The following is a 72,089-nucleotide window of genomic DNA, read 5'->3' on the forward strand; positions in this document are numbered from 1 at the left end:
ATTCTTTACGAAATGAGTATAATTTGTATTTTGTGAGGAAAAAAAAGTAAAAGAAAGACTAACGTGACAGACAAAAAATGAGGGATTCTTTCCGCACATACCATCCGGTCTTACATCAAATATATCAAGTTACTTTTTATTTTTATACTCCAAATTGTGTTATACATTTGGTCCGCATTTTTTAATTTCGTTATCAATTAGATCTAACTTTGTTTTTCAAATTGGCTCCAAGATTTTATTTCATTTTTTAAAAGTTTATTTTTTTTACAACTTTTTATGAACTTTTAAGGTAGTTTTAAAAAACAGTTTTTAGACGGTTTTTTCTTTTACAATATTTTTATATTCGCATTACAACTTTAAAAAATTTTCTTTTATACTTTTATTCAACTTTTTTTTTTAAACTTTTTTTTTTTTTTTTCATTTTTTACACTTTTTGTAGATTTAAAAAAAAAAAAAAAAACTTTTTGTACACCATTTTTTGAGCATATATGTTACAATTTCTTTAAAAAAATCTTACTTACGTTTTTCACGTTTATAACATTTTTATAATTATTTACAAAAAAATATATAAAATGTTTAAAAGGTTATAAAAAAGTACTCTTAAAAAATTCACATTTTTTTAAACACTATTAAACTTTTTATAAACTTTTTTGTAAAAAAAATGGTAAAATGGTACACCAACATGTAAAATAACAAATTAAAAACATCAAAAAGCTATAAAAGAATGGTTGTATAAAGATACAAAAAAAAAAAAATAATAATTCAAAATACATAAGACATGCTTAAAAAGGCTATAAAATAATGTAATTTACGGCATAAAATTACATAAAAATGGTATAAAAAAGTACAAAAAAACCCTTAAAAATGTAATAGAAAAATCAAAAGCTAAACCTAATCAAACCAAAATAAAAAAACAAAACTGAAAGAAATATAAAATCATTCCTGAAAACAAAATCAAACCTAATCAAATCAAAACCTAAAATTAAAGAAGTCATATGAGATCCCTAAATCGAACCTGAAACAAACTTTAAATCCACATATCAAACATGGAATTAGGTTTGGTTCAATCTATATGTTCGTCCATCTATTTTGTTTCCCATTTAGACCATCATCGTGCTATCTTTTTTATTTTGATTTTCATCAATGACGAATACTAAAACAATATAATATAATTTATGATTATTAGTTTGTACTTTTGAGTTTTTATTTTATCTTTACTTGTATGATTTTTTTGTTAATGGTTCACCTTCTTATCATTTCCACCAACTTCTCTCCACTTCATATTATTAGATCAGAAGACAATCCATCATGTTCGTCTCCGACAACCACCTTAAGTCATCCCCGACAACCACCATGCAAAATCAATATTTAACCTGTAACCAAAGGCAAGCTAAAATCAAAATCAGTACAAAAGTTGTAATCAAAATCAAAACCAAACAACTAAACCTAATCAAACAAAAAAAACACGAACGAAAACATAAATCAATATAGAAATCAAATCAAACCTAATTAAACCAAATAATAATAATAATAATAATAATAATAATAATAATAAAATCACAATCGTCATATGAGATACCCAGATCAAACCTGAAGCAAACTTGAAATCCCCAAATTAAACCTCAAAATCAGGTATAACAATGACAAATAATAATAATAATAATAATAATAATAATAATAATATATTGATGATCCGAATAAAAAAAAAGGTTAAAGATAAAACACATATATTAGACCAAACTACAAGGATGATTCATGTAATTTATTCTAATGTTAATAAAAAAATAATTATCAAATACATTTCATTATAACTTAAAACATCAATTTATTTGGTCACTATCAAACAAAACTATAATAAGAAAATACTATAAAATTCATATATTATTTACATGTTTGTCCTTGAAAAATGAAGCATAATTGCCCAATGTTGTTGGAGATTCGTACAATGTGTGATTCAAATATTGAAGTAGTCAATTATAGACGTATAGTGCGTGCACGTCAGTAAAAACAAAACAATTTGCAACTATTTAATTGATCCACGCGATTTATATTATGATTTAGAATTTTTGTTACAACAATTTTCTAATAGTTAATACTTTAATATATTTTTATAAAATTTATTAATTTTCCTTATTTAACAAAATATATGATAAAACTACTCATCGTTTTTGAAACACGCATCATATTAAGCAGAAATATTTTAGGAATAATGACATTACGCTCTACAAACCTTTGGTTTTTGTTTTAAAATGTCTTTTATGTTTATTTTTGATAACTTGGATATCAAAAGTCGTTTGCGTAAATTGGTAAACTTGTAGGAGGTCATAAACCATGAGATATGCCTCTAAGGTATGGTGTGTTATGCCTATGTGACATATGCTATAACATTTGAACACTACATTCCTCATATGTTATGATGATGTGTAATGAATATTCCTCATATATTATGATGATGTGTAATGAATGCTTGTTAACATAGCTTAACGTCTCTCTCTTTTATACACATTATTTTTATATTAAAAAATTGGAATGTTTTGAGTGATGGAGTGGTAAGTATTTTTCAGAATAAATAGTTGTGAAATAGTGTTGTGACCTTGTGCTAAGTTGACGATTTTTTTTTTTTAATTTTTTTTTTTTAAATTTTTTATATTATGGTGTTATAAGTACACCCCATGATCTACGAAGAAAATGATTTTCTTTTTTGACAATTTAAGAACTTAGATCAGCGCAATTTAAATTTAAATTACTAGATATTAACATTCCCGAAATTATGATGGTATGTTGTAAAAGTCTTTTTCTATAATATTTTATAATGATAATGAAATATAATAAGATTGCCATGAATAATGCATTCCCCTTTCTGAAAATAAAAACCCGAGACACTCCTCCTACCCACGCCATTTTCAACTCTTTCTCTCTCACACATACACACCATAAACACACAGTGACGACAACATTCAGCAGGGCCCTTTTCTCTTTCTCTCGCTCTCAAAAAGCCTGCCATTTTTCCAAAAGTATTTTCAAAACAGGTCTTTCTACACCCTCACTACTCCAAATTTACAAGCTTACCCCTCTTTTTCTAGATTCCTTCAAAGATCCCCGGTCAACCTCTGCTTTCTCCGGCGACGATGTTGCCGGACCATTTTCTCTCTCGGAACTTGATATTGGTTGTAGATATGTAGTAAACAATTATACATTGAAACAGGTATATAGATACACACATATACAATACAACATATATATACATATAGGTATACGTACAGAACAGAACAGAGATAGTGATGGATTTGGTTGAAGGAGTCGGTGAGAGCTCTTCGCCGCCTCGGAGTTTTGGAAGTTTTAGCGGTAATGAAATAGTGAATGATGTGTATAATCGGTTAGTGGAGATTGGCAACGAAGAGGCTATTAATCATCCTGAATTTCGGGATCAGTTGGAAGCTCACTTCAACCGGTTTCCTGCGAGGTATATGTGCACACGGATATAAGTTTGTTATAAATTTGTATCAATTTCGAGACGTTTACTTTTGCTAGTTCTCATCTTCCATCATGCTTTAAAAATGTTATTTCTGACACTCTTAATGCATCAGTTATGCACTGGATATCAACTTGGATAGGGTTGAAGATGTGCTGCTACATCAAAAGCTTCTTGTGTTGGCAAAGGATCCTGTAAATCGACCTGTCGTTCATGTTCGTCTTTTAGAGGTAATGGTTTTAGTTTGAAGATTCGAGCTACACATTATTAACTTCGCTCTCGAGTGTTAGAAAAACTTGATACCCCTCATCTGTCATATCAAAAATAAAAAAATAAACATGTTTAACATGCTCCAGCAAGTGCTCTTGAATGTTGATGCAATGGATTCATATTCTCTAGTGATTTAATGATCCATCTGTTAGAATACGAAAGCTTCTGGAGTCACTGCTGGAGAACATGTAGTATAAGGCTTCCTTGAAAGGTCGTGGTCTTCGATCTCAAGTTTTGTTAGAAAAAGTATGTGAAGACTTTCAAAAGCTAGGTCATGTTGTAGTTTTGGATGGACAAAAATATGCAATGATGCAACCCAATCCCAATTGCAATCTGAACAATTCGCATTCAGTGCTCTCCTATCTGCTATTACTTATTACATGTACTGAATTGGATAAACCTGCAAATCAAGTTTATTGACCATAAAATATTATCTTTATTTCCATTTTTAGAAAGATGTGTACACAGCTCTTAGCTAATTTGACTGCAAATTGGTATCCAAGTGTATGCTTCATGGATCTTCATCACAACCAAATTAAAAGATATCGTTGCTGAAATCTGCCTTTTGTTTGTTTTATGTTCTCTAGCCTGAATCTTGTGTGCGTGTGCATTTTATATTTCCTAATTGTTACAATTCCTAAAATTGTGGATTGCAGAACTTTTGGACTAGAGCAGATGTTGATGACTGTGAGCAACAAGAATTAACAACAGATGCTAGGTATATTAGCAAATACAGAATTAACATTTATGTGTTTCTGCAATTCCTTCCTCTCTTTCAAATGTGGAACCCCATATTTTGTCATTTCATACGTGTGCTGCTATCTTTATTTGCTACATATTTCACTTATTCTCAACAGTGACAGGGATCAAGAGGTGGGTTTTGAACCTTGCTCTCAACTTGAGGACCTAAATTTGGAGGTTGGAAGAAGTTCTGCTGATAAGGAGGAGGGGGAGAACCTAGGAGAGTCTTCCAGAAGGTAATGCAACCAAGTATATATAAGCAAAGATTTAATACTAGTTGTAACTTCAGTCTCATTTGCTCTTATTTATATGTGTAAACCCTAAAACTATTTTCCCTTTTGTAACACCACATGGGAATCTATACAAGTCTTCGTGTAGTAGGTTTAGATAAAGGCATGATTCAGTTGTAACTGATCACTAAAATTGTTGGAATGCTGACAATTCTCTTGTGGGTTGTCTCTTTTTTCCCCTATTAGGTCCTGTGAGGGTAAAGCGGCTGAATGAGTAATTATGTCTCTCTGGATAAAGTGTCGTACACAAGGCTGTTTTTTTGTAGGCTGAACGAGACTAAATGACCATTTTACCCTTACATTCCAAAAAAAAAAAAAAACAAATTTCATCATTTTTTATGTGAGAGGAGTTGAGAAGAAAAAAGAAGAGAAAATAGGTAAAGGTTAGTGTCTTGATACATTAAGCCAGGTTTTTGGCTTAACCCATTAAGTCATTATGTCCAGACTAAGTAAAAAAAAGATATAGCCACGTATAGGTTGTCAAGATTAAGTGCTTAACCCATTAAGCCCATTATGTAAAAAAGAAACAGCCCCTTAGTCATACATGAGAGCATGACACTATACTGAAATTTAGGAAGAATTGTGTGAGGTCTTGTTGAAATTAAAGGAAAAATGAGATAGATTTTTCCTTTAATTTCAACAAGTCCTCACACAATTCTCCCTTAATTTCAGTATAGTGTCATGCACTCATGTATGACTATGGGGCTGTTTTTATATAATAAAGGGGCATATATTGTTGATGTTCTTCAGGTTAAATTTGGAAAAACTAACTAACCAGCATATATGACTACACTGCTTTAATCCTACCTGTCAACAGCTGTGTTGTTATTCTTTCTTTTGTTTTTGTTGTTGTTAGATAAGATTCCTAGATGTTTGTTGATATGAGGGGAATAAATTAGCATTTCATGACTCATGACATGAATGTTTGCAGAGTGGATGTTCCAGATATGCCAATTCATGAAGTCATATTTTCTGCTATTGACAAGCCTAAGCTCCTCAGTCAGGTATCCTGGAATCTTTCTTTCTTGGACATGCATGCACTTATTTTCCATACTTTTATTTGTCTAGTATTTGATTCATATTCCTACCCAATTCAAAGTTGCCATTTTTTTTATAATTTTCTCATATGTTCAGATAACTAATAGTAATTTTGGGCTTTGACGACCTTTTATTGTGTTTAATATTTTTATTTTTCTAAACAAAAGATCCATTAAAACTATACATTGTATTCCATTCCTATAGGCTAACCAAACTTGATCATGGAATGTAATACCGCATTCCATTACCTTGCCTATTTCATTACTGTGTCCATTCCATTCCAACCAACCAACTCGACTACATGAAAGCCATAACACGCTGCTAAATGAAAAGGTCCAGCTGTCATCAGATAATGGTGTTTGTGGCATTGTCAAAATGTCAACACTTAACAGTTTGCAGTAATTTAGTTTCATATTTAACCTGCCATTAAACATTTGTGATCCTTTTCTTGCTATTTTTTAAAACACAATCCTAACCTATCTTCCTCTCTCCTAGCTTTCCGCTTTGCTTTCTGACATAGAGCTCAACATCCGTGAAGCACATGTGTTTTCAACAATAGATGGCTATTCTTTGGATGTATTTGTGGTAGATGGATGGCCTTTTCAGGTTCTTCTTCTTCTCCCTCTTCTTTTCTAACATCAAAATACTCATATTTTACTTTTATTCCAATGTTTCTGATTCTGCAAACTTGTGGTCAGGAATCAATTGCTTTACACGAAGCCATGGAGAAAGCAATTTCTAGAAGTGAGGTAAAATCTTTTTCCATTCACTACGATTTTCATCACATGGTGTTTTTTGTAAGGGTATTAGGGTCTTATTTTAAGACAAAAAGATATGCACAAACTGGATTACTGTTTACCTTGTAGGGTTCATGGTCTGGTTCTTCTTCAGATTCTATATCAGCTGTACAGAAAGCTTTAGCCACTGAAGCCCATTTTGGAGATGCAGAAATAGATAGAACATCATTGAAAATTGGAGAAAAGATTGCATCTGGATCTTGTGGAGATTTGTACGTGTACACTGTTTTTTCCAATTACATTCCTAATTCTTACAAGTATATCTTAATATCAGTTATCTTGTTTGTTGAAAGATTCCATGGAGAGTACCTTGGTGAGCATGTTGCTGTCAAGATTCTTAGATCTGAACATTTAAATGATGAAACATTGGGGAATGAATTCGCTCATGAAGTAGCCATGCTCAGGTAACTTTTACTTTAAAAACCTGTAAATTAAAACCTTATTAATCAAACTAATAAACAAAGCATCATGTGTGTGTGTGTTTGAAGGGAGGTTCAGCATGCCAATGTTGTTCGTTTTATTGGTGCATGCATGAAGAAACCTCCTTTGTGCATAATAACAGGTAGAAAACTTCCATTAACTATATATTATATATTTTGATTGTTTGATAAATCTTAAAACATTTTTGGTGATTATATATGCAGAATACATGCCTGGAGGGAGCCTTTATGAGTACTTACATAAAAACCATAAGATGTTGAAGCTTTCAGAGATAGTGAAGTTTGGTATAGATGTCTGCAAAGGAATGGAGTACTTGCACAGCAGCAACATAATTCATAGGGATCTCAAGACTGCAAATTTGCTCATGGACACTCAAAATGTAAAAACTAGAAAGCCATTAATTACACTTTGACTTATTAGCTTGTTAACTGTTTTTCATTTAATTTTAGGTTGTGAAGGTGGCAGATTTTGGGGTTGCCCGGTTTCTGAGTCAAGGGGGAGTTATGACAGCAGAGACCGGAACATACAGATGGATGGCTCCTGAGGTTTCTCTTTCTTCCTCCTTACATATAATATTTGAATGTATATTTAACCCTAACTAATTTGTGAATCATCCTCTAAACTCTAAATCTAACATGATGAATGGAGGTACCTATGTATTGTCGTGGTTGGTTTTCAGGTTATAAATCATCAACAATATGATGAAAAGGCGGATGTTTTCAGTTTTGCGATTGTTTTATGGGAGCTTGTGACAGCCAAGGTAATAATTTTACTTATTATTATTATTATTATTATAGATATAGAGTTAAGAATGATATGAATATGAGGAGGATGTAGGTTCCTTATGAGAAGATGACACCGTTGCAAGCAGCCTTGGGAGTAAGACAGGTCAGCATTTGGATTTGGATATATCATATATCATATATCATATATCATATATGAGAGAGAATGCATAACGAAAGAAACAATATAAATATTGCTGCAGGGCCTTCGACCAGATGTTCCCACAAACACACACCCAGAGCTGAAGGAGTTGATGCAGAGATGCTGGGACTTTGATCCCCGTAACCGCCTTTCCTTCTGTCAAATCCGACTTCAACTTGAAGGCTTACTCCTGGAAATTCAGGTAAACCAAATTTGGCCTTGATGGATTTTTCCCAAATCACATTATAACTTTCATACTACAACACAATATCCGTGTGGTTGTGGTTGTGGTTGTTCGATGACGAGGGCATTTACGTCTTTTGTCTTATGTGCAACCTGTGTTTTTTCTCCTATATATATTTTTGTGTAATTATTGGTTGGTTCTTGATTCACAGGATGAAGCAAAAACACCAAATGGCATTGGCAGCTAGACATTTGAGTGAGTGGGTACTAATTTGTATATATATGGGTGGGGGTTAATTAGATCCATCGACTTTACACTCCCACCAGCCTATAAACAACTCTAGTCTATACTCTATAGGAGAGGAGATGTAACTTAATTACGTCACCCAAAATTAGTAATTAGTGTACATAATGTAGTCATCGTGTGTGTTTGGATAAAAAAAGACCAACAGAAGCATTAAACGAGACTATTGGACCCAAAAATCACGCCTTCAAAGTCGTCACTCAAAATGTTAAAAACAAAAAGTCATGTGATTCATGTCTTAATTAGGAATGGGGAACTATGTATGGATGTATCGAGTCCTCCATATTTGATAGATTTTGTATTTGTAACCACAAATGTTGTTCAGCTGTTTTGATTTACTTTGGAATTTATGTGCTTGTACAAACCGTTTATTGGACCAATTGTTGAAGCAATGCTCTAAAAAACTTGTCACAGCTCGTACTTGCCGTTAAGCTTTGAAATACATATAAAATTATTATTATATACAAAATTACCGCCTTAAATTACGCTTTACAAATGACATTGCTTGACACAATTTAAAAAAACTTGAGGTCTGACATTGCCGTCAAGTCAAGCTTTACGTTATTTAGAATTTTGATATTAAGACCGAAATAGTTGTTCAATTGTGTTGTTATTATTATTATTATTTTGAAATCATAAACGTTTTTCATACTACTCATAAGATGGTGTATGGTTATGTTTGACGGACTAATGTTATGTTTGACGTACTATCTGAAAAGCTAGTTGTTAGCTGAAAAGTTAGTAGATAGCTGAAAAACAGGCTGTTAAATAAAAAGCTAGCTGATAGCTATAAAATTATCTGATAAAAAATAAAGTTTGATAAAACTAGTTGAAATATATAAAATTACATAAAAAAATGTTAAGAGTATTTATTTTTATAATTAATTAAAGGGTATATTTGGAAAATTTTAAAAAAGTTTCTAAAAAGCTAGACTAAGGTTGTGTTTGGCGTGCCACAGCTAGCTGATAAGCTAGTTTATCTTTCGAGTTTTTTTTATGTTGTCGTGTTTGGTAATCCAAAAAGTAGCTTACAAGCTAGATTTTTTAAAAGCTGCTTATACTAGTTTTTTATGAGCTTTTTTAAAATTTCCAAATACACCCCTTAATTAATTATAGAAACACATACTTTCACATGTCATTTAATATAATTTTATATATTTCAGCTAGTTTTTTAGCTAGTTTTACCAAACGTTATTTTTTATCAGCTAGTTTTTCAGCTATTAGCTAACAACTAGCTTTTCAGCTAGTACGCCAAATATAACCTATGTAGTTTTTTCAAAAGCTAGCTTATATGCTATTTTTTGACTTGCCAAACACGACAACATAAAAAAGCTCGAAAAATAAGCTAGTTATGAAACTCCAAACACAACCTAAATGAAAAATTAATTGTTAACTGATAACTAAAAAGCTATTTGCAAATGCTATCTGATAAAAAAAAAATATTGTTTGGTTAAACTAAATGAAATATGTAAAATGCCAAAAAATATATATAGAATATTGACTTTTTTTTAATTTTTATTTTTATAATCAACAAAAGGTAGGATTAAAAAAAAGCTCAATAAGATCGTTGAAGCACTAGTTTAAGTAATTTTTTAGAAAAGTTGGCTTATAAACTACTATTTGATTTGCCAAACATAACAATCAAAAATGTTTTACAAATAAGATACTTATAAGCTAGTTGTGGTGTGCAAAAAATAACTTAAATCAACTAATAAACTAATTACAACTGTACGTCATGAAAATGAATACACTTATTGAATTTTCCTTAATATTCGTTAAAAAAAGTTATAATGCATACTTTTAACGGTATTTTATGGATGACGTGGTTGGAAAAGAGGGTGTTGCAGCTTCACTTCAACTCCAACAAGGGTAGGACTCCAATTTGCAGAGTTGGGAAGAAGAGGCGGAATGAGGTGTTGCGTAGGGGAAGAGAGAGAGAGAGAGAGAGAGAGAGAGAGAGAGAGAGTCTATAATCAGAGATGGGAAGAAGAGACGAAATAGGGTGTTGCGCGCGCGCGCGCGCGAGAGAGAGAGAGAGAGAGAGAGAGAAAGAGAGAGAGACTCCACAATCGTCTGTCAAGTTGAGTTGTTCTCTACATACAGAGCTCAAGGCATAGTGTTTGTTGAGCTAACTTAGCTCCTGTTAAGTCCACTCCCCATAGCCATATAAATATGTTGGATTATTGGAATAATCGAATATTTAATTTACTCTTGAATATGGATAATTTCATCAACCTTATACGTACATCACTACATGTTTTTATACAACATTTCTATTATATTTCTTTAATGATACTACTTTTGTGAAGATAGTTCTACGCATTTATGCTTTATCGAATTGTACAATACAACATTTTAAACTACAAATTATAAAATTTGTAGTGTATTATTAATAACTCCCAATAATAATAGGTGGGAGTAGGGGTGTTGTTTGGTTGGTTTTTTCGAGTTTCAGTTTAATCGGTTCGGTTTTTTCAATTTTTTTTACATCTTAAAAGTAACCATAACCAAACCAAATAAGGTTCGGTTTAATCGGTTTTGGTTAATTCGGTTATGGTTTATTCGGTTCGGTTTATCAGTTAATTCGAATAAATTTTGTAAGTAAAAATAAATATTAAACTAAAAGAAAAAAGACTTACTAAGCTTTTACAAATGAAAAAAATATACTAATACATAACATATTACATTCAGTATTTCACGGTATGTTACCTTGAAGAGTCGATATAGCCATACAAGTTATAGAGACTGGTTAATAGAATTTAGTTGTATATAAAGATGTGAAAAATGATTGAAAGTTGATTGACATTTAACTAATTAGTTGTTACTTTTTAATATAATATATAAACAATTATAATTTTATAATGGTTAAAAATTAAATAATAAGTTATGAAAGTATTTTTTTAGTAACTAATCTATTACTTTAAATATAAAATGTTAATTTATATATATATATATATATATATATATATATATATATATATATATATATATATATATAAACTATAAAATATATATTAGTTAAATATCTTATTCGGGTTTTTCGGTTTAACCAAAATAATGAAAATTTAACCATAACCAAACCAAATAAAATATTCTTATCCGGTTAACCAAACCGAATTAACCAAATAACCCGAACCAAATAAACCAAACATCATTTGGTTATTCGGTTTTAGTTTTTCATCATACCCCTAAACAGGAGTGACTTTACTGGACAAGATCTAACATAGCATGGTCCATACGAAGGACTAACTATGTCTACAAAGGGCATGTGGTTTCGAGGCTTTGCCATTCGAATTGATTGTAATATGCATCTTATTCTTCGTTGGTACTATGAATGTGTGTCTGGTCATAAACATGTTTTCTTAGATGTCATATTTTGAAAGGAGGACAACATTAAAAATTATATATATATATATATATATATATATATATATATATAGACACACACACGCTAGTGGGGTATCTGCACCCGCGGTCAACAAACACAAGGACGGTTAATAGTTTTTTTTCGATGAATAAATTCTTGTAGGCGATTTTTTTTTCGGCAGATGGTGAATACGAAGACAGTTAATAGTTGTCTATATTTACTATAAACTAGTGAAGGTCCCCCACGTTGCGGGGTTTAAAAGACTTTACTATTTATCTTTTTGTTATCTATCTCTTTTTTATACATACGTAACGCTAAGTTTAGTAATGTCAATGATAAATAAAGTAGAAACATGTTTGGGTTTGGACAAATACAAAATCAAAGACATGAACAAAACAAACCAAGAACTAAAACTGATATTAAGGGAACAAAAAAGCATTATTGGTCTCTCGTATGTGCAAAAGATAAAAATTCCCTTTTGATAAAGAAATTACAATATAGTGAGAGCAGCTAAAAGTGAACCATCAAAGGCTGAAAGAACAATCTCACTGTTCAAAAAGACTTCGTATAGTTGTCGTTGCAGATTAAAAGATAAAAAGAATTGAAGAACGTAAGTTGACTTTTATAAAATAAAAAATATAAAAGCCCTTAATGTAAGTACCTAAGAAGGGGATAATTTCAAGCACACGATAATCTCAATCTTTTTAGAAATCTTAGCAGTGTTTGTTAATATTACATCACATAAACATACTTAATTAGTACTCACATTTAAAGTAAAGAGTCATGATTCCATTTTATCATCATTCCAAAAAAAGAGAGGCAATTGTAAGTGTTTGTTCCATCTCTAGGGGGTATAAAATCTCCACATTTATGAGTTTTTATGATAGATCTAGTTCATGCTTAAGAATTCCCATGTTTAGTCCCCATAACCTTGGTTCTTATGAGTATAAGCTACTCTTGGCCTTTAGGTATCATTTCCAGTGGATTTTGGAGTTGTTAAGACTTAAAAATGAGAGCTTGGTTACTCTTATTTCCCCATGCATAAATTTTTGGACAATGGATGGATTTTTGGACCTAGGGTTTGTTTTGGTGTCCTTAAGATGCATGCAAATGGATAAAGTCATAGACTTTATACATTAAGACATTCATCTAGCTTAGTTTTGGAAGTTTGGTGGTATAATCTTTTGTATTAATAACTTAATGAGAAAAGTGCTCACTAGTTTAGTACGCATGGTGTAATTATGCCTACACAGCATGTAGCCTTGTTTTGTCCCGTAAAAGCCACTTGGTGCTCTACGCAGGGTGTAACCCGAGTGTTGGCTTTTGACCTTTTGGCCATTGACTTTGACCAAGTTTGACTTTTGGTCAAATGGAGTGATTTGAGTAACAGACTAAGGCTTGGTCCTTGTTTGTTGTATAAGTGACATGTAGAGCTAATATTTGGAGCAGTAATCCATTCAGCTATCTTTCAGACTTTGAGGTGAGTTTTCCTCACTATAGTCATGGGTTGAAGGCACCAATTTCGGCCCACTAGTTTATGTATCCTGATATATAAGATGATGATATGTTGGTTACATGTTAGACTGCTAGGTTTGTATGATTACCTGTATTTGTTGGTTATATGTTAGACTGGTAGATCTGTATAATTACCTATACTTGTTGGTTATTGATTATCGTTGCATATATCGACAAGTTATTGTTTTGTTGGGTTAAGGCGGTCCTACTTTGTACCGAAGGCCAAGATAATCGAGCGGTCCAACTTATGTTGTAGGCTTGGGAGTGGTCCAATTTATAACTGAAGGCTTAGTGGCGGGTATGCATGGTTGCGTGCACTGTATGTATGTTGTTGTGTGGGGTACTTTGGGGAAAATCACTAAGCTTTGGCTTACAGTTTGATTTCATGGTTTCAGGTACATCTAAGGATCGGGGCAAGGTGAACGCGTGATTGTGTACATCATCCTTGGATATTTTATTAACATATGATTTTGGGATACTCTAATTAATGATCATGACTTTTGGAAACAATGTTATGTATGATTTATAGGTTATTATATGGTTTTAAAAATGAAAATTTTTGTCATAATTTTTGGGAGACAAAATGGCAGTTACACACACAAATCTCTTAAATATAGAAGATATGAAGAGGCGGTTATAAGCCATGATGAGCCCTAAGGCCGTCAAACCTTCATATCAGAATTTACTTCAGGTTTTTTTGTACTTATCCGATTACAACGGTCACTTTCTAGACTCGGAAAGTCACTCCCCTAACTCGTCGAGTCCACTCATTAACCACATCATCCAGTCGCGACCAGACTCGACGAGTCTGAGCACCAACTCGTCGAGTCACCCTACATAAATAAAGAAATGCAACATAAATTAATATACATGGGAAACTGGGTGTTACATTCTTTAGAACCCGAATCCGATCAAATCACTTACCATCTTTCATCTTCACCTGCTCCGATGTTGTCTTCCTCGGCTCCGGTGGCGGCCCATATGTTGACTCCAGTAGAGATAAACCTAAGCCGCTCGACATTGTTTCAGTATATACTCTAATCATTTATGTCTGTATTTTTCGGTCTCTTATGTCAAAATTTTAGGGATTTCGTGTTCTTAAAGTCCCCTTCACTGATTGATAGTTGATATATTTCACATAATGAGACCATCTTATATTCTTTGAAAAAGTCCGAAAAAGTTGCAGTTATGGCTTTCGAAGAAGATGATGCTCGCGTTTAGATAACCGATAACACCCCATTTGTGGTGGTGACAGATCCCCTCGATGATTCTCGTAACATCGACGCTTCAATCCCCACCGAAACAATATTTAGGATCTACAATCGTTTAATAGAACTCGATAATCTTCCAACGGAGGAGGAGGCACAGTTGAATTCATTACAAAGCGACAACCGCCTCATCTCCACTGGCTATGTTCTTTACTCATCCGCCACCATACTCTGCACCATCTTCGGTTACGACGCACACGCCTTATTATCGATCATTCAACCGGAGAACTTGTTCTCACACACCCATACATAAAAATCCATCATTGAGGTCAGATATATTCTGTAAACGATTCACGATACTTTAATGTATGATGGAGTGGGGATGAACCCTTAAGACCATCTATGACTTGTTTATAAGGCGAAACCGCTGAGTTTTATGGCGGAGCAAGCAAACAGGAAAGGTTTGGACGGGAATAACAAGCTTCTGGTTGCAATGAGTCGAAGATGATGAAGAAAGAATAGAAGACGAATAAGAAAACCGCCAAGATGATGATGGTTTGCAATGAGTTGTCTTCCTTGTAGGAGAGTTCTTGTTCTTCAGAATCCAACTATGAAAACATGGTGGGTAGGCGGAGAAGCAATGTTGGACTCAAGGATATTGATTCGACTGTGACTAGTTTCTTTGGTGGGAGTCGGGGATGTTATGATATGGTGTCAACATTTTAAGTGTTTGAGTAGACTTTGGTTATGATTTGGTAATTTGTGAGGTGGATTTTAGTTTAATTCTTATAACTTGTGAAAACAACAACGTCATCAAGGATACCGATAATAACAAGTCTTGAGCATTTTTTAACAGGTAAAACTAGACTTTATGCCCCTAAATTACCAAAAAAAAAATCACGAGGGACCATTTAAACAATATATATTAAAGTTTGTTGGATTACAACAACAATAATCCTAAAAACTTAATAGTTGGTAACGTTTTGTTAACATGTTACATGAAATACTTTTCTAGCGTTTTGCTTAAAGTAAACAGTAAAAATTTGTAGCGCCAAACATGATTTTTTGTTCAAAGTGGTGCATTTTATCAAACGTTAAAAACTAAAAGCTACTAAATACTCTATGCCGAAGGCGTCCAAAATAAAGTCGGTCATTTTTTACACAAAAGTATGAGTTTGCATACTATAATTTTCAATGTTTTAAAACCTGGTTAGATCCGGCCGGTTCAACCGGATGGACCCTGACCGGGGGTAGAAGGCGGGTCAATCGAGAACGTTTTTTTTTTTTTTTGTGAAAATACGAACCGTGGTTCGACCGTTTATGTTGAACCGGTTAAAACCGGATTGACCCGTTTTAATAGGGTTTGGATAGTTGGATACAAGTAGCGAACGCCAAAACAACGAGCCGTTTGTAGTTTTTTCAATGTTTAAATTTTGTGAACTTCAAATCATTGGTTTTATATGTTTATGCATTATGAAGGAAAATACAAACATATAAAAATAGAAAAATACCATAAACCGTAAACCGGGTTGATCCGACGGTTAAACAGTTAACCCGTGAATCGATCATTACATCGGATCAACTAAAAACCCGGGTTTTAAATAGTTTAATAATTTTCTTTAAATTTTAAAAATGGTTTTCATGTTTTAAGGCAACGAAAAAATAAAAATGCTAACATTTATTAATACAAAAAGTATTTTTAATACTGTAATAAAAAAGGTGAAAAGAAAAAGCAAGGCGTTGGAAATAGAAATTGTCTCCTCATTATTATTATTATTATTATTTTTCCATTCTCTCTCTCTCTCTCTCTCTCTCTCTCTCTGTGGCGGAATTCTTCTCTTTTGCCATCTTTGACTCTGAACCTTCTCGGACGCCACCCCCTTCTTCAATTCGGTTCTTTCCCTCTGCCGGAGCCGCCACCGGTAATTCGCTTCAATCATCTCTGGCCTCTTCACCGTTTTCTAGATACTAGCCGGCCTGCGCATCTGAAGTTCCCCTATTTCTCCTTAACGGCGGGTGAAGACTTCAAAGAGAACTCAAATGCGTTGATTTTTAACTGATCATCTAGGCGGTTTGTAGATCTGAGGGGAGGAGTTGGTGCTTTCTAGGGTTTTGAAAGGAGTTTTGTTTATTTTTATTGTGCTGTTACGACTATTTTTGTTAGTACTTGTTTTATGAGGGTTACGTGTGAAGTGAAACGTTGATGGTAGTGGACGGACGAAAGTGTGTGATTTCGATTGATAATGACCGGGGATTACAGCGGCGTCTGGTGGCGGTGCTGGTGGTGGTCCGGTGAATTCGTCACATGGAATGGCAGATCTTGTTAGCTACGGTAACGCCGATCGTGACATTGAGCAGGTATATCTTATCAACTCGCTAATACATCGTATGCTAAGATACATAATATTTATTATAATGGAAGTCTCGGCATATTTTTTGGAATAAATAGAAAAATCTAGGGCTTATTAAAAAATATAAGGGGCAAAAATTTCATCAGCACCTTGAACGTTGACAAAGAAGCTTGGCTCTGTTTGATGGTGCTGGAGAAGTAGTTAGGTTTATAAGTTTCTAGTTGATGTCCTGTGCAAGAACTAAATTTTCAAGATGAGCATTTAGGGTGTACCATTCCTTTATTGGCATAACTTAAAATGGCAATATCTCCCATGGAACCTAAGGTCTTATCCTCTTAGGTTACATTCTTCATGTGCCACCATGAGGACAACATGTCCTGAATGCAGTAATGGAAGGAGGAAGTTTGTTTAAAAATGACATGACTTCTTCTGGATGTATCATGTATGAGATACCAAACTTTTGTTGTGGACATATGAATTTTGGTGATTCCCATACTAGTCATGGCACATGGAGCAAAGAATGTCTCTTAACTAAAAGTCTAAACTAGAAATTAAGTCATGCTGTGTGGGGCATACCTGCCATTTGGCAAACAAAATAAGTTAAAATGTAAGTACAGGAAAATAGATCTAGTAGGAAGGGACATAATAAATTGGATAAGTTTTATTGAGTGATTATCATCAAAATCACAGAATTCATACTAGGTTAAGAAACAAAAAGGTGTAATCTTTTTATTAGAATCGACCAACCACAAACGAATGAGCATTAGTGAATAAATAAAAGCGACTATCTATCACCCAATTAGGGAAGTATTTATTGTTGATTGATCAATTATTCTGTTTTCACATAATTCTTTAACTACCAATTCCATCTTTCATATTTAGTCTAACCCTTTTCAGGCATTAATTGCTCTGAAGAAGGGCGCACAGTTACTTAAATATGGTCGCAAGGGGAAGCCCAAATTTTGTCCATTTAGACTTTCCCATGTGAGTTTTTCAAGTTGTTATTTTCATTGTACTGACAACTACATATCATTTCTTTTTTTGCTTAATTGCTTCAATTTGAATCTTTAGGATGAGTCATCTCTAATTTGGATTTCGGGTAGTGGTGAAAGGAGCTTGAAATTAGCCTCAGTTTCTAGAATTATTCCTGGACAAAGAACTGTGAGACCTCGACAATCTTTTTAAGCATGCATTACATATCATAATGCCTTTTGGTTTCTTGCATATGTTTGATGAATGGATCTTTTGAGTAAAAATGTTTCTCTTAATAATGATCTTCACTAGGCTGTTTTCCGGCGTTATTTGCGTCCTGAAAAAGACTATCTTTCATTTTCTCTCGTATACAACAACGGGAAACGATCTCTTGATTTGGTTAGTGATTTACTATTGTCAAATGAATGATGAATCATGTAATTTCTTTTTTGATCCTAATTCTCTTATAATTTAGATCTGCAAGGACAAAGTCGAGGCTGAAGTGTGGATTGCAGGCCTCAAAGCACTGATTTCATCTTGGCAAGGAGGGCGTTCCAAAATTGATGGATGGAGTGACGGAGGCCTTTACCTTGATGTATGTTTTCCTTCCATTTCTTATCAAGCTAACATCACCATAAATCATCTGAAGAGTTTGTGTAAATTATAGGGTTAAATGCGTATATATGCACAATGTTTCACCTTTTTCCCAATCAATGCAACAAACTGTTTTTTTTTAAATGCAAAATATGCAATGGCGTTACGATTTAGGACTAGGAGTCAAAAGATGCAAATTTGCTTGCATAGTTTGGTAAAAAGGTGAAACATTGCTGCATAATATGTTAAAAGAAGTGAAAAACTGTTGCATAATTTTGTAATAAGTTGAAACATTGTTGCGCATTTCACTATTTCAGTCGTTGAATGAAACGTGATTTGAATAGTTTGTCTACAGTATGAAATTTTATTGCATAAATATGCGTTAAACCTAACTTGATATTTTAAATTGTCGGTGAAAAAACAATATATTTTTTTTGGTATGAGTATGACTATCAATTCTTAATGTAACACGCTGCATCCGTACAAAATCCGCTTACATGGTATTAAAGTTAATTATTCTTGTTAGCCTAATGGAGAAAAAACATAAATTTATTTGCTATATTTAAGGCATATCCTTGGATTTTGTTTCTTATTCGTGTTATTTATGGTCAATTGTCACCAGGATAACAAAGATTTAGCATCAAACAGTGCAAGTGACAGTTCAGTTACTCCAGACGTTTCTGTTAGCTCAAGTTCAAACCCAACTACTTCCCCCAAAACTTCTTCCAATTTTGAGAGGTCGCATGCAGTTTTGGAGCAAACAAACATGCAACTAAAAGGTTCAAGTTCAGATACTTTTAGGGTTAGTGTCTCTAGTGCACCAAGTACATCCAGTCACGGGTCGGGTCCAGATGACTGTGATGCTTTAGGTGACGTGTACATATGGGGTGAAGTAATATGTGAAAATGTCATCAAACTAGGCCCAGATCGAACCATAAACCCTTCCAACACAAGAACCGATGTCCTTCTCCCAAAACCCTTAGAATCCAATGTCGTTTTAGACGTTAATCATATCGCCTGTGGGGTCCGCCATGCTGCCCTAGTTACCCGCCAAGGCGAACTCTTCACATGGGGGGAGGAATCGGGCGGGCGGCTCGGTCACGGGGTCGGGAAAGACGTGACCCAACCACGGTTAGTCGAATCTTTAACGGTCTCGAACATCGATTTTGTCGCGTGTGGTGAGTTTCATACATGTGCGGTTACTTCCTCGGGTGAGCTTTACACGTGGGGGGACGGGACCCACAATGTCGGGCTTCTCGGGCACGGGACAGATGTCAGTCATTGGATACCAAAACGAATCTCCGGTCCACTCGAAGGGCTTCAAGTTTCTTCGGTCACATGCGGGCCATGGCACACCGCTTTAATTACATCCACCGGGCAGCTTTTTACATTTGGTGACGGGACGTTTGGCGTGTTAGGGCACGGTGACCGGGAAAACGTGTCCTACCCGAAAGAAGTCGACTCGCTTTCCGGTTTGCGGACGGTGGCTGTCGCATGTGGTGTCTGGCATACGGCGGCTGTGGTTGATATTATTGTAACACAATCCAGTTCCAATGTTTCTTCCGGAAAGCTATTCACGTGGGGTGACGGGGACAAAAACCGCCTTGGACACGGCGATAAAGAACCACGTCTCAAACCGACATGTGTCCCGGCTCTCATCGATTACAATTTCCATAAAGTTGCTTGCGGCCATAGTTTGACCGTTGGGTTGACCACATCCGGACAGGTTTACACAATGGGAAGCACGGTGTACGGTCAACTCGGGAACCCGCAATGCGACGGGAAGCTACCGTGTTTGGTCGAGGGTAAACTCGTAATTTCATCCGTTGATGAAATCGCTTGCGGTGCGTATCATGTCGCGGTATTGACATCGAAAAACGAGGTTTTTACATGGGGGAAAGGTGCGAATGGAAGGTTAGGCCATGGAGATATCGAAGACCGTAAAACACCGACTCTTGTTGAATCTTTAAAAGACAGACATGTAAAATACATATCTTGTGGTTCAAATTATACTGCAGCTATTTGTGTTCATAAATGGGTGTCTGGTGCTGAACAATCTCAGTGTTCATCTTGTAGACAGGCTTTCGGGTTCACTAGAAAGAGACACAATTGTTACAACTGTGGACTTGTCCACTGCCATTCGTGTAGTTCAAAAAAAGCACCACGAGCTGCTCTGGCTCCAAACCCTGGAAAACCATATCGCGTGTGTGATTCCTGTTTTACTAAATTAAGTAAAATGTCGGAAAGTGGAATCAATAGCAGACGGAATGTGAAACCCCGGCTTTCGGGAGAGAACAAGGACCGGCTCGATAAGGCGGATTTGAGATTAGCGAAATCGGGGGTGGTGTCTAATCAAGATTTGATTAAGCTTTTGGATAATAAAGCGGCTAAGCAAGGGAAGAAAGGGGACACGTTTCTTGGTAGATCATCTCAGGCTCCATTGATGCAGCTTAAAGATGTTGTGCTGTATGGTGATTTCCGGCGTGCGATTCCGAAACCGGTTGTGACTCAGTCGAGTGTCAGTTCCCGGTCCGTGTCACCGTTCTCCAGGAAAGCGAGCCCGCCACGTTCTGCAACACCGGTTCCTACAACTTCGGGGCTTTCGTTTTCTAAAGGGGTTTCCGATAGTTTGAAGAAAACAAATGACCTCTTGAATCAAGAAGTTCTTAAGTTGCGTGCACAGGTATGTTTCAATAGGACGTGCTAATTTGTGTTTTGTTCGAGTAATAGAAGAGTTGAATGCAAAAAATTAAGAAAATACTTTCCTTGATATGTTTATTATAACATCCTACTTTCATTTCTTTTGATTACAACATTGCACTTTGAAAAATCTACCTAATTATAAGTTGTAACTTATAACAATACATATCATCCAACTACAAAGCAATTTTTTTGCTGTAATTGGGTAGAGTTTTCAAAGTACTAATATGAAAACCTTTTGAAAGTAGAAAAAAGGATGCTATATAGTACACAAATAAGTGCAAGTGTGTTATTTCTTGGGTTTAGTTCTTGTCAATTCTCATAGATGAGCATTTATTTTTGGGTCTATTGTTGTTAAGGTTGAGAGCTTGATGCGAGAATGTGATATGCAAGAAGTAGAGCTTCAGAAATCGAGAAAGAAATCTCAGGAAGCCATGGTGTTGGCTGCAGAGGAATCTGCTAAATGTAAAGCTGCAAAAGATGTGATAAAATCACTGACAGCTCAGGTGAGGACCAAGTTTGTTTATAATTGACTTGAGCTGCCTGTTTTGCTTGGTTGTGTATAATATAATATAAAAATTAATATACGTATGTATGCAGCTGAAGGATATGGCAGAGAGATTGCCAGCTGGATCGTATGACTTTGAGAGCATACAGGTAAAGTCAGCAAGTGTGTTGGAGCAAAATGGTGTTCATTATCTTAATGCCAATGATATTTCGACACCAAATGATAAAGTCGAGAAGGAATATCCAAATGGAGCAATGCATGTGACAGAGGAGGGTAAGGATATATTGTCAGCACAAGAAGATGGAAATAACAGTTTGAAAGCAAGGAGTCCTGTTCCTGTGTCTGTCCCCAGTGAGACAACAGCAACAGCTGGTGGTAGTAATCAACAACAAGTGGAGGCTGAATGGATCGAACAGTATGAGCCTGGTGTGTACATAACCCTAGTGGCTCTCCGTGATGGAACTAGAGATCTCAAAAGAGTCCGCTTCAGGTATATTGGTAACAAAAATAAAAAGGTTATATTTCCCAAATTATGTATGGTGGGTAAAAAATACAAATAAAAAGGATGTATTTATATTTACAGTCGAAGGAGATTTGGGGAGCATCAAGCGGAGACATGGTGGTCGGAAAACCGTGAACAAGTTTACGAAAGATATAACGTTCGTGGATCGTCATCAAGTAGTAAGTCATCTGTTTCTTCAGCACCAACTGCCGGCCCTCGCAGGTCAGCTGAATCCCCCAAGTATTAGATCACCGACACCGCTTCGCTTCTACCCGTGTAATTGTTTCCTGGATCATGGATGTTAGCAAAAGATAGCATATGTGTCACCCCAATTTTTTAGTTTTTGTTTCGTATAATATATATATATTATTTTTGTAATTTATATCTAGTGCGGGGGTGCAAAAATTGATTTCACTCAAACGCTTGCTGTTACCGTGCGTGTTAGCTTTAGCCTACCAGGTGAACCAGACTGTCATAGATTGCCAATTAGTAGTAGGTAGGTGTCTATTTAGGGCATGTTTGTCAGAATAGCCTGACACGGCAAACGTAGGCGTAAGTTTTTGAAAGATGAAAAATTGCTCAAAAGATAACTATAAGCTATTTGAATTACCTTTTAAATAATTTGTTCTAAAATAGAAGTTTTAAGTTCATATTTCCAAATACAAATTTTCTTTAATTATAGTTTCTTTTAAAAAATCAACAGCTAAATGATTTTAGAAGTTCATCGCGGGTTTATCCTCGAGCCCGTTTAGTTTTTTAGATTAAACAATTAAACATATATTAATTAGAAAAAAGAGAGTAAGGACTAATAAGTAAACATATGATATTTAGACCTCTAAGATCATTTCTAACTCATTTTTATTTTTTTCCCGAAGTAAAAAAATGAGGTAAATAGTGTTTCATCTCTAATTTTATTTTATTTTTCACCCTCAAAAAGTATATTTTTCATTCTTGTAACTTATATAAATTTTCAAACACACATTTTCTATTAATTTGATTTTAATAAATATATAATCTATATTTTTTTCATTGCAATAATATTAAATAAATAAGATTATACTTATAACACTTAATTATTAGCTTTTGTAAAATACGTTATTATATTTTAAAATTTCAATATCTATTTAAATTTTGGTATTATACTATTCATTAAATTAAATGGGATAGTGATGGTGAGTAATGAGGGAAAAATAAGAGAAATAATGAAAAATAAAAGTGAGTTAGAGATGCTTTTAGACTACTTCAATTCACAATTAAAACCAACCCAACTATCCATTAAATAAATAATTTTTTCTCTCTTCCACATATTTAACCCAACTAAACCTAACTTTTTAGCAAACCAAATCAAACCACTTTTTTATTTTACAAATAGTAAACTTTTAGATTAATTTTTATTATACTAATATTTATTACAAAAGTTAAAAAATATTTTATTTAGTTATATTAATAAATTATTTATATTAAATATAAAACTAAAAAAAATATTTTATATTCATAAATCAAACTTAATAAAGTAAAAGTTACAATCAAAACATGAAATACACGATTACAGATACAGACGATGCAAACTACATAATTATCTATCAATGTTAAAGTTTTTCCATATATGCTCAATCAAATTGTTTTTCAAAATGTTATGAATTTCTCTATTGCGAAGTTGACAATATTAATTATATAACTAACTGGATATGTCTGTAATTCGTTGAGTGAAATATTATAAATTTTGATCGTCATCTTCAATATATGTTCTTTGTTTCCAGTTTGTAGACATGTCATTTAGAAATTCGAATGGATCATAATAGTGAAGGTATGTACAACGTTCATTCTCCACAATTATATTACAAATGATAATACATGCAATCATAATTTTCCCCATCATAACCTTGTCCCACAAAAGACATGGGTGTCAAAGAAATGCAAAACGAGTTTGTAGAACTCCAAATACTCATTCAACATCTATTATAGCGGCCTCTTGATATTCAGCAAACAACTTGTGTTTTCAAAGTTGAGGAGAAGTTATTGACTTGACAAAAGCATCCTATGAGGGATATATGCCATATTATTTTCCCGACCATTCATGATATAACCCACATTTGGTCCCCGGCCTGCTAAGACATCATCAAAAATAAGAGACCGATGGAGGATGTTAAAGTCATTGCACGTGCTTGGTGTTCCAAAGAATGCATGCCATATCCATAAGTCATACGACGCAACGACTTCCAAAATGATTGTTGGTTTACTGTTTCTACCTGCATATTATTCAGCCTAAACAGTCAGTGGCGGAGCTTGAACAATTAACTAGGAGGGGGGGGGGGGGGGGGGGTTATAAATTAAAATTAACGTTCTTAAAAGAAAAACAAATTGTTTTCAACAAATAAACACCAAAAACACATCGAAAAAGAATTACAACTCAGCCCAACGACCTTTAATGTCTTTAAATTTATCAATAACAAATTTCGAATCAATGGTTTCAACGATTTCTCTTTCTATGTAAATCACCAAGTTGTTTGCGAGAAAGGTTCTTGAATATTTTCATTGCTGAAAACTCCCTCTCTGTTGTTGCGGTAGAAACTGGAAGTGTCAAGATTAACCGAACCACTCTATCAAGCAAATAATATCGCCCAATCATTAAATCTACTATTCAACTCATGTAACTGTTTGTCAAATGTGGCTGTAAACAAATCCACTCGATAAATATGTTCAAAAGTAACATGATTATCTGTTTTTCGAGGCCGGTATCAAGTAGAAGTATATGGATCATTGATATCTGTCATATTTATTTGATGTTTTTCTCAAAAAAACTTTACTTGTGCAAGTAAAGACTCCCATCCCTTGTTTCTGAAATCATTTAGACCCTCATTTGTTGCTGAAACTAACTCCATGACATTAAGAATATCTTGGGATTTCTTTTGTAGAGCTTGAGAAAGTATTTCAGTTTTTCCAATTACTTCCTTTATCAGGTGAAGAATGAACACAAACTCAAATGATTTCCGATAACAATAAGCTGCATCATCATCTCCGCGTTGAGAATAAGTAGCAGATACGTCATCAATTATTCCTTGGAGAACAACACGAGCACAAGCAAACATGTTAAGCAAACTACAAACGGAACGAAAATGAGAACCCCAACGTGTATCACTAGCTCTTCTTAATGTCCCACCTTGATTCAATCCTTTACCTGATTCGATTTCACCTAGTTCCAATAATTGTTCAATCTCAGTTGCCTTTGATTTTTTTAACTCATCATGACACTTACTGGAAGCACAAACTACGATAATTGTAAAAATTAAGTTTGTAAAAAATTGGTGAACCGGAATAATTTCTCTTGAAGCAGCCACCAAGGCTAGTTGCAATATGTGAGCAAAATGCATAAGGACAATCCTCAAGAACAAGTGCTTGTAATCCGTTCCATTCCCCTCTCATATTACTAGCACCATCATAACCTTGACCATAGATTTTACTAACATCAAATTGATAGTGTAAAAGTTGTCTCCGTATATTTGTTTTCAAGGTTAATGATAAGGTATCCCTAAAATGAACCAAATCCAAGAACCTTTCCCGTATCATTCCTTCCGCATCAACATATCTCAAAACTATCGTCATTTGCTCCTTTTTAGACTCATCCCGTGACTCATCAACCATGACACAAAAGTATGAATCCCCCGCTTCACTACGAATATGCTTTCGAACTTTATTTGCAATAATACTAAGAATTTCTTTTTGAAATTCCCCATAAATATACTTTGAATTATAAGGAAGTTGAAGATTATATAATTTATGTCAACTGTCACAGGATTGGAACTTGAAGATATATCATTATGTCATAAACAAAATTATATGTTTACGATTAAAAACATATTACCTAAAACTATATTAATATGGATTCAAATAGTTGAAAATATAAATTTTTTTTTTATTTTATCTTAAAACTATATCAATATGGATGTTTATTTGTAGAGAATAAAAAATCATAAATTTTGGTATATATAAAATCATATATCGATAAAAATAGCTTCTTAAAAATTAAAAAAATCGAAAAAACTATGTTTTTTATAGATTAAGGTAATGATTAACATAGTGTAAGGAAACATGTTTTGTTCGAAAACACATGTCTAATACTTTCACATTTTTGCTGGTACGACGGAAGGAGTGGCTGAGAATGATTCCCTCATTCTTAATTTTTTTTTTCAATTGAACTTTCCTATATATATATATATATATATATATATATATATATATATATATATATATATATATATATATATATATATATATATATATATATATATATATGGATTGCTATTTAATTATTATTAACCTATAAATATAAATATAATCCATATTTACAATTCTTTCCCAATATTTAACCTCCTAATTTTGAGCATCAAAGTCAAGTTTTATTCTTTTCGATCGTCACCTCCGATATCCAAATTTCATCCACCATTTACCATCTTCAACCCCTTCCTTCCTTCCTCCTCCAATTCTTCACAAATCCATTTTTGCTGTATTGCGACAAAAATTCCCTCTTCATCATTATTTTATTGTTCTCCATCGCCATCTCTTGTTGGTGTCTCGGTGGGGTCCAAAATTGAGCCCCACATGCAACCCAACCAAGCTCCGATATCGTCACACCATGAACAACCGCCGCCGCCACCGCCTCCACCACCACCACCATGGGCGGTGACGTCGCAATCAACGCCTCAATATCAACAATCAACAATGGTAGTACCACCGCCTCTGCACTACCAAACCTACAACCCTCAGATGTTTCCGGGTCAATCTCAACCGGGAACGACGGGAGCACTTCCACCACATTTCTATCACATGCAGCCGGGGGCGTCGTCCTCAGGAGCACGGTATCCTTATTCCTTGAGTCCCCGGAGATCAAATCCTGGTCATTTGTATCCGGATCATGAACGGGATTGGTCCACCGGTCTTTTCCAGTGTACCTCCAACATCAAAAACTGTACGTAATCGCAAATTGTTTAATCGTATTTTCAAAATTTACATCTTCATTCGGTCATATGAAATCGTTTGATCGATTTCACCCCCAAATTTCAGGTTTCGTTACGACGCTTTGTCCGTGCATTACTTTTGGGGAGATCGCTGAGATTTTGACGGAAGGACATACGCGTAAGTCACTTGGACATTTTGCTTTTCGTTCAACAATTATTCAATCGGTGATTTGAAATTAGTGATTCAATCGAAACTTGCAATCAGTTCTTTGTTTGAACCCCAAACCACCACCACTGACCACCGTGCAAAACAGCTTTTGTTTTCGTTTTCGGTTATGTGAGTATCATTAGATGTATAGAAATTTACATGTCTATACTTTAGCCTGAACATAAAGAATCCATGAGCTCAGATTCATAGCTCATACAACTCGTGTTTGATTCTATTACATTCTACTGTTTGATTGAAATTATGTTTGAACTTTGAAGTTAACTTGTCTTTCACCATGGAAATGGATGCAGCTTGGTATGAACCAGCGACATTGTGTGCGTGTTTAGGAGCAGCGAGCTTTGTTTTCATATTCATGCTGTGGTTGACTTTCCCTTACACTTGTCTATATCGTGTTAAAATGAGAAAAAAATACAAGTTAAAAGGAAGCCTACTTGAAGATTGTTTGATCAATGCATTTTGCGGATGGTGTGCCTTATGTCAACAGTATCGGGAGCTTGATCATCAAGGCTTCAACGTTTCAATCGGTACTTTTGCAACTATGCATTAAGATCTTCTCACTTATGCACAATTCAAATTATTGATTACTTTCTAATTTTGTAAAATGTGGTTTGATAAAAGGCAAAAATGGAAGAATCTTGTGCACACAAATCAATGTTATTAGTTTTAAATTGATAAATAATATTATACTATTATTTTTGTGAAAAAAATATATAGGATGGCATGAAAACAAGAGGAGGGAAAGTCAAGCAGTGGCAGTATTTCGATTGATACCACCAGAGGAGCAAGAGATGTCAAGATGAAGATTAAAAAAAGGGGAATTATTGTAATGTAATTTTTTCAAATTAAAAAAGATCATTACAAACCACCGAATTTGATTGCCATGCCATTTTTTTGTATATTATTGGATAACGGTTATAGTTTTATGAAAACAACAGTTTAATTAAAAGAATGTATGTAAATATGTTTTTGTCTGTAGAAAAGTGGACGATTAAAAAAACATTTTTAATCGATTGTCGTTCAAAATGGTTAAACTCTAGAATAAGCATTGCCAGATAAAACATATGTTTGAATTTTGATGGGGTGAAATCAGAACTGTAGGTCAAAACTTTGGAAATTGGAGTGTTACATGCCATTAACTTCAGTTTTAGGCTTTTAGCCAAAATAAGGCCATACATAATATATGACTTTCGCGTATACATACGATGAACGGTCTAGGTGGCCACGAATCACGACCGTGCACACCATCCCTGTGGGTCGTGGTCGTGGCGATCCGTGTTGCCCACAACGATTTACAATTTCCACAGAAGATGGCAGTTTTAGAAAAGCCAAATAACCAAATGCATGATGATTTTTGGGTAAAAGTATGAAGTGTTTTTCATGATTTAATGGGTTGCCAAAGCCGTAGTCTTGATCAAATATGTTCGAAGTTTTGCGATATAAGGATTAAACGCCTTGAGTTCAATGAAATTTATAACTTTTTTTTATAAACAACGTACACAAAGACGAGCTAGTTGTTGTGTCTATGCATCAATATGAAGATACAAACTACAAACCGTTTACACACCTCAAAACTTGGTTAAAATTGAAGGAGTGCCCAAATTCAATCATTGAAAAAATAAGATTTAAAAAACTACTTTAAGTTGTTTGTGTTGTATTTTTATTTATTTATTTATTTATTTATTTATTTATTTTTTTCATTTTAAGTTGTTTGTTTTAAATTAATGTAATGTTTTTTTAATTGAATAAAAAAAGGGAAATCTCCAGAAAGTCTTAATACTTTGGGAAAATTTTTAATCAAGTCCGAAATTTTATTTTTTGAACAAGAAAAATCCTGACTTTTTCACATTTCAAATAGAAAAATCCAAAATACCGGCTAATTTATTCACTTTAACCATTTTAACATGTTCAGCAGGTCATGAGACCAAATTGTTATTTTTTCGAAAGTAATGAGATTTTTTTGTAGATTTCGTCAAAATTTGTATATAATGTATAAACATATTTTTTAGGTATTTATATATATTTTTACGTATTTGTATATTTTTTTAAGTTTTTATATGTATATATTAACGTATTTTTATTTATTTTAATGTATAAACGTATTTTTTTTTTACTTATTTATATGTATTTTTAATCATTTTACATATTCTTTATGTATTTTTATATGTTATTTTTTATTTATTATGTATTTTATATGTATTTTTATATAGTTATATATTTATAAAGTCTTTTATATAGATGTTTATGTATTTTAAATGTACAAACGGATTTTTTAGGTATTTATATCTATTTTTAAATATTTTACATATTTTTATGTACTATGTATTTATGTATTTTTAAAATTTTTTTATATAGATGTTCATGTATATTTATGTATTTTAAATATATAAACATATTGTTTTACGTATTTATATGTATTTTTGAAGTATTTAATAAAATATTGTGTGTTTTTTATGTATTATGTATTTATATGTATTTTTGCGTATTATGTATTTTTTAATCTTTTTGTATAAATGTTTATGTATTTTAAATATTTAATCATATTATATTTACGTATTTATGTATTTTTTCACTTTAAGTCGTCTTCTCCATTTCATCCAATTCGTACAACTTTTTCAAGTATGTCTAGATGGTTTTACTGCATATCCATATATTTTAAGTTTTTCCCATTCGAGGTTTAATTTCAAGATAAGCTAATAGGAAAAGTTTAAAATATGTAGGTATGTAGGAAAATCATCTACACATACTCGAAAATGCTGTATAAATTGTTTAAAAAAGGTGAATACGACTTGAAGTAAAAAAATATATAAATACGTAAAGAAAATACAATTATACATTTAAAATATATAAACATCTATATAATAAACTTTAAAAAAAATACAAAAATACATATAAATATTTAATACATAAAAAAACACATTAAAATACATAAAAATATGTAACATACATATAAATATATAAAAAAACCACATTTATACATTTAAAATACATAAAAGTACATAAACATCTACATAAAAAACATAAAAAATACATAAATACATAATACATAAAAAAATAACACATAAAAATAAATAACAAATACGTTTATAAATTTAAAACACATAAATTATATATATATATATATATATATATATATATATATATATATATATATATATATATATATATATATATATATATATATATATATATAGACACACATAATACATAAAAAATAACACATAAAAATATAAAAAAAATATGTAAAATACTTAAAAATGTATAGAAATATGTAAAATAATGCATTGATACATTTGAAATACATAAAAATACATAAAAATATACATATAAAAATTTGAAAAATACAAAAGTATGTAAGAAAAGATATAAATATGTAAAAAATACGTTTATACATTATATATAAGTTTTGATAAAATTTGCTGAAAAGTCCTATTATTTTGGAAAAATTAACGATTTTGTTCTATCACATGATGAACATGTCAAAAAAGCTAAAGTGAATAAATTAACCAGTTTCTTGAGGCTTTTCTATTAGAAAAGTTAAAGAGTTGGGACTCATCTATTAAAAAATTAAAATTTAGGTCTTTATTAAAAAATTTCCTAAAATATTGAGACTTTTCTATGATTTCCCTTTAGAAAAAGATATGTTTAATTGTATTTTTAATTTAAATTTAATTAAAAAAATAAGATGAAATGGTATGTTTAGTGGTATGTATCTCATGATTAGATTATCCGTTATACCCACCACTAACCACTATAATAATAGATGACACGTCATCATGACATTCCCTACTACTAACTATGTGATACATACAACTAATCACAATACTCCACCTCATTTTTAATTAAATTTAAATAAAAAATACATAAAAATCATATAATTAAAAAAAATACTAGTTTCATTAATTTAAAATACCAAATCACATTAATTAAAATAAAAAAAAATAAAAATAAACATTACATTAATTAAAATAAAAAAATAAAAATAACATTAAAAATAAAAATTACATTAATTAAAATAAAAAATAAAAATAACATTAAAAACAAAAAACCTAAAATTATCAAGCTTCACTAAAAAAACTATCCCCTATTCCTACGTCGGACTCGAACGAACTCATTCATTGCGAGAAATAGCTCCAAATTTTCGCATTCGAGGTCGTCCGTTTTCAATTTCAAAATTTCCATATCGGTTTTTGTTTGAATCACCGATTGTGTTTTTATCATTTTTTCTTCTACTCAACTCAACATATCCGTCTTCGTTTTTTGAACGTGCACATAACGGTCAAATTTCCCTCCAAATTGATCTATAACACTAGATCCCGAAGCCGTTGAAGCCGCTTTTTTGCTTTATTTCTTCCAACGGGTCGACAAAGAGGTTGTTCCGTCTTTCCGATTGAGCGGATCATTGTTGATGTCGAAATATGTTTGCCCGTCCGATTGTTGAGACATTGAATCAACGTTTCTTGAACGCTTTGAACTGGAAGATTGTGAATTCCTGCCGTTTGGTCTTTCCATTTCATAGCATCTTTCAACTTTAGCCAAGGTTTCATATACGGAAAAGCTTTATGTGTTGGCGTTATTTTTTCAAATTGGTCAAAAGCCGCATTGAAGAGATGAAAATCATTTGACTCGATTTTTTGTATGTTTAGGAGGTTATTGTAAATTCCTCATAGTTTGGTACATTTTAGTCAAATATCGCGCCACTTTGAGCTAATTTGATCGAGATTTCGGCTTTCACTTCCCGTTAGCTCATAAAACACCACACAGACTTTCTCCCCAAAACAACTGAACGTTTGACTATCGCCTTCGATTGGGTCTTGGGAAGCCGAAATCCATGCCTCGACCAGATTTTCTTCTTCCTCTTTTGTCCATGGGACCCTTTCTTGGGTGGTGTTGGGTCAGATCGGTTTTTTTTTTTTTTTTTCTTTTTTTCTTTTCTTATTGAGGTGGTGGTGAAGTTTGAGTTTCCGAAACAAAATCTTGTGAATGAGGGGGTTGTGATGGTTGTGGTTGGAATTGTTGGAAAGCTTGATATTGTTGAAGTTGTTGTTGGAAGGCTGAGAAAGCTTGATATTGTTGATGGAAAAGTGTTATTTGTTGGATAGGGGAATCAGTTTGAAGCAATTGACAAAACCACCTTGTGGTGATTCCATAGTCGGGAATTGGCGAGAGGTTGTGTCCAACGCAAAAGTGTTATCGGGTTTGCGATTTCTAAAGTTTTTTTTTTTTGGAGGGGGGGGGGGGGGGTTGTTTTGGTTGGGATCCATGGATTTGGTTGTGAAAATGTTGTGTGTATTTTGTGTATAGAGTAAGAAAAGAATGGTGTAATAAATAATATTTAGAATATGGTATTTATAGGTGAAAATGTTGTGCAAAAAATATTTAAAAAAAAATGGCCGTTCAACGGCTAGTAAAACTCACCTAAAACTGCCGAATATCTCAAATAAAAGCTCAGACTACCGATCTGGAAACCCGCGCGCTAGCACAAACACATAATACTAAATTAATAATTAGTACACAACCCAAATCTCCAAATGGGCCCAAGCACCATAAAGGCCCACATACAGAAAACTAGGGCCCAACCAGGCCCAAATGCCCAAAAACCACATATCACGTCGTGACCAGCCTTGGTCACATCGTGAGAGCTTACTCAATCAGATCCCAACTCATTACGACTCAACATAGTCAACTCAACCAAGGAAAAGTCAGCGGGGCTGCGCTCACGTTGTGAGCCCCAATCAGATGACCAGAAACGTGACCAACGCTTCTCACGTCGTGAGACCTTGTGTCATCACGTCGTGAGAACAGTCTGATACTAAAAAAATCCAACTTAAGTCCTTAATCCAATAAGCCTTCAATCCTATTTCTTTCAGAAGCTAATAAGGACTTTAAAGGCCAATAAAAACAATTACTTGAAGGATATGCATGCCCCAAGCATGTCCTAAACCCATCTTAGGTCAAAATGAGAAGAAATGGACCCAAACTCAAACAAGATTCATAAATCACAACTATACTCTAGATCCATACGACTAAATCATAGATAATGACTCATTGATCCATAAAGTTGCCAACTTTATGGATCTCAAGCATGCAATCCAACATAAACATGAAAAAAGGAGCTTAGAACTTAGATCTAGCAGTTTGAGCTCATAAAGATTGGATCTTGGATACTTATAATGGTCCAAAATGTGCACAAGATGATGATGATGAAGCCTTCTTGCTGAACCAACACTCTAGAGCCTATTCTCCTTCTTCTTTTAGCCACCAAAACACTAAAATGGATTCAAAATTACCAAGATGGATTAGGATTAGGGTTTCCTTAGTTAGGGAAGGTGGAGGCTGAAAAATGAAACCTAATACCGAGATAAGAGGGCTTAAATGCATGGGAAACCCTAAAACTTTGTGGGATTGGGCTGCAACGCTCCTCACGTTATGAGATCTTATTGCTCACGTCGTGGGCTCATGGAAATCTTCATGCGACCCTCCTCACGTCATGAGCCTCCATGCCTCACTTCACGAGGATCCCCTTTCTCACCAAAAATCTAGCCTTTTGACCGACTGAAACCCTAATTCGATTCATCCAAGAAAACAAATGTTACAAAAAACAACCCTCATACATCGGAAATCCATCTCATCATAAAAATAGGGTCTTGGGTCCCATCAAACTCTGGTGGCTTCGTGTTTTTGAATTCTCGGTACCCCAATGAATCACCCCTCTACGGTCTTACAACAGCAACGACTGCGGTGGGTGCGGTAGCTACAACCTCAATGACGGTGACATAGTTGTAACATCCATAAAAATCATGTCAATTTAAAACTTTTTAAAATATTTATAAACCAACAATTATTACAAATTTGTTTTTAATATAGTTCTACATCATAGTATCCCATAAACAAAGTCATAAAATGTGAGGAGCTGTATGATCACACCTTTTCCTTCCTACAATCATCCGAGGTACTTGAAACCAAAACTGAATCTGTAAGCTTGAAGCTTAGTGAGTTCCCATAAAATACCAATATATAACAAATAATACACATAATAACAACATGTAATGGGTCTACAGATCTACAGAATGGATTACCCTTGGGAACACAGTGTGAGTCTGGCTTGCCTTCCGGGCACACAACTCACATACGGCTTGCCTCCGATCCCACAACATAAGTCTGGTATGCTTTCGAGCCCACAACTTATGATTGGCTTGCCCCCTTCAGCTCTAAGACTGGAATATAACTGATCAACCCTCATTACGAGTCTAGCATGCTCCCCTGGCCCTCATCTTGCAACTGGAATGCTCCAATACCCTCAAGCCCTCAGTACGAGTCTGGCATACCACTCGGTCCTCAACTCATATATGGTATGCTAATGAGTCCTCAGTATAAGTCATGCTTTCCCGACCCTCATCTCATATCTGGCATACTCCAGGGTTTGTTGGTCACCGCATGAAGCAGTGGAAACTCAACCCTACCCACACAACATGTTTACATATACAACTAATTGCACATACATATAATCAAACAGTAACACATGTAGTCGTACATATCTACCAAACTGGCATAGCAAACTAGCATGTATAACTATCTCATACTCAACATATCATTAACTACTAGGATATCAAATCCAATGAGCCGACCTTGGTACCTTCGACCCCTTACTATAGTGAGGATAACTGACCTCATAAATGTCGAACTGTAGTGATAAGATCAAACTCTCGAATTGCAGCTACGAACTCCACCACCTATATTCACCATAAAACCACTTCCATAAATTTCCAATTTTCTAAAATACCCCCCCCCCCCTGAAGTCAAACTGGTCAACCCATGGTCCAAGTCAAAGCCAACAGTCCATGTTGACCCGACTCGCGAGTCTCTTAAGAACTCAGAAGTCACCCAACCTAATTGACTCGCCGAGTTTCCAACCAACTCGTCGTGTCCATGTGTGTCTAGATGTCGGGGAAAATCCTAACTGACTCATCGAGTCCTCTTGGTGACTCACCGAGTTTATGCATAATCAAATACGGGAAACCCTCGTCCGACTCGCCGAGTCGGCTAAGCGCAGACGACAGAAACGTCTGAGGGCTCGCGTGACTTAAATTGAATATCATCACAATGAATATACATGAATCATAACATAAACATCACCATGCATCAATATATTACAACTGTTATTGTTTACATCCAGTACATAGTTTGGAATATTACACCATCATGACATAATTTGTTTGATAGATATCATAAGCAAAACACCCTGACATACTTGGTACTTATTCTTCGGCTTTCCTGTTACCTGAGAATACATGTTATCTTAAAAAACATCAACATATGAAATGTTGGTGAGTTCATAAGCAATGTTGTGATAAAATGTTTTTGTGTAGTTTGTAAAACCCAGAAAATCCGATATTTTCTGAAAAGACCATTGTTTTAAAAAAGTATGAATATCCGTAAATATATGCATGATGATTTAAAAAAAAACATGTATAATTGTTGTAACGCCCCAAAAATACGAGCCAAAAATTTCATTTTTGAAAACATATACTTAACAAAACATTCGAATTAAAACGTTTACTGATCATAACATTTTATAAAGATATCACATGTCTGGAAAACATTTCATAAAACATAATAATGTCAGAGTACAAATCCCGAGGAAGATCTCATAATGCGGAATATGAAACATGTGTGTGATGGGCCGCTACCGCGCCAGCTCCTTCCCCTTCGAAGAAGAGGTACCTAAAACCAAAACTGAAAACTATAAGCACGAAGCTTAGTGAGTTCCCCCATCATACCACATACCATACAATCACATATCATACATATTGCCAGGCATTTCTGGGGTGCCCGACCTACCCGGTACGACCATTCTGGGGTGCCGACCTACCTGTGTCAAGCCATTATGGGGTGCTGACTACCCATGTCAAGCCGTTCTGGGGTGCTGACTACCCTTCGGTCCTGACGACCGAACCTCGGGGACTATTTCACCCACTACTGCTACTATCACATATATCATAACATAACATATTATCAGACATATCTGGGGTGCCTGAACTACCCTTCGGTCCTAGCAACCAAACTCGGAAATTGGTCCCTTCCTACTACCTCTATCGCATATAACATAACAAGCCAACATGCAAACATATAATTACATACTGTCAGACGTATCTGGGGTGTCTGACTACCCTTCGGTCCTAACAACCGAACTCTACTACTATCACATATAACATATCATGCTAGCATATAACATATCAGGTAGTAGCAAACCTAGATGATATCACAAAGACAATCATCTATCATACATCTCCTACTGGTGGACCGACATTGTGGCCTTAGACCCACCGCTACTGGAAGGTAACTCACCTCGAAAGTAGCTGCTGAAATCTGCTTGCTGAGCGTCTAACTGCTGGATCGCAAATCCTCCGGCTATAAACCATAAACACAGGTTAGACACCCATAAATACCATTAGGTCAAAAGATTGACTCTCCCTTGGCCCAAGGTCAACCCCTTGGTCAAAGTCAATGCCCACTTGACTGGACTCGCCGAGTCCTTTTCCTAGTAACCTGGTCCTACTCAACCAGTCCTTCTTCCCTCTCACCGAATCACTCTTCATTCATGAATTGGGACGATTGAACTGACTCGTGACCCGACTCGCCGAGTTTGAAGAACAACTCGCCGAATTCCAGGCAATCTTCATAGGACTCACCGAGTTGTTCATCCAACTCGCCGAGTCTAAGGCCATCTTCATGGAACTCGTCGAGTTCCTCCTTGGGAGTCGCCGAGTCCCTATGACCCATTTCCCATATAAGCCAAATCTGAGACATGCAACGCTTCAAAACCATAGATCCATGTCCCTTAAGCATGCTTATCACGTAAAGTTTCAAACTTTACGTGCATGCATGACCCTATAAGCTAAAAAGGCCATAAACAAGCTCTTCAAGAGGTCATAGACTCAATGGGGACCTTAATCACTTCAACCACAGGAACTTTATGCTACTAATTCATCCAATAAGTCCATATCAGAAGTCCTTTCGGATCATTAAGCACCACACATGGAGCTTGGTGATCTAGGACTTGAAAACCACTAATTTGGGACAAAAATGGCAACTAATGATCTAAAGATCAAGGTAGAGACTTTTCTACCTGAATGGAAGCTTCTCCCTGCGTAGAGTTCGGATCTATCCCTTTCCTTGCACTCTTCAACCACCTCTTTCTCCTTCTAAGCTCCAATCTCCTTCACAAGGCCAAAAACTCTCTCTAGATCAATAAGGGGGGCTAGAGTCTCACTCTAATGCTCTCTGGAAGTGTTAGGGACAAAGGAGGCCATGATAAAGTGTTTAAATAGGGTGCAAACACCCGGATTAGGGTTTTTTCCCAACCAGGGCCTACTCGCCGAGTCCGGGGACCGACTCGCTGAGTCCAGAGTCCAAATCCAGCTCCTTGACCCACTCATACTCGGCGAGTTGGCCCCTCAACTCGCCGAGTCCAAGGCAATATATATATATATATATATATATATATATATATATATATATATATATATATATATATATATATATATATATATATATATATATATATAGGAAATAAATATCAAGGAGTACATACCGGGAACCAGGTGCTACAATTGTAGAACCTTAGTATTGATTTTTCAAGTGAAATTTGTTGAACTTCCTCGGAAAACCCGATGTTTTCCGAATACATAAAATACAATGATTTCCCAAATTGTTATGCCGCCACAATGAATGATTTTTGAATACTCTTCCTTGATTACTCTGGTAGTGTTTGATTAATTAAGGTTTGTGAGTTGTTATAAGCATGCATTAGATATGCCTAGTTTATAACTACAGTTTATGAATGATCCTTAGAGGTGTCGCTCGTTATAACTTACTTAATCCAACCCCTTGATTACTCTCGATTATTGCCTAAATTTGTTTCTGTTGATTACTCATAAGCCTAGCAAACGAGGAAAAGGAGGGGTGCACTCCTGCTACTTCCGTGAGTTTACTTTAGGCCATCGGGGATGCGAAAGACTCGTTGGTCCACCTTGCATTTAACTACCTTGACCTTACTGGAAATACTATTGGATCACTAAGACCCAAAAGCGTTTGAGAGCCAATTAAGGTCCCTTTATATAGAATTGGACAATAGGAGGCCCAATAACACATAAGCGTTATCCCTTTGGGCCCAAAGATCACGTGAATGGACTTACAAGGTCCAACAAGCATGATTTGAAACTTTTAAGCCCAAAGTTTGAATAATGACTCGTCTTAGGTATCGCTTAACTTTTTGTAGGGTTTGATTCAACGGTTGTGGTTTTTGTATCGATTCGAGACCGATCGATTTGTTTATAACGACATTTGAAGTTAAACGTGTATTCGTCTTTTGATTTTTCGGCAATCGTGGTTTTTGTATTTTGACTCAGTGAAACAATTTGTATAAAAGTAAAAGTTTGACCCTTTTCACACCTTTCTTTCTTTTCTTTTTTCTTTTCTTTTTTTTTTAATAAAAATAACAAATTTAGTCCTTTATATAAAAGAAAAGACATTTTTAGTCCTTAAATCATTTTCTTGACACCTTTGTATCATAAATTTGTTGAAATGATGGTTTTAACTCAAAATTTATTTTGTTAACTGTTTTAGTCCTTTTAGAATAGTAATTTTCCGTTAAAACCCAAGTTTTCACAAATTTTACAGTTTTGGCCCGAAATCTAAGAACTTAACATTTTTGATCCTTTTTGGAAATAAAAAGCATTTTTGACCCTTGAAATAGTTTATTACCCTTTTTTGAAGAAAGTTTCATTTCAGCCCCTTTAGTTGTCATTTTTTGCATTTCTAGGCTTATTAGGCCAAAAGGCCCAAAATTAGCCCATTAAGATGAAATTTTACATTTTAAGTCCCTTGAAAATTTTAATATTCGGAAAAACAATTATGGAAACTGTTTTGACTCTTTTGGCCCTTAAGAAACCGTGACTTGGCAATTTTCAACTCAAACTTTGTGTTTTTGACAATTTAAGCCCAAAGATGGGTTTTATGTTAGAAATATGTTCATCAAAATCTTATAAGTTATTATTCTTGACTTGTTTAGGGTAAAATAACTTAGGTCATGTTTGTTTCCTTTCTCATGTCATAGATCTCGAGTATCACTCCTTTTGGTTACATGTTCATCATAAAAACACATAAAATCATACATACATGCATAAAATCACACATAGCATACACATACACATAGATCTACACATTTTCTTGTATTCTCCCCCATAAAACATATGAAAACTGAAAAGATAGGGGTATAAAACTCACCTTGAGTTGTGGTTTCGGTTTTTGTAGGAAGGGATGAAGAAGTTTCGATCCTAGCAAGTCCTCTTGGTAAATCTCGAACTTAGATGATTTCTAAGAGATTGATCATGATTTTGTATGGATTAGGAGGAGGTTTTTGATAAAACAAAGAACCTAAATCATAGATCCAAGCATGAACTTACCTTAAATGATGAGTTTTGTGGTTTGATTTCCTTGAAAGCTTCCTAAATCTCGAAAACTTGGAGAGGAATGGAGAGTTTCCTTGAGAGAGTTTTGAATGAAGTGTGTGTATGTGTGTGTCCTCTTGCTCTCGGCCGAAGATATAAAAGAGAGGGGAAGACAGAGTAGATGATATGATGGTTACTTGGAAGCATGAGACTTTGCATGGAAACCCATCAAATATTAGTGAGGTGGCAATTGAAAAGTCAACCCTTCCTTTCTTTTGTGGTTTGGCCGAGAATGGAGAGGGGAGGAAAAAATAATTGGGCCTTGTATGCTTAAGCCCATTTTATGGTTAGGTTAGATGATTTTTGGCCCAATAAAATCAAAGAATGATTTTTATGACCTATTAGGGCTAATTTAAACTTGTTATGGTCTAATAAGGCCCATTAAGTCATATTAAAATAAATGGAAGTGGGTCCAAATTAGAGCCCATTTAAGAGTTCTAAGCCCAAGAGAGTCAAATAAGAAGCTTATTGGCCCATTGGGCCCAATAAAGAAATCCTAGTCCAAAATGGACTTAAACCGGGATTTCTAGGGTTTCCCATTCTTGTTGACTATTTGCAGTGCTTGAATGAAGTGTTTGATGGAAGTTTTGTGGCTATTGAATAAGCATCATACATGCTTTCACATTATTGGTTTACATTTTTTATCATTGTTCGATGTTTACAAGGCACCAAATTCCTAGTTGTGACAAAGCGACTCATCGATTTCATGCAATCCATTGCTTATACAGATGTTTTAAGCCACCCAAAGCTTTATATTGCAGATCCAGCCTCCTAGGACATGGTTTCCACGTAAAGTTTCAAACTTTACGTGCATGCATGGTCCTAAATGCCAAAACTAGACTAAGGGAAAGGTTAACTCAAAGGGAAAGGTCTGTTCTTGCCAAATCTCATAACTTTATAGCTATAGGAATCAAAGGAAGTCCAGATCTGAAGTAACAACTTCAGATCTTGTCCCAATACTCAAAATGACTTCCAAATGTGCTAAAGATGTCCCTAAACCCAAACATAAAGAGATTTAGCTAGATATAAACCAAGGTAATGACTTGTTACCTTCAAAATGATGCGAATATGAAGTAGGGTCAGATCCACAAGCTCCTTTTTGCTCCAAGCTTCTTACAATTCACACCTTCTTCACACAAAGCATCAAAATTACTCTTTAAGCCTCACAATCACTCAAAACAAGATTAATAGCGATTAGGGTTTCTCTTAGCCATCAAGGGGGTGGTAAGGGACTGGGGGAATGGACTTAAGGTCCTTTAAATAGGATGCAAACCCTAAAAATTAGGGTTTCATCTCCCAACTCCTACTCGCCGAGTCTGGGTTCTCCGACTCGTCGAGTAGATCCAATGATCCACGCGGGCTAACCCGTCTCTACACGAAGAGTTGGGGGCAAACAAATCGTCGAGTAGGTACATTAATATGTATATAATGATTTTAAACTTGTACATGGGTGTCTCAATCAGTGTAATCTTGATAGACCCAAACATATCTGGTATATCCCCTCTGATTGTCGTGGCCACCTCGGTGGCAACGGTCATACAGATCTCATCATCACTGGAACTCGATCTCTCGAGGTCGCTAGAACCTGAATATCGGGTAACCACCATACTGAAACACACAAGAAAACCATTAAAACCAGACTAAAGCGCATGCACAAACACTTACACACTCCTACAAGTTCCTTAGTTTCCTATGATTTCTCCTTGATCCACTTACAGATCTGGTGCTTTCAGTAGTACGAGCCCAATACTACCTTCCACACCAACCCATGTTTGTCTCAAGTCGTCCTCTCACGACCCTAAATCACAAGAATCTATTCCTCGAGAGCATCTATACACCCGCTCTATTAGTTCCTCAAAACCAATAATAAACATCCAAATACTCATTCTAGACTGCTCCTTAGCACTGATCCCCCTTTCAAGATCTTTGATATCCTTACTATTTGCTTCGCGCATGCCAATCGTACACAATACAAGACTATAGACAGTTGAATAAATGATTCTACCTCATGTCCAAACCAAACAAGGAACAGGAAGAAAGGCTAAATCAAGAATTCTAAGGCTATAAAACCCTAACTATGTACAATTTTGCGACATACACTAAGCAAGTAGCAAGGATAGATTCAATATTATAAAAGCAACCTCCTAGGCTAAGGCATCACAGTTCATGCAACCATATCACACTTTTCCTGTAAGATCCTTAACCTATCATTAGCATACAGTTCTATCAGTTTATAAGACATTAGCTCTACACTACTTGTAAAATAATAAAGATATTTTAGGAAACTACTGCTCGATCTCTAGCTGATCATACACACTGCTTCACTGAGTTTTCTCCCTTGGAATTCTTCATTTCTTTTTGAAAAGTTTTTATAAAAATCCTTAGATCCTTAGTTTGAGTTTGTAATTACCCTAGAGTTCATCCAAATCTTTCAAACCAACGCTCTGACACCAAATTGTAACATCCGATTTTTCAAACCATTTTTTTCATTTTTAGTTCCATATAAAAACAGTTTTCATAAAAACCACTACAAAAAAGTCATAATGTTAATTACTTTCCACTTCAAAATATCATAGTGTCCCAAAATATCCATTTCTCGCCGAATATGTACAATCAAGCCTTAGCTTTCCCGCGATCCACAAAAGTACCTGAAACATATTTAATCAACATCTGTAAGCACAAATCTTAGTAAGTTCTCCAAAATACCACATACAACACTACACAAAATAAGAAACTATAGGTTATCAACAACCCTGGAGACTACCCGAAGTCTCTTTGGGCAACCAGCACACCCTATGGGTTATCAGCAACCCGTGAGACTACCCGAAGTCTCAGCACACATAAAGCAAACACAAACAGGTCAATAGAACTCAGACCTAGCTTGTCATCACACACACACAACACAAATATATATATATATATATATATATATATATATATATATATATATACACACACACACACACATACTACCAGAAATGTAAGAATAAGTAAGGAGACTTATCTGGTGCTGATGACTGATATAACGCACACCCGAACTGTCGGAACAAGACTCCGCCTAATTAAATACACCAATTAACCTTAATTAGTTATTAAGGTATTTTCCACACACACTACTAAACCCACGACAAGTCTTGTCCACACTTAGAGTAAAGAGTAAATTACTGAAATCGTCCCTATGGTTTGGTCAAAATTGCATGTTTGGTCCCTAATTTTTTTTTTGCACTCGGATCGTCCATGTGGTTTGATTTGTTATGTTTTTCGTCCCAATGGCTTGGTCACATGTGGATCTTACATAATATATACACATGCATTTTATGTAAATCTTACATGATATATACATATGCATTTTACGAGTGCTCTTGCATTAATCATTTTTTAAAAAATTTTCTTATAGATTTGGAAATTTTTGTGTAAAATATCGAAGAGGTGAAAAATAATAAATTGAAGAAAATACAGAAATTTTGACACAAAGACATGAAAATGTCTTGAAATTTTGTAGCATTTTTTGTGTTTTATATTTTATTTTGTATCAAACAAAATACTTATACAAGTGTTTATAGATTAGTAATAAAAATGATTTTTTTATTTTTTATGATTTCTTAAGAATATTATAGTATAAGAAATATGCATATATACACTTAAAATGTTGATTTTTTTGTTAAAAATTATAGTTTTTTTTTTCTAAATATTAAAGTTTTTTTTTAATCTTACTGATTTTTAAAAACTTTATGTTGTAAAAAAGTACATATTAAAAAAATCATTTTTTTTAAATTCATGTTTTCTAAAAAAATTAAAAAAATCTGCATTTTAAAAAAATCCAAAACTATTATTTTCTTAAAATCCAATAATTTGATTTATTATGTAAATTTTTAGACATTTTTTTAATAATATTTTCAATAACATAATAAATTAAACATTAAATAAGATTGGTAAGATGACAATCATAATATTGTGTTAATTTTGATTTAAGCTCAACTTTTAGTTTTTTTGAACCGATGGTTGGTGCAACAGAAACCTCTCCTCCGTTATTTCAGAAGGAGACCTGAGTTCAAGTTGTCTCAAAGGAGCAGATCGAACCCATAGGGATCCAGGGAAACTTCCCCTACAAAGAGCTTAATCCAAGGAATTACGGGGTCTTTGAGATTTGACCATCCGACCTTACACCCCATTGTGGGTTGTAAAACCCGATACATCTCTATCAGCTAGGTTAGAGGTCATTTGCGCTAAACTTTTAGTTATCGGGAAATTATACGTTTTCAATGAATCTTATATATATATATATATATATATATATATATATATATATATATATATATATATATATATATATATATATATATATATATATATATATATATATATATATATATATGGTTAGGTTCATGTGAGACGACCTAAATTTGTGAGACCGTGAGACGCAATTCTAGCCCCTCATTTTGTAGATAAAAAAACATTTTTAAAATGCAAAACAATTGAAAATTTTCGATTTTTTTTAAAATATTATTTTCGGAATTTATATTTTCCAAAAAAAACTTTAAAAAATAACAAAAAAATACATTTTTTTTAAATATTCTAGTAGAATATTAGAATATTTTATATATCTGATAAATCTAGTAGAATATTCTAATATTATAAAAATCATATTAGAATATTTATATTGTAATATTCTATTAGAATATTTCACGTATTTTTAAAAAAAAATGGTAATTTTTATTATTATTTTAGATAATTAAAGTTCCGAAAAATAATAATTAAAAAAAAATTGGATTTTTTTTATTTTTTATTTTAAAATTATTTTTAGATTTGGTCTTACAGTCTCACAAAATTAGCATGGTCTCAAATAAACCTATATATATATATATATATATATATATATATATATATATATATATATATATATATATATATATATATATATATATATATAGGCTAAACTGCAAATTTGATCCCTATGATTATCAAAAAAATATGGATGGAGTCCAAAATCTTTTCAACTTGCATCACTGGTCCAAAATCGAATCTTTTTTGTGGATATGGTCCCTGTCTAACATGAAAAGACTTTTTGACCTTCTAATTTCTTTTTTACATTATTTTTATGTTTTCCTAATACTAGAATTATTTTTAAAAGAATCCCATACCACTATCTCTCTCTCCCAAAAAAAGTTCACCTACTCATCATCTTCTTCTCACCCCTTCCCTCAATTGATAAAAAAAAAATAACAACCACCCTTCTATCCCAATTCCTAAATAACAGAGAAAGGTGACACCTCATTTCTGATTTAGAGGTTGCGATTAGAAAGAAGAAAAGAGACATGGAGTTCATTGGTGACTAGGTCACAATGGGAAGAAAAAAGAAAAAAGAGGTCGATGGTTTCAGGGAGTTCAACAGATCCTAATCCCCGATATCCCTCTCTGCTGTCGCATCCCGATCTCTTTTTATCTCACATGAAATTGAATTTCAGGTTTGATTTTACATGTTTCATCTTCATTTATCTGGTGTATACATATTACTAGAAATCACACATAGTCAGGGTTAAATCCATCATCGCATACCTCTTCTTTATAGGATCAATCCTGTAAATCACACAACTTTTGGAAATCCCACCGAACCTACGATGATGAAGGTGATTATGTGTATGTGTTTGTGTTGATCCTTTGAAATTTGAAAGAAGTGTATGTGTATCTATACTCATCTGCTGAACTCATTCCCCCTTCTTTGTGGTTTTACATTGAACCTGATGAACTTTAGGGGGAAACGCCAACCATCAAGCACCAGCTAAAAAGACCTCCAGCGGGAGACTTCTGATTCTTTGGATTCTTTGATTCGGGTATATTTAAATCATTTTGCTTTTGGGTTCAAGGGGTTTCAAGCTTTAGGTTTTTAAACCTAGTTGAAGAAGAAGAAAATGGGGTTCTATGGCTTGATTCTTGTTTTTGTTCATTGGTTTTGGGAGGTTTGGAGAAGGCGATGTATAAAAGAAGGAGGTCTGTGTGTTAGTGTGTGTATGTGTGAGAGAGAGAGAGATAGAGAGAAAGAGAGAGAGAGAGAGAGAGAGGAAGGTTCAATTGAGAAAAAAAAAGAATGAAAATGGGGGAATCATTCTCAACCACTCATTTATTTTTGCCGCAAAAACCTCCGTCGTACCAGTGAATATGGGAAATGAATAGACATGTGTTTTCTAACAAAACATGTTTTCTTAAACTATGCTAAGCATTACCTTAATATATACAAAAACATATTTTTTTTTTGTTTTAAATTTTTAAGAAGCTATTTTTATCGGAAACTGATTTTAAATATATCAAAATTCATGATTTTTTAGTCTCTACAAATAGACATCGATATTGATATATTTTTAAGATAAAATAAAAAATTATTATTTTTATATTTTCAGCTATCGTTATCCATAAGTGAATAAAAATGAATCAGGTTTTTAGTACAGTACATTCGTTATTCACTTTTGAATAAAAACTATGATTAAATTTTTTTTACAATTTAAGTATCATTCATATATGAATATATCATATACTAAACATAGTATATTCATATTTAAATATTAGAAGATTCATTCACTTGTGAATATTACATAGTAGATTCACTTATGAATATTAGATGGTATATTCACTTATGAATATTAGATAATATTTTCATATCTAAATATTACATAGTATTACATGGTATATCACATGTGAATATTACATAGTATATTCACTTGTGAATATTACACAATATATTCACATATCAATATTACAATGTGTTTTCACAAATATATATAATTTTTATATGTTATTAACATATGAATAACATACAGATTAGCATATTCATTTTTTTTTGTTTTAATAATCATATACTGATTCAGGTGAGAAAACATATCCATATATGAATATAACATGGTAATTTAGTTTATGCATTTCATCAAACAGTTGGAGTGCATACAATTTAACTTTTTTAAAAATGTTAAAAACATGATACTTTGACTATTTAAATCTTATAAAATAGTAGATAGATAGAGAATTATATGAAATTTTTCTAAAAAAAAAAACGATTTGATATTTTTCTAACATCAATTTTGAAGTTTTATTTGAGAATCGATGTTGAATGAATGATATGAAGTGAATTTTTTGTTGATTATCTATGATGTTGATCTAATAACGCTGAGAGTATAATTAATCGTAGATGTCGAAGATCTGATCGTATTCAAGCAGAATTGAAGGTTGAATTAAAAGATAAAAAACGAATTTTTGTTGTTAACTGTTGAATCGTGTTGATAAACATGTTATTGACGAAGATCAATGATTGATTAACACCGGATGATGTTGATGATGGTTTAATTGAAAAAATCTGGATGATTGTTGAAGGTTGGAGGAGAAATTTGGATGCTGAATGATCGAAATTTCTATACAGTTACGTATTTGAGATTGAATGTTATTATTATATTTACAAGTTTACCACCATATATTTTTATACTTAAATTAAATAAGTGTTGAGAATGATTTCTTGATTCTCAATCTTTTTTATTTTCTGTATTAAACGTACCTCTATATATATATATATATATATATATATATATATATATATATATATATATATATATATATATATAATGGTTTTATGAAATTCATAAAGTTGATGATGAAAGAGCAAGATGATATATCATTAAGTTTGATTGATTTTACTGTTTCACATCCCATCAACACCAACTATATCAATCATGACGTATTGCTATCAAGTTTTTTAATTTTTTAATAATTTCGAAATAATTTTAATTTTAATTATAATAAAATTTTGGTAGTTTTTAAATGTGGGACCCACTGGTATCCTAATTCTAGAAAGTGTAAAGTATCATCCTCTTTTCACTGCTTCTGGCCTTCTACCAAGAGACACGGATGGTGGTTTTTAAAGAGAGCTACTTTACGAATAGCCCACTTTTTACCCAAACTATTACACTTTAATCCTACCAGTTTATATTATTATTATTATTATTATTATTATTATTATTATTATTGATACTTCATGATATCGTAAGTAAACAACAATAATAGAATTGTTACTATAAGATGCTTAAATGTTCTAGTTACATATTGTTATATTGGTAAAAACAATGTAATGTATTACTATTATATAGATAAATAAATATAATGACTTTATTATGGAAATAAAATATGTATATAGCTATTACAGATAAAAAAAACTTTTTATTTTACTTTGTAAATTGACTTAGAGAGCTCCTTAAAGGGCTAGTTCTCACTCTGTTTTGGGGACCCTCAAGACTGTCGTTCCCCTAGTCTATATAGGTCCAATCTCATTTGCTAGCGCTTCTTCGTTGCTTGGTCGGGACACATTCATCGATTTTTTTCGGGCTTGCAAGTGACTTACTTCTTTTGCCCGTTCTCTAACCCTCCCCGTACCGAAAAGGATGGGAAGGACCATGACTTAAGATGCTATTCATAGAGCGGTTACTCTTTGTGTACGTTATGGAGTCTCCACTCCAAGACTTTGCTTGTTGTTTGTGTTTGTCCGCCACGACTGCTCAACCAACTGCTAAATCATGGGTTCTAATCCCATTTCCTCCGGAAACAACCCTTGAAACCCCGATATTTAAGGAAGCACAGCTAACATAAGTGGGGACAGAATCAATGACCCACTTAAGGGCGGATAGACCGTCCACTCGGTGCCACTACCCACTTCTACTAAGGGTGGGCTTAATTGGAGCAAGAGACTTGGTGGCAACAACCATAATGAAATATTATTTAATCGTGGAAATGCCATGTCAGGCGCACCTATCAGAATCGAAACAGACCAATTACCAGATCCACCTATCATCGCCAGCATAACCATAAAAAATATCATTAAAAAACGTGAGCCGTTATTAAAACAGTGTAGTTGGGTATTTTCATTCCCTAAGTCAATTTTTTTTAGCCACACAACATTGTCTTAGGTTAAACTAAAAAAATACTATTTAGAAAACTAGTCAATGGTGGCCCTCTATGGATTCACCTATATCTTCTACCAAGACATTCACCGAGGCGATGGCGTAAGCACGTCGCAAGTCTGCTCACCGGTTATTGCATTAAGCACCGGTAATTCACCAAAAGCAAGAGGCTCCTAAAAATTTTAGAGTCAGATTCACGTGCAGCCTTGATCTTATTATACGATATACCACAAAATTTTCTATTCGATGGACCATGCGGAACAATTGAAAAAAGCTCAACCAGTACGGTATCTCTTGAATTCCCACTTTATCTTAATAAGTCATGCTGACTATATATATATATATATATATATATATATATATATATATATATATATATATATATATATATATATATATATATTTCAAAAACTCATTCTACTCATTTTTAAAATAATCTATGTGGTTCAGTCCTTAATTTTTTAGGTAATCAACGTTGGTTCTTGTGTACGGATGAGAAAAATGACTGAACCGGTCCGAATCGGACCGGACCCGGGAACCGGCTTCGGCCAAAATCAAGAACCGAACCGGTCCGACGGTTCTACCGGTTCCCGGTTCTTGTCGTGTTTTCAAATGTTAGAACCGGTCCTCGAAAAATAGCATCATACAGTTCCAGTTTTTGCTGGTTCTACCGGTTTTTTCCGGTTCTACCGGTACATGTTATATCAGTTCCGGTTCACGGTTCCAAAAATCCACAAAAATAACGTCCCGGCCCTGGCCCGACCGGTTCCATCGGGTTCCGGTACTGGTTTCGGCCGGTTCCCCGATCCATATGCTCATCCCTATTCTTGTGGTTTCTAAGACAAATCCGGTGACAAAAAATGCATGTATTTGTGACAAAAAATGCATAGTAAATTTTTGTAACTAAAAAATAACAATTATAGAATGGTCATACAAAATATGTTTGAATTTTCTTACAACAAAATCATCTATGTTTTCCCAAAAACAAAAATTGTGCCAAATAATCTAATGATCGAACCAAACTTGTAAAAATGGCTTTGATATCAATTGTTGGGTTTTATTAAAAAAATAGTTTAATTATGTCGTTAAAACTATAAGATTAGCAACATAAGACATTTTAAATTTTTACTCACCAATGATCATTTTAAAAAGCATGGAAAGATTAAAACAACCAAAGAAAGGAAAAGAATACAATTGTTGAAGTCTTTGATTCTAATGGAGGATGGAAGTTGATGAGGTGATGCATTAAACTCCAAAGCTCTTTACAAGTGTCCACAAATCAAGGAAATACCATTTCAAGATGCTAGTCTTCATTTGTATATGTATTTTTCTTAATCTTTAAGAGTTCTTACCAAATAAACCTTAAAGAGAAGCAATATATAAACCTTATACTCTACACTACTAAAAGCAAGAGAAGAGAAGGAATGAGCTTAAGAAGCTCACAATTGTGGGAGGAGAAAAGAAAGAAGATACTAAGTGAAAAACTTGCTAGTTTTTCCGCCTTACACTTCTTTATATACTAACGCAAAAGAGTCAAATCAAACAAAACATTAAATGAAAGTATGGCTTCATCTTATGACTTGTAAGTCTGTAAGAAACTAACGCCATAAGCAAAGGTAACCCCATGGTGTACCTACACTTCTTGGTAAGAAAAGTAAAGAACTTTGGGTGCTATTTACACAATCTTATAACTAGCTAGTTGGTATCAAACTAAGTGATTACTCAAAGTGTTTAAAAAGTTTGTACACAACATTAATATTCATATCATATGGCTAGTTTTTGTTCTCTTTTATTATTATTTCCTACAACATTTCTCAATATGTTGTTAAAATATTATTTTCATAAGATAATGTTTTCCTAATTAAATATAAGGGTTATATTTGTTAATAATCAAAATTACTCTAATAAATAAATAATTAGTAATAACTTGCTATAATGTGTGGCCCTATGTGATCATATGTCATTAGCAAATATCATTCTATAACTACTCTTTGGAATAAAGAGCTTTCAATTTATTCATCGTGTCGTTGTGTGCTTAAATAGGTTGCGGTCTGCCTCTAACCAAGTCGCGGTGCCTTTCCCACATAGCATCCTACATTCTTCACCACATCGCGATACCCATATACCACGTCGCAATGCAAAGTACGTTGCCCTCTACTTAAAATGAAACACTCGTTTAAATCACCGTTGTGCCTCACCGCGCCATGACAATCTCTCTACCACATCACAGTGGTTATATAATAGTAGCCACTTTAGTTGATTCCATTCCAACTTTGGGACATTTTCTTCCAATCTTTTTACACTCATATCTTCTTCATTCTAAACTCGTTTTCATTAATCTTTATATCCACACGAAGGTAGAGATGAATTCCACAGCTCCATTAAGTCACTTCAGAATGATTGCTTGTGGATCTTAATCCATTAAGTCACAAACCTGACCCAAAAAGCATAAAATTCCTATTTTACCCTTGAAGTCCTAAATGCATTGTCTCTTGTAGTTAATCTATTGAATTCACTTAGTTCCTCTTTTTTAAATGTGACTTAAACTTATTTTTGCCAATTTTATGAAGTTACAACTTCACAAACTTATAAAATTCTTCAAAATGACCAAATTATCCTTTTGATCAATATTTGACTAAAGTTAAATCTCTCTAAATTTTAGGTTCTTACAAGCAACATCTTCGACCTGATAGAAATTCACCCCAGTCCAATTAATTTACATTTAAGTAAGTTGAATTTCATCCTCGGAGTAAAAAACACTTAGGAATGCAAACAATTCGTCTAACATTCTCGAGGTTCCGATCATAGAGCAACATACCATCATCAACATAGAAAAAAATAAGAGATCCCTAACTCTAAAATCCTGACCTTGATCCCTTGAAAAGCATTAGCTACCTTGGCCTCGCGAATGCAACATGAAGATCTTACATAGATAAAAATTAACATATGGATAAAAGGTGAAAATGGGTCACCTTATATCGTGCTCACAATAGAACTCGTTGGTTGGGAACCTTTGACAAGAACATAGTCCATAGAGGATCTCATCATGCCTTTTATCCAACTACAACACTTTAAACCAAATCTCAATCTCTCCATGTTCTCGATGAAAGAGTCCCCATGATAAATAGTCACGCTCTTTGAAATGCATATTGAAGACTACATGTTTCTTCCGATTATCTTTGAACAAATCGACAATTTCATTGAGCCTCAATGGTTTGTTAAGGATTTAACCTTTAGCGAATGTTGATTGCTCAACACGGGCAACACTAATAATAATCTTTGTTTACCTATTAGCTAATAGTTTACCGATAATATCATATTGAAATTCTATCAAACTAATATGCGTATACTCCTTTGTAAATTTGGGGTCTCGAATTTTTTATCGAGAACTTTCCCCTCGGTACCATTATTTTCTCTCTATTTTGGTTATATTTAAAATATTATCACTCTAAAAACAAAAATTAAACTAAAAAACCCTTCGATGTGTATTTCGCACACTTATACTTCATGTTTACTTGTTAAACAATTTGTATAATGTCAAAAAAATTTCATTGAGATGAGAGTATAGTTGATGAGTGGAATTTCATTAAAAGATGTTCAAATCATGACACACCTAACATATTATTAAAGTTCTACGATTTGTACTCCACGTTATTCGTTTTGGGATTGGTTTAGTATGCCTGCCTAGAAGGTCCATTTACCCTTTTTTATAATTTAAAAATTCAGGAAAAATAATGCATCTATGTTATAATCACTAAACGTATTCAATGGATTAGCAAAACAAGCGGTAATACTTAAGAAAAGAATGTGGTTCACCAAAACATATGAAATAGAGATAAAAAAAAATAGCCATTGAGCTTATAGTTTGCCACATAATAAACATTTTTGTTGACAATTTTCACAAATAATCACATATTTCGTCATGACCAACTATGAAGTTCATTATTTGAACCTCACATTAAAAATATTATAAGGGATTAATATACTACGATTTTTTTTTAATCATGCATGCTGTAAAATTGTTCTTCCTATAATGCAAAATTGTTCATTTTATTGTAGAACTCATAATTTTTTACATTTTTTTTTTCACAAGGATTTTTGTGGTGACCTTCAAAAACTATTTTCGAGGCAAAAATGAGCTTCTTAGTAAGAAAATAAAGCGTAGAGTGAGATAGATTTAGAAAAAAAAAAAAAAAAAAAAGGCCTGTGTAATAGAAAGATATGAAAATTGTCTTACCTTATGGGGGACCAATTTCGAGGTTGTCAATGTGAAACTGATGGTCACTTTGAGAGATTAGGAACTTCTAAATATACTATTATGGTGTCATGACCAACTATGAAATTCATTATTTGATCCTGTCCCTATTGACTTCCGCCCCTTCTTTGAAGCATGAATAAAATAAAATGTTTGTTCACAGAAAACTATAAAATTTATTTTCATTTTAAAGCATGAACAAATATAAAATTTCTTCACTTATATACACATGAAAAATGTTGTATAAAATTTATTCGCCCCGTTATTAATGATGATTTTTTTTTGTCTTGCATTATAATGTGAAAATATGTAATATTTTCTTACATTCATATATAATCCGTAGAGAAAGATAACTTCTTTTATGTTTTTTAAGCATGAATAAATACAAATTTTTAGAGGCATTGAAAAGTGAAAAGAATAAACAAAATACGATTAAATGAGACATAAACTAGCAATTGTGTTAAATATATTTCATAATCTATTCATCTTTTAGATACATAAACTAACCATTGTATTATATAATAATGGTAGGATCCTATCCAAGAGAAGAACATATACGATGAAAATCCCGAACACATCCTTAAGTTAGAAATTGGATTAAAAATCTCTAAAAAAGAGAAATAAGATATAACAAAAAAAACCTTTAACTTAAAGATCTAGACTATATAGTGTGAGTAAGTTTAAAGAAAAATTAGCAATAATGCTCTCTCACGAGCTATGAAGAACATGTTCATGTACAAAAAAGACAATTATACCCTTGAATATGTGAGATTATGTTCTTTTACTTGTACTTGATCATTCATGGAGTGTGTCGATGCCGATGGCGTTATGGTGGTGGGAAGGACCGGACGGCGGTATTGGCACCGCCTTGGGGAGAAGGGCATTGAAGGTGGCGGTGGCATCACCACCATTGTGATGCGACGACATGCGGGGCCTCATTGCCTTGAAGAATTGTGTGTTTGCTACTCCATTTGATGACCTTATCGTTCTTGTAACACATGAAGAGACTAGCATCAACAACACCACCACACTCATAAGCAATGAAGGGTAGTTGGGTCTTTTCACCATTCTCATCATAAGCTTGACCATTTCAGGGAAAGAGAGATGTTCATGAGTGGAGGAGGGTTTTGTTTTAGAGGGAGGGGAGGGGGTAGGGGCTTGAAAAATAGAAAGATTTGGTGGGTGGGTGGGTGTATGGGGATGACTTGTGTCTGAAGAATAAGTAATAAATAGCAAATGAGACATGGGGGGACGTGAGAGATGGAAACATGGGTCATAAATGATGGGCCATACTCTTCAAGACTTTTTCCTGACCTTTTTTTATGGCTTTATATTCAAATATTCAATCTTGGTTTCACTTTCACAAATATTAATTTGTATTTTCTCATTTTCTATCAACGACTTGCACTCCTCCAGTCCCTATTATTCGTGCACAATATTTATTTATCAACTATTTTGCAATTCATTTATCTAATTTCGTAGTTCATTTAGTAATTTTACCGGCACTGTGTCAATGTTGCAAATAGCAACAATACGAAAATTTTAGGCTTTACGACTTGATAATGTAGTTTTGACTTATGAAAATGACACACACACCAAAAAAAACACTTAGAGAATTTTACAGGTGTAACCTACGAAGTTCTCTGCTAAATACGAAAGCCTTAGGTTTTATCTCAAGACTCACTTTTTAAAGTTCATTTTAGACTTTTAGTGTTGACAATCTTAAAGTGTCATCTTTATAGAACAAGAAGCTTCATAGTAATCTTAACATATATCGTCTATAAAAATCGTGGCTAAATTTTGTAAACTATATACTTTTAGTTTAATTTTGGAAATTCGTGAATAGAATTAGTCTAATTTGTTTTTTCTTTCTCGTATATTAGTTTGATGTACGTACCAAATAGAAAATTCCATAATTACTGCTTAAGATATTTGAAGTTTATATGTATGAGAATATCACTCGTTAAGATAATTAAATTTTTGGTTTGTTTATATTTGTATAACTATTTTTTTATACACATTTAGGTAATCATCTTTTGAAAGTGTTTACATATGATCATCATTACCGGCTGTAGCAGGTTACATCCGGTCATAAAGGTTATATTTAAACACTTTCAAAAAGTTCGTTACCTATATATGTATAAAAAAAATACTTACTCAGATGTGAACAAACCGAAAAGTTAATTACCTTGATAAGTCAATTTCTTTTCTTTTTTGTTTTACCTTATAATTTTGATTTGGTATAAAATTTAATATAAATGGTAAATATTTTGAAAAACATACCATTTGGTAAATAAAACACATCATCGTTTTATAGAAATTTATTATTTAAGATATTAAATATAAAAATTTAAATTTACTAGAGTTTAAAAGTATCAAAAATTAAGAACATAATATGATATATGAAGAAGAACATCAAAATCCACAACAATGGCAGATAAATCGATTAATTTTGGTTCTCTTAAAGTACGATAGATCAAATCTAAAATGTTGTCAGCTCTCTTATGATGTAATTTAATTCCCCTGACTTGAAAATAATCGATAAATTATTGCCATAAAAGAGGTTAAGAAAATCTTTCTAATGCTAGATTTTTATTCGGTTTAGAGAAGTCCATAGAGATGACACATTTTGATGAGTTAAAGCTTAAAATGTTGTTAATAGAATGTTGTGGTGTTGGCTAGTCGGAATTAAAAGAACGAAAAAAAAAAAAAAGATAATCAAGACGTCGATGTCACTTAAGATGGAAAAGAAATTGAAGTTGAGGAGGATGAGATACGATGGTGATAAGTGGGACCCATATTAAATTTCTAAAATGTGGTATATGGTTTAGGTTAAGGAGATAAAGATACATAGAGTTTATTATTATTTTAATGTATAAAAAATAAACACATAAATAAGAAAACAAATTCAAAATAAACAGTAATAAACAGTAAGGACCATCCGAGTTAAAAAAAAAAATACAAAGTTGCAAAAATGGTCCCCGTGGATGGCAAAATTATGCAGTTTCGGTACAAGAAGTATTGGTGGTGCGCCAATGGTACAAAATTGGATCTTTTTATTGGTTTTGGTCCCTATACAGTTAAAAAGATGATAATGCCCTTATAATTTATATTTTTCATTTTTCTAATTACTATAATACATAAATTAATTGTAAAAATGGTCCCTTTATCTCCAATTTCACCCTATATCGCTGTTGTTTTGCACCACCTTCAGCAACCGACATTCTCGTCGGAATTCACCCACATCACCACCACCATCTCTACCATAGATCTCAAATTCCCCATCCATATTGTCCTCTGTCCTCCTGTTTTGCTTGAATCAAACCAATCCCCCGATTAAAATCACCACAACTACCTGGCGCACCACCTTTAATCATCGTCGTAGCTCATCACCATTAAAACCACCATCAATCATCTAACCTGCTACACTAAAAAACGAGATCCTTATGCCACCAAATTACAACGACAGTGGAAACAAAAACCTTCATCGCATTCACAGCCTCCATCGCCATCTGTTAAGCCTCACACACCACCATAAACCTCCACCATTCCACTGAAAAACACTCCTTCCACCATCAAGCATTACCTCAGTTGACAACCACACCAGAGTAAAACATCATCTAGCCTCCTACAAACAACATCGGTGGGGTTATGGACCAATTTGATCGGATCTGAGCAGACCTGTGAGAGGTAGGGACGGGAAAAGTGGCAACGGGGTCGGTCGGCACATGTGAAGATTGGCAGCAATGGAGGTCCAAAACTTTTGCGTTTTAAAAGGATTTGGCGGAGGTAGTGTGCAACAGGAATTTGTAATACCTGAAAACCAGAAGGCTAATTAATGAAAGATATTATGCAAATTGAAGGTCTACTCGTCGAGTCCAAGGGGGATAACTCGACGAGAATGAATAATTTTTAGACGCAAGTATAGAGACCTACTTGACAAGTTGGGGCAGACCAACTTGACGAGTTGGTCTGGGTTTGGGAAACCCTAGATTCGGGGTTTTGCACCCTATTTAAGCATCTTAACCCCCACCCCTAAGCCTCATTACATCCTCCAAGTCCCAAATTGTGACATCTCCATTTTCACGGCCAGAAAAGACCGATTTTGTTTATGCTTTATAAAAATCGGAGTATCTCTTTAAAGAAAAACGTTGCGGAATTTGTTCCCAGAAAAACATGATAATTACATTATCAAGACATTTCCGAAGAATGTATTTTTATTCATTTTAAAACATTTGGGATGTCATCGTCAATATAGAAACATAAGCATAAACAGAACTTACATTCATTATCACTAGTGATTTATATCTCCTTAATCTCTCAGTATAATGTGACTTCATATCAACACCTAAGATATAAATAAACTGAGTGGGTCAGGTTGGGAAACCTGGTGAGTACATAGGGATTTCAATCCCACAATGTTATAACATATATATAAAAACTCACACAATATACTATTTCCTCATATATATATATATATATATATATATATATATATATATATATATATATATATATATATATATATATATATATATATACATATAAAATCAACTCTTACCCCACCCCCATCAATCCACACAACGAGACTATCCATGGGCCTTAAATTTACCTCTTACTTCGGATCCAATCCATGCTATCGAGTCCTTGATTGTACCTATTCCATACTCTCGGATGAGGGACAATTGGTCTGTGTCTAAATCCATACTCCCGGATTAATGACAGATGACTATGTCATATATATACTCCTGGACTAAGGACAACTGACTACGTCTTAATCCATACTCCCGGATTAAGGACAACTGACTATGTTTTAATCCATAATCCCAGATTAAAGACAGCTGACTGAGTCCAATCCATACTCTCGGACTAGGACGAATGACTATGTCTAATCCGTGCTTCTGGATTAATGACATGTTTAAGGGTTCTATTCCCCGTATATATCTCACTCGTACTCATACGGAGATACTGCCCAATGAACCTCATAACAAATTTTAGGTTTACTCATTAACCTAAATCATTATAAATAATCGGGTATGTTCTTTAACACGTAATACAGACAACATCAAATAATTCACACATAAACATATATTTAATCGATTCAATCAATATTTGTATTAAAATCATGTTCAGGAAAGAGACTATGCACTCACTTGAAAGGTGGTGACTCTATACTCAAACAACGCTTCGTTATCTCAAAATAATTTTCCCTCGACAAAACCTAGTATCAATACCACTAGGGTTTAGTCTAATGTTAACCGCGACTAATTAATAGTCTAGCTTTTATTTTTATTATATAAGCGTTAAACAGCACTCTATATAACTCATAATAATAGCCCAAATAATTATTTTAAGGTCCTTATGATGTTACTATAATTAATTAGAAGCTATATTAAAAATAGCGTAGGCGTAAATCACTTACATCGGGTTTTATAGAAAGTCGCGCTTTGTTTGGAGCAGCGTTTCGAAACCGAAAGACCCTTTTTCACGGGACTCCGGTAGCCTCGGGGCTTCTTTCGGGTGCTAAGGGGTTCCCTAGGGTTTAGGGCACTTAGAGAGAGAAAGAAACTAGAGAGAGAAGTGAATTGGTGTGGAAAATGAAGGCTGCCTCGGCCCCCTTTTATAGCCTGCGAGTTCTCGGATTATGATGGGCGTAGTCCTTGGCTACGTTGGGCGTAGGGCTCGGATAAGGTCACCAGCTCGCGTACAACTGGCTTGCACTTCAGACAGGATAAGAACTGAGGGAACGCGGGGTGTTCCGAATCTCGTACGCAGGGCATAGAGCAAAGGCGAGGCGACGTGGCATGATCCGAAGGGTGCTCTGCGATCAGCGATGGACGGCTGAGATGAGGCCACGTCATTAAGTTCTTATTAGACTTCGCAATTTCGACTATAAACTTTAAAAATTCGTAACTTTCGCGTACGAGCTCCGTTTTCGACGTTATTTATACCCACACGAAGGCGGGAAAGTACTCTACAACTTTCGTTTAGACTCCGTCAACCAATTTTGAATTTATTTTAAAATTTATATTATTAACAGGCCGGGACAGGATTTGTCCGTTAAAATCTCATAACTACTTCATGCGACGTCTGTTTTCGTCTATCTTTTTATCATTACGCTGCCATTAACGAGATCTTCGATTCTCAATTAGTTTGTTTTGGCTAAAAACCGCTTGATCTAATAATCGAATTTCGGGTTGTATACTACTAAGCTGAAACTTCGAAAAATCATAACTTCCTCATATGAAGTCAGATTTGGGCATTCTTTCTATGGACACTCTCGGTTTAACGTATTCTACGAATTTCATTTAGATCGCTAAGGCTAAATCTCGCTCTATCTTAAATTAACTATTTACGCTTCTCGGTATCGTGTCGGTTCCGTCGCGAAACTTCGACGGGTCATAACTTCTTCGTTATAACTCATATTTCGGCGTTCTTTATATGCACGAAACCCTTGTAACATTTACTACAACTTGGTTAAGATTATTTACTCTAAATAATCTTTTCTTGAAAAGTCATTTTCGACCCCTATTATCTCTAAATTGACTAGCCCGGATCTACGGGCGTTACACAAACCCTAATCCCCGAAAACCTAGTGCTTTGTTTGAGGTTGTGAGCCATTTTGAGTGATCCTTGTGTAATTTTTAAGCTTGTGGAAGAAGAGGAAGCTAGATGACTCAAGTGGGAGATAGTAGATCTAGAAACTACACATCATTTGCTACATTTTTGGGTAAGCAAGTCCCAACCTAGCTCAATGGTTTTTTAGATCTCTCCTTTTCATTTTTATGAGGGTTTTTGGTCCAAGTATTTTAGCATGTGGAGAATGGACGAACCAAGTGGGTATTCTTCCAGATCTAGGACTTTGAAGGGATATTATGGCATAAAGGTGCAAACTTTATGCCATAGGAGCCCCCATGTAATCTTTAAGATGACATATTGGCCTTTTAAGCCCAAAAGGCCATGCATGGAGGAAAAAAGCAGAAGCTTTATGTGTTATGGTAGTGCTTAGGGTATATATCTCAGTAAATATGCCATAGGTTGAAGTATTGGTAGCTTGTAGACCAAGATCTAAGCCCTAAGAAGTTAGGGTTCGAGCCACAACCATTATGTGAGGGTATTAACAGATAGAGTTGGAAAATTTACCCTTAAAAGGATGTTTTCGGAGTACAAGTGAAGTATGGAGCTTAGATTTGAATATTAGGGGCTTAATCCAATGAGATGAAGCCACAAACAGAGGAACTCGACAAGTTCATGGAGGAACTCGACGAGTCGGTTTGATTTGTCCCGATTTTATGAAGGACATGACTCGACGAGTTTGTAGCAGGACTCGATGCATTGACTCGTCGTATCCCGTTAGTGAGTAGCGTGGGAACTCGGCTAGTCAAGGGAGTGACTCGACGAGTTGGGTCAACTTAAGGTTGACTTTGACTTTGACCAAGCACTGACTTTGACCATAATGCTAACTTTTTACAGGGGTAAAATGGTCATTTTACCCTAAGAAGGAATATCAGTTATTGAATAAGTATTATGTTGGTAATGATAGCTCGGGGAGTCGAGAGATCAATAGTTTGGGGATCTACCGGCTAGCAGCAAGATGTTTATTCACGGGAGTCTGCAGTCAGCTTGTGAGGTGAGGTTTCTACAGTAGGAACGGGTCGAAGGCACCAATTTTGGCCCGTTTATGTATGTTAGTGTATGCCAGACCTAGGTTCGATGCCAGGGTTAGCCCGACGCAGATTGCATGTTTCCGGATTTCGGTATGATGTCGGGGCAAGCCCGAGGAATGTTTAGCTTATATGTTTTGTGGTGTGTGTTTTGGGCTTCGGTCCGATGCCGAGGCAAGCCCGAGGAAGGTCTAAGCTTTCCGGACTTTAGTCCGATGCCAGGCGGGGCCCGTGGAAGGAATGTGTGTTTAGTTTTACTTGTTGTCTTTGTGATACTTGTATGTGCCTGGTAGGGAGGTGAGTGTGGGCGGTGACCCATATCTCTTCACTAACTGAGTATGGACGGGGTTCCATATTTCATTACTAGTATAGTAGGGGCGAGGCCCAAGATAGGCGGGTCCTTGAGACGAGCAGTTATAATGTTGTGTTTGATTGTTATGTACTAGCATGATTATAATTATGTGTTTGTATGTGTATAGTGGGTGGGGCCCAGAGACCGGTGGGGCCTAGTAGAAACAGATCTGTGTATCGAGTGGGGCTCGATGCCAGGCGGGGCCTGATGCCGAGTTCGTCCGATGTCGGACGGGGCCCAATGTAGCGGGCTAGGCCTAATGTTAGCAGTATGTGATTATGTGTATGATATGTGGTAGTCTGGGGAGATTCACTAAGCTTCGTGCTTGCAATTTTCAATTTTGGTTTAAAGGACTTCCACTAGCCAGGGGAAGAGCTCGGGATGATTAGATGACACACACCACAACTTTTAGCCTGGTATGACTTACTCTGATAATTTGATAAATTATTTTTATATAGTATTTTGTTATGACATTACTTAATACTTATGTTCTTATGAGATGATGAATGGTATTTATAGTTTTTATGAATAATTAAAATGATTTTTTTTGGACAATATTTTGGGATGTTACACAATTAGATCGATTCTCCAGTTGTTGAGCCACGACCTCCTTCAATCTCGTAGATACTGATGGAAGACGGAGGTAATATGGAGCTGGTTTTTTATTTTTTGATTTTCCATGGCGAATCGGGTGGTGGTATCCAACGGAAATGAAGAGAAAGAGAAAGAGAGATATTGATCGGAGATGGGGAAGAGAGAAAGAGGGTAGGTGGGTTATTAGGGGGCGATATTTTAAATTTAAAATTAATTAGAAAAGAACTAATAAATGGCATATTCATCATTTTAGGTTGGCTATGGACCAAAATCACACAAAATGCCAACCATAGGGATTAAAACCACACAAGGTATTCGAAATTAGATCACCGATACATCACCAAACATTTTTGGACCAAAATTATAGAATTTTGCTAACCACAGGGACCATTTTTGCAATTTTATCTAAAAAAAATGTTATGGATCAAACGCACAAATTACCTCAAACTACAGGGACCATTCGTGTAATTTACTCTTACATTTCCGGTTTGTTCACATCTGAGTAATTTTTTTTTGTACACATCTAAGTAACGAACTTTTTGGAAGTGTTCACATATGACCATTATGACCGGATGTAACCTGCTATAGCCGGTCATAATGGTCATATGTGAACATTTTCAAAAAGTTCGTTACCTAGATGCGTATAGAAAAAAAATAGTTATTCAGATGTGAATAAACCGAAAAGTTAATTACATTAATAAGTCATATTTCCTTTATATATTTGCCTTAGACATTTATCTGAGTATTTTATCTCTTACATCGGTGGGACATAGATTGATGGGACATCCCTTATAGGAATTTTATTTATATTTCCAAAAGCATTGTAGAAGTGCTCCTTAAAAGGTCCAAGGGGCAACTACTAATTTTATTTTATTAAGTCTAACGGGAGTGGAGGTGTCAAGGAATGTATTAAGGAATGTACTAAAGGTGCTATATCACTCCCTACCTTATGCCAAGGAGGGTGCTAAGAAAGAGATGTCACGGGTGTAGCGAGAGGAGAGTCCAGAGAGAAAGTATGAAGGTGTGTTGTGATTTGTATTTCTTTATATTATTTTAATTTTTTGTCTCTACAATTAAACCTATTAAATTGTCATACTTCCACTCCCTACATTTTTTGTGTTAGACATGCTAAGCCTATGTATCATGAAAAAAACCTAAAAATCCTAGGTGACAACATGTTAATAATATCATCGCTCCCTTTAGCCTAAGGAAAATATTATAGAAAATATTATTTCCAAATAATAATTCCCAACAATTATCATGAAACCGTCATCCTTTATATATGGGTCATCCTTTATTTATGGGATAAAATTAGCATTTAATATTGATTGATCTTATACTTGATAATTTTAAAATTTCAAATTTTATAAAATCTTAGTTCGTGCTCTCATATCAGTGTTTTGAAACGATAATATTCTTTAAAGGAATATCCCTAAAATATGGATTGTGTGTAAATGTAACTCAGTTATAGGATCGCAATATCAAATTCCAAAAGGGATCACACAATATTTCAAACGGATTGAAACCTCTTATCGATTCCAAAAACCTTCTTGTCTTCAAACCGCAACAATTTCAATGATGTTGATTTTTGAATCTGAAGATAGAATTTTAATTATCAACTGTTTGACTCAACCTACTAGGGAAAATGTATTATACAAAAAAAAAAAAAAAAAAAAAAAAAAAAAAAAAAAAAAAAAAAACTAAATATATTTTTATTTCTTTCATTTAACTATTTACACAATTACAATGCTTAACTTGGTAGTTTTTCTTGTTTTCCAATATTATTCTAGTTTTTTATTAGGGTTCTCCCAAAAGAAAAAATGCTTATTTTACTCTTGATTGAGAATTTTCACTTGATAAAACTATAGCATTCTTACTTTTTATCTTATGGCCTAAGATAAAAATGAGATATTTGATTAGTATAGTTAACACGTACAAAAAAACCTTTTAATAATAAATAAATAAATAAAGATTTAAGATATTGATATATATGTTGCAATCAGAGATGACAAAGAAGGCTCAATCTTTGGCTTTGGGATGCTGCATCATATTCATAGTACCCCACACGTTTTAAAAGTATGAGAAATTAACAGGTCTAGCCAAAAGTGCAGTGCCAGGTCCACGTTACAGGGTATTGAGTTAACATCATAAATTTCTCATGATACGTTAAATATAATTCAAATTGGCAATATCTTTGAAAAGAACAACTCCTGTTTGAAAATTAGATTTGCCAAATCTTCATTGGTCTTTTCTTAGTTCATTAATTATATATATATTTTATCCTGTAAAAAGGACAAATCGTTTAAGTACTTTTAGATCTATTGTTACAAATAGAGATAATTCTTATGACTTGATTTTCCAAGAGCAAGATAGGATTTGAGAAATTCACCACGTGTGTGAGTATATTTATTTGAGTATTTATAGTACAAGGATTTTAAGATAATAATAATAATAAACTAATTGCAATAGATACATTCCTAGTAAATATGCTAAATACTAACCCATACAATCTCAACATCAATATTTTTATTTTCCAGACAATCTCAATGTCAGTAATTAAGAAAATAAAGGAAAACTAATTACAATAAATACGATTGTCACATAGAATTGTAGGGCGATCATGTGGTTGTATGTGAAGCTCACATAGTATATAAGTAACCTAGATGAGAGAACAAGAACGATTTGATGCGCAGGGACAAGGTTTGAGAATTCAAACCTTGAGTGAATGCTTAAGATCAATGTCTGATTGTTAATATATGTTTAAGTCAAGCCTGAAAAGACCAGTCAAGTATTAAATAATGTGTTCAGCAAATGATCAAGTTGTTAAATGAAGAATCAGAATAAATTATCAAAGTAAAGCTAATAAATGAAGAACAAGAAGAATGTTTTGAAAGAAGTTTAAAACAACTTAGTAAAAGCTAAAAGTTGAGTGAATGATCCGTACTTGACTTTGCATTGGAAGCTCCTATAAATAGGAGAGAATGTTACAACGAATTAACTGGAAAGCTTACTTAGGACTGGACAATAGAAATGTTTCTGACATTCTGATTGTCTAATATTACAAAAAGAACTAGTTCCTATGAAACGTTACACGGATATAAAGACAAAATTCATAAATGCATAAAGACAAAATAGGGTGATTCCAAATCAACACCCATTCCGGACATGAGAGTCATTTCGGAATGGCTTCACTTCAGCTTTTCCTCTTCTACTTTTTCGGTCCGGACGGATTCCGTACCATTCTTCATATTTTACTCTGGACCATCATCAATTTTGGAATATCTCCACTTCAGAACTTGAGCTTAAGAATGCTAAAGGTTCACTTTCAGGTTCCAACAATCTCCCCCTAAGTGAACTTAGCAATCCAGTCAGTTTAAGCAGCATCTTCTTTGATGAAGGTGTGGGCTCTAAACAACCATTCTTGAACTTCAATGTACCAGGATAGATGACTCACAAATTTGGCTTTAACTTGTTCCGTAGCTTTTGATTTGGAGGCACGTGAAATGAAATTCTGCAAGGCTTTGGTAGGAATTAGGTGTTTGTCGAGGACTCGAAAAAAGTCATTTTTGTTTGTTTTTCTTATAGTGTAGACAAACCCTAGAACTGGTTCTTCAATTGGACCATTTACAAGCAGTTCAGCTTCCGGAAGAACATAACTGATTTTTTCAACAAAATTTTCAGTTCCATACAGGTGCGCAAGCTCATAGTCGTGTCGACAAAATTCTGCGACATAATCTTTGAGAAAGTTCATAGTTGTTTGGTACGCACCCATACTGATGTCAACTCTTTGAATCCCTCTGAAGTAAGCAGCCAGTGTGAGAATATCGTTCAGATTCATCGAAGAGAAATCCGCATCGGAAATGGTCTGGGGAGTTTGCTTGTTCCAAAGGACATGAAATCAGAATAGTGGGCAGCTCAGATCGAATTTTACCAAAAATTTTCTTCCGAAACCATCAACTTTAGTAATTCTCTTCCTCGTCCACACTTCTTTGAGAGGTTGTGCATTCTTAGAGTAGAATGTTGTAAGCCTTTCTCGCTCAATCTAGAGGATCACTTCTGGATCGTCTGATAGGTGAAGAGGTGCAAATTTGGTGTAGAATTTGTTGTAGGGAGAGAGAGAGAGATAGAGAGAGAAAGAGAAAGAGAGAGGGAGAGAGAGAGTGTGTGTGGAAGATCCAGCTGTTCGGAATCATTGGTGGGAATATTGTAATACATGAGTGGGATAATCTCATGATCACAGATGATTCCTTCTCGACAAAGAGGAGAAATTCCACGCATCGGATCAGGGTTATCCTTGAGAGCTTAGATCTGGATGCTGTCCTTTAGTGATCTATTGATTTCCTCCTGAGACGATCCATGTTTTTGCTTTGGAGGAGGTCCGGAGTGAGCAGCTTGTTCGTCTGTTAGAGGCCTTTTGCCTTTGTCTTTCCTCAACGTATCAATGATCAGCTTCATGTTTTCATCAATGATAAATTCCGGAGTAGGGTTTGGAAGAGGTTCTTCTGGAATTTCATCATGGATTCGGAGTGGAGAGCCCTGGTTTACTGGAGCAATCTTTGGAGCTGGAATCGGAGGAAGCATTAAAGGTGTGGCTTGGAAGGCTTGGGCAGTGAGTAAAGATTTTGCTTTTTCCATTTGAATACCCATCCGAAGAGCGTCAGGAAGAGAAGATGGTCAGGAAGCAGCAGACCAAATTCTTTTTTCTTCATCAGTCATGACTTTTGGGAACAGCTTCTTCGGAGCCTCGAGACCAAGGACAACCTCTGTTACAAATTCTTCCTCGCTATCTTCTTCATTGCGTTTAGAAGAGAACGAAATGATCTTCAAGTCTTCTTCATCAGAGTCAATTTCATCGCGGAGTGTGAACCCTGAGGCAGGCTTCCAGATCTGACTGGGGCCTTCTCCCCCTCTTGCATTAGTTAACCTCCAGACCGGTGCAAGCATCAGTGATTCATGCAGGCCATCAAAATTTTCAAAAACCTTTTGGAGTTCGGTGTTGATCTTTTTAGTAAGGGCATCATATGCTTCTAAAGTGGGGGCTTGAGCAGTAAGGTGATCAAAGAGATGCTCTATGACGGCTAACATCTCATCAAACTTTCGATTCGGAACATCAACAATGTTCCATGTTAACCGAAGAAGTTTGATGAGGACTTGTTGAATAATCAGATTCATTTCATCCCTCTTCTTTATCTCCTTCTCTAGACTCTGAATTTGCTTTTCGTGACAAACATGTGTCTGCTTGATGCGTTCGTTTGTAGCAGACACCAAGTCATCATGAACTTTTAGAATTGTGGTGATTGTATACAGGTAGTGTTCAACTGAGGCATCATACTTGGATTCAACTTCCTCCATTGAGTGCTTGAGCCGGAGAGAAATTAATTGATCCAGTTGGGCTTCTCTTTCCGCAACAGACGGTCCAGATTGCTGGGATATAGACTGAAGGATGATATCGAGCTTGGAATCAAGTATAGAAATCTTCTGATTCATTTGACTGTTGAGCGCTGTTACGAAGGTTTCAATGGAGGAAACCTTCTTCATGGTATCCGACACATTGGTTTGCATCTCAATGAGAGCAAAGGGATCGATGTAGTTACCAGCAGAAGATCCTGTGTCGAAATTAGAGTGAGGAGATTTGCTTGATGAGAAGAGGGATCAATGGATGGACCAGGATTTGTTGCAGCACCATCTTCCTGGACTTGCATGCTGGAGTTTGAATCGCCAACCGGAATGGAAGAGGAGGATCTGAAGTCATATGCAGACTTGGATACGGATGCCTTTAATTGAAAACGGACTGAAGTCATGAAATTCGTGTGTGGAACAGTTTTTGCTTCATCATCCAGCATGGCTTCTTTGGAGAGCTCTTCGTCCGTATTGGTTTGGAAGACGTCTTGGTGAGTGGTAATAGGTGATAGCTCAGAAGTAAGTTCGTTGTCGGCATCAACGTCAGTGGGAGGAACAGAAGACATATTGCTTTTGATGGCTTGGTTCCTCATGGCAATAAGAATGGACTCTACCTGGGTTCTGGTGAGATGCGGATGCATTGATTCGGCCCTATTAATAAAATCTTCTCATTGGGGATCATTAACACTTGGTCGTCCTATACACCTTCCAGGTATCAGACCAGTTGAGCCATCAGAATTCGAAGGGACATATCCAACTTTGGAACGCTTGGGGTCCGAAACAGGGGTTCCGGAGTGTTTGCGTGTAGAAGAAACAATGGGATTATCAAAGGAGACTCGTGGGTTAGTTCCAGGGGTAAGGTGTAACGCCCGCAGATCCGGGCTAGTCAATTTAGAGGCAATAGGGGTCGAAAATGACTTTTCAACAAAAGATTATCTAGAATAAATAATCTTAACCAAGTTGTAGAATATGTCACAAGGTTTCCGTACATATAAAGAACGCCGAAATCCGAGTTATAACGAAGAAGTTATGGCCCGTCGAAGTTTCGCGACGGAACCGGCAGGGCACCGGGAAGCGTAAATAGTGAATTTACGATGGAGTAATTTTTAGCCTTAGTGATCTAAACAAAAGTCGTAGAATATGTTAAACCGAGAAAATCCATAAAAAGAACGCCCAAATCTGACTTCGTATGAAGAAGTTATGATTTTTCTAAGATTCGGCTTAGCAGTGTACAGCCCGAAACTCGAATTTTAGTTCGAGCGGTTTTTGGCTTACATAACCTAAATGAGAGTTGAATATCTCATTAATAGGAACTCAATAGTAAAAATACAGACGAAAACGGAGTCCGTATGAAGGAGTTATGAATTCTTCGCTGTCATTTAACAGTCTAAACGCCTCCTACTGTTAAATTTGAGATCGGTCGAGAATTAGCCGATGGAGTCTAAACTAATGTTGTAGATCTTGATTTTACCTACGCGTGGATATAAAGAACGTCGAAAACGGAGCTCGTATGTGAAAGTTATGATTTTTCTAAATTTGAAGGCTGATACGCGATAGGGGTGACGTGGCACCACCAGAATTGGACACGTGGCACCACCAGAAGGCCACCACATGGACCAATTCGGCGAGTAGGTCCCCCCTACTCGGCGAGTCCATCAGATTTTTGCACTATAAATAGAGGTGCCGGGTCTAGCCTCTTCTTCACACCTCCCAAACCTTCTTTCTCTCTCTAAACTCTCTCTCTAAGCCTCCCTAACCCCCTAAAGCCTAGGGTAACTCCCTAGCACGAGGCGGAAGCCCCGGAGCGCCTGAAGGCCCCAAGAAAAGAGCCTTTCGGCTCGGGAAACGCTGCTCCAGTGAAGCCCGGTTTTGCGAAAAACCCGCTGTAAGTGAGCTACGCCTACGCTAGTTTTAATATAGCTTCTAATTAATTATAGTAACATTATTAGGACCTGAAAATAATTATTTGGGCTATTATTATGAGTTATATTGAGTGTTATTTAACGCTTATATAATAATAATAATATTCAGACAATTAATTTGTCGCGGATATCGGTAGACTAAACCCTAGTGGTGTTGATACTAGGTTTTATCGAAGGAAAGTTGTTTTGAGAGTATCGAAGCACTGTCCGAGTGTTGAGTCACCACCTTTCAGGTGAGTGCATGGTCCGTTTCATCTTACACATAGATATGAAGTATTTTATTATAAATTACGTGCTATGTGCGCATATTGTTTGAATACTTGTTGTCTACGCTGGTGAAAAATTTTTATACATGTTTTAAATGCCGTAAACTGTATAAAGTATTTTATATCTACAAAATATGTTGGGTAAAACATGGGTAGATGAATGATGAGAGATAAAAGCTGAAATAGAGGAACATTAGTAGCATGGACCTAGTGCCCTATAGGTATACATTGGCAGCAGTGGACCTAGTACCCTATAGATGAGCACTGGCAGCTGCGCCACAACCCGTAGATGTTTCAGATCTACGGTAAACGTCCTAGCAGCTGCGCTCTAAGGACAGTATCGGCAGTTGCGCCTAATAGGGAGCCTTATGACCATGACAGTAGCGTTTAAAGGTCACTACCGGCAGAAGCGCCTCATAGAAAATGTCCCAATTATGGCAGTTGCGCCTAAGTGACAAGATTAGCAGCTGCGCTTGACTAATGTGTCATTGGCAACTATGGACTTCATGTTGTTTCCTTAGGATGATCCTTAGGAATGAATGAATGAGAAATAGTTGATTCTTAGGGTAGACCCTTAAGAATAAAGAAGATAATGGGGATGGGTAATTGGGTTGATTGTTTGATTATTTAATCATAATGATTATATTATTGTGGGTTGAGAACCCTATGTATTCACCAGGTTTCCCAACCTGACCCACTCAGTTTATTTATATCACAGGTGTTGATACGAAATCACTTTACACTGAGAGATTTAAAGAGATGTAGATCACTAGTGTAAATAAATGTAAGTTCTGTTTATGCTTATGTTTCTGTATTAACGATGACATCCCAAATGTTTTGAAATGAATAAAATACGTTTATTCGAAAATGTTTTAATAACATATTTATCATGTTTTTCTGGGAACAAATTCCACAACATTTTTATGAAAAGAAGTACTCTGATTTTTATAAAGCATAAACAAAATCGGTCTTTTTTGGCCGTGAAAATGGGGATGTCACATAAGGAACTATGGTCAACACTGGCATCCCCTTTTTGGGAAGGAGAGGGTGGATTGTGAGCAGAATTCCCGTGATAGTGTGCATGTGATTTTGAAACATCGATGGGGTACCTTGGTGGGGTATGCAGACAGCCAGAATCAGCCAGAATGTCATGGGTTCCTTCCTGTTGAGAGTAGGAACTGACTTTGGCTTTCTTTTTAGGCTTTGGTTTTGTGGGCGAAGTCTTTTATTTGACAGAGTTTTTCACTTGGGCTCCAGACTTAGAAGGATTGGCCTCTTCCGAAATAGGTTCAACAGAGCTTGGGGTAGGTTGTGTTGGGTTAAACACAACCGAAGTCTCCATGTGAACTTTTGAAAGAGTTGAATCGGAAGGAATAAGGGCCAACATGTGGTCTGGAAGTCATCTGACCAGACCAAAAGAAGATTGGTCCGGAATGTGATAAGACTTAACAACTCTAAAAGTGACACATACCTCCGGAGGAATGGTGTTAACCGGAAGTGGTTCATGAAGTTCTTTGAAGATTTATTGGAGTGTCAGTGCCCAAAACCTAGGGCTCGAAATCTCGTTCTCCTTTCTTTTGATGGAAAATTTGCAAAAATCTTGCCACAGGACTTCCGGAAGATCTACTGCATTGTCGCGTCCGGAGTAGATGTTGTAGACGACATTGAGCCAGTCTTGTTCTTAGCGTATCGGTTCCTCCATGCTTTCTAGATAGCCCTCTAATGATGAGGTGCATTAGCACGGTCCAGAGTCTGGAGATGACAAATTTCTTGAAGTCTTTAGACCTGTAATCTTGATTATACCCAATGTAGGTTAAAAACGTCTGAAACTCTTTAGTCGTTGGTTCTTAGACCTTGAAACCTCTTGGATTTTCTTTCACATCGATTGCCTTAAGGAAGGTCGATTCGTAGATTGGAACAGTTTTGTCACCGATAATTGTAATTTCTAGTACACCGTCTTTGAGTTTGATACTGGTGAAGGCACGATGAAGATGATGAAGTAGTAGTGGAGGTTCAGGGGTTTTAGTGAGGGGAATGGAGGTGGGGTGATTTGCGATAAACTCTATCATTACCCTGATGGATTCATCGTAATCCGTGGGATTTAAGGAGAAGAGTTGAGTGGTGTCTCTTAGAAACGGTTCTGGAGCGGCAGATGATGATGAACCCTTGGAACCTTTGGCAGTTTTCTTTTTTGCAATGGATTTCTTTGGGGTTGAGGCAGTTTGAGTGGGTGTTTGTGGAGATGCCATTGTTGCAGGAGATGAAAGCTTGAAGAACACAAAGAACACAAGGAGATTTGAAGGTTTGGGAATATATCTTGTGCTATCTTGAGTTTGGAGGATGGATCCGAGGTTGCTACCTCAGATCTAGAGTAGTGATTATCCAAAAGAGCATAAAGTTCCTGTCTTTGAATTGTTGGTGAAGCCTTCATGTACCAAGCCCTAGATCAAGAGTGTTTTATGCTTAGATGTCTTTGGATTCACGTAAAGATTGCAACTTTACGTGAGGAATAGCTTGTAGAAGAGCAGATCTATGGATTGGAACCCCTGCATGGTTTGGAAAGCCACTGTATGGATTAAGAACTAGTTGTACTCGGCAAGTCGCATGGGTGTACTCGGCGAGTTGGATGAAGATAGGCAGGAAATCGACGAGTTGGAAGAACAACTCGGCGAGTCTGTTGATGATTGCCTTGGACTCGGCGAGTCTGTTCTTGGACTCGTCCAGTCTATTCGCAAAGTCCTAACCGTTTTGGTTGAGCCGTGAATCGGTGAGTCGAGGGACGACTCAGTGAGTTGAACAGGAGGTGACTCAGAGTTCGTGGGACTCGGCGAGT

General features: G+C 34.8%; 4 protein-coding genes, 1 long non-coding RNA gene and 1 pseudogene across 7 annotated transcripts in view; 5 read left to right on the forward strand and 1 right to left on the reverse strand.

Moving 5' to 3' along the window:
- Positions 1 to 2,900: 2,900 nt before the first annotated feature.
- Positions 2,901 to 8,873, forward strand: LOC145039077 (serine/threonine-protein kinase STY46-like). Of its 2 annotated transcripts, none has more exons than XM_078987235.1 (16): positions 2,901 to 3,463; positions 3,588 to 3,702; positions 4,399 to 4,460; positions 4,600 to 4,719; positions 5,705 to 5,777; positions 6,307 to 6,417; positions 6,510 to 6,560; positions 6,678 to 6,820; positions 6,902 to 7,012; positions 7,097 to 7,170; positions 7,253 to 7,428; positions 7,499 to 7,594; positions 7,729 to 7,809; positions 7,887 to 7,937; positions 8,035 to 8,175; positions 8,369 to 8,873. In XM_078987235.1, exons 1-16 carry the CDS (start codon positions 3,282 to 3,284, stop codon positions 8,402 to 8,404), a joined length of 1,623 nt encoding a protein of 540 aa, XP_078843361.1. In that variant the 5' UTR covers positions 2,901 to 3,281; the 3' UTR covers positions 8,405 to 8,873. The 2 variants fall into 2 exon arrangements, with proteins under 2 accessions (XP_078843361.1, XP_078843415.1); XM_078987289.1 differs by having other exon boundaries at positions 4,606 to 4,719.
- Positions 8,874 to 13,985: 5,112 nt separating this feature from the next.
- On the forward strand, positions 13,986 to 15,058 carry LOC145002055 (uncharacterized; annotated as a pseudogene).
- A 1,273-nt stretch (positions 15,059 to 16,331) lies between these two features.
- LOC145039245 (PH, RCC1 and FYVE domains-containing protein 1-like) lies at positions 16,332 to 22,597 on the forward strand. Of its 2 annotated transcripts, none has more exons than XM_078987338.1 (9): positions 16,332 to 16,908; positions 17,784 to 17,885; positions 17,973 to 18,062; positions 18,186 to 18,272; positions 18,349 to 18,468; positions 19,090 to 21,150; positions 21,527 to 21,673; positions 21,768 to 22,165; positions 22,259 to 22,597. In XM_078987338.1, exons 1-9 carry the CDS (start codon positions 16,861 to 16,863, stop codon positions 22,422 to 22,424), a joined length of 3,219 nt encoding a protein of 1,072 aa, XP_078843464.1. In that variant the 5' UTR covers positions 16,332 to 16,860; the 3' UTR covers positions 22,425 to 22,597. The 2 variants fall into 2 exon arrangements, with proteins under 2 accessions (XP_078843464.1, XP_078843505.1); XM_078987379.1 differs by having other exon boundaries at positions 16,333 to 16,908; positions 17,799 to 17,885.
- Positions 22,598 to 24,969: 2,372 nt separating this feature from the next.
- LOC145002067 (uncharacterized) lies at positions 24,970 to 25,819 on the reverse strand. Its single transcript, XM_078961372.1, has 2 exons — positions 25,489 to 25,819; positions 24,970 to 25,445 (listed from the first exon to the last, which is right to left on the reverse strand). Exons 1-2 carry the CDS (start codon positions 25,817 to 25,819, stop codon positions 24,970 to 24,972), a joined length of 807 nt encoding a protein of 268 aa, XP_078817498.1.
- A 733-nt stretch (positions 25,820 to 26,552) lies between these two features.
- On the forward strand, positions 26,553 to 28,337 carry LOC145047872 (protein PLANT CADMIUM RESISTANCE 2-like). Its single transcript, XM_078996235.1, has 4 exons — positions 26,553 to 27,143; positions 27,239 to 27,310; positions 27,652 to 27,885; positions 28,076 to 28,337. Exons 1-4 carry the CDS (start codon positions 26,777 to 26,779, stop codon positions 28,159 to 28,161), a joined length of 759 nt encoding a protein of 252 aa, XP_078852361.1. The 5' UTR covers positions 26,553 to 26,776; the 3' UTR covers positions 28,162 to 28,337.
- Positions 28,338 to 62,546: 34,209 nt separating this feature from the next.
- LOC145047883 (uncharacterized) overlaps positions 62,547 to 72,089 on the forward strand; it is a 10,697-nt gene continuing 1,154 nt past the window's right edge. The window contains exon 1 of the long non-coding RNA XR_013682510.1: positions 62,547 to 62,689. This is a non-coding gene — a long non-coding RNA (uncharacterized LOC145047883). The remainder of the gene's footprint in view (positions 62,690 to 72,089) is intronic.

The sequence above is a fragment of the Lactuca saligna genome, chromosome 1 (genome assembly GCF_052625555.1).
Source record: "Lactuca saligna cultivar CGN05327 chromosome 1, ASM5262555v1, whole genome shotgun sequence".
NCBI classification, from domain to species: Eukaryota; Viridiplantae; Streptophyta; class Magnoliopsida; order Asterales; family Asteraceae; genus Lactuca; species Lactuca saligna.

Bases quoted from the DNA above. Each gene is read 5' to 3' on its own strand.
- LOC145039245 (XM_078987338.1), top strand. From the start codon at position 16,861: ATGGCAGATCTTGTTAGCTACGGTAACGCCGATCGTGACATTGAGCAG. The intron at 18,063-18,185 runs GTGAGACCTCGA...GATCTTCACTAG, and splicing joins TTATTCCTGGACAAAGAACT to GCTGTTTTCCGGCGTTATTT. The intron at 22,166-22,258 runs GTATATTGGTAA...TTATATTTACAG, and splicing joins CTCAAAAGAGTCCGCTTCAG to TCGAAGGAGATTTGGGGAGC.
- LOC145002067 (XM_078961372.1), bottom strand. From the start codon at position 25,819: ATGGTTGATGAGTCACGGGATGAGTCTAAAAAGGAGCAAATGACGATA. The intron at 25,446-25,488 runs GTTCACCAATTT...CAATTATCGTAG, and splicing joins CTTCAAGAGAAATTATTCCG to TTTGTGCTTCCAGTAAGTGT.
- LOC145039077 (XM_078987235.1), top strand. From the start codon at position 3,282: ATGGATTTGGTTGAAGGAGTCGGTGAGAGCTCTTCGCCGCCTCGGAGT. The intron at 5,778-6,306 runs GTATCCTGGAAT...CCTCTCTCCTAG, and splicing joins AGCCTAAGCTCCTCAGTCAG to CTTTCCGCTTTGCTTTCTGA. The intron at 7,595-7,728 runs GTTTCTCTTTCT...GTTGGTTTTCAG, and splicing joins ACAGATGGATGGCTCCTGAG to GTTATAAATCATCAACAATA.
- LOC145047872 (XM_078996235.1), top strand. From the start codon at position 26,777: ATGCAACCCAACCAAGCTCCGATATCGTCACACCATGAACAACCGCCG. The intron at 27,144-27,238 runs GTACGTAATCGC...CCCAAATTTCAG, and splicing joins TACCTCCAACATCAAAAACT to GTTTCGTTACGACGCTTTGT. The intron at 27,311-27,651 runs GTAAGTCACTTG...AAATGGATGCAG, and splicing joins TTTGACGGAAGGACATACGC to CTTGGTATGAACCAGCGACA.